Here is a 72,089-nt window from a genome sequence, read left to right on the forward strand (position 1 = left end):
AAACAGTCATATCACACGTGTCAGCATGCAGGATGTGTGTTACTCAACAGCATGCAGTGCGGGTGTAGACAGCCCTTGCTTATAACAGTATACATGGCTCTGATGCATGTGTGTTGTTGTTCAGTGATTGGTCTCACCCTAGAACGCAATGTGTACATGGACACAACATTGCTTTGCAAGTATTGAAAGCTCTGCAATGTCCTGTGCATTATCACTCACAGGTATACATGCCATGGCTGCATGTGTATCTGTGTGTCACATAGATATCCATTTCTGATTAGAGCATCTGTGTCTTTAGCTGATAATTGTGGACACAGGTTTAGCACATGCATGCTATGTATACACACAGGATGAGTGGTGCATGTATACCTGATGGAATACCATTGCTCAACATAGCCATTGTACAGTGGTTATAGTGAGTGTAGGACATATTGTGTACATGCCAGTGCCAGCCATAACATGGCAGGCTGCAACACAACTGCAACATTAAACATCACACATACCCAATGTGTGTCATGTGACCTATACACTCCATAGCATTACAAGACATATATGTGTCTCTTTGTACAAATGGTGATTGCTATGCATATTGTGTATAGGTGCATATGTTTGCACACACACAACAGTGAGGTGCATAGCAATGAATGCTATGTGCAGTACTGTGGTTACCGTAACTGGATGGGGTGTAGTACCATGAGCCATCATCATGCAGCATCATGTGGTCACTCAAGGCTATTAATGTGTGCCAGACCGGCACCTAGCATGCTGTACCTGAACAGCAGTACCATGGCTATATTCACCATTTCACAACCAGTTGTTACATGGGTTTGTAAGGTGCCCAATAGGGAGCATTGCCTAACATGAATGTGTTATGTGTTGCAGAGTGTTGCATAGACCCATGATAGGCCCCTACCACTCAGGTATATTATGTGTGCTGTGTGGATGACATTTGGGATACTGGAGTGTGACCTTACAGCGTGTGTCTGAATACGCCATGTGTAGCATATTAACATGTACTGCATATGACAATGTTGTGTATGTTGTGTGCATGTGTATCGACTCTGCCTATCCAATGTCCACTACAGTTTTGCCACAATTGTGTGGCATGCTCTGTGTATTGCATGTGTTTGAGGCAGCTACACACGTTACTGGGATGTACATAGTCTCACAGCAAACATGCACAGCATGCTTTATGCATAGGTGTGTTACGTGTACATGTCCTACACCTCACCTATGACATACACATATATCATGCAATATTAAATGTAGAACATACTCACCAGCATGGGTCTGCTGTCTTGCTGTCACACCAGAGGGACCTACAAGGATAGAAGACAGTTTGTCAGTGGCAACAACTGTGGCATTGCTACTGTGGGTCTGCAATCTTACAGTAGTACAACGGTTGACAGTCACAGGCCTACAGATTATATTCCAAATGATCAGTATTGCACAACACCAGGCTTCACATATTCTAACTACACAGTACACATCTCACATATGCATGATCTACCAGTAGAGGTAACAGTAGTCTACAGATATGCCATGTTACCTGCACACTCCATGTCAACTCGCTGGGTGGCTCAGGCCTCCATGATGATACATGTTTGCTGTTGTTGACCAGGAGCCACCAGGCTGAGGAGCAGCTCCTCCACTCTGATGAGAGGGGATGGATGGCTACCCCACCACCTGTGGCAAGCTGTTGTCTGCGGACATTAGACGCATGCTGCCGGACATGTCTAAGTAAATCACTGCAGTGATGGCATACCTGCTCATATGTCCGGTTATGCATGCCTATGTCATTTACCCGATGGACAACATCTTGCCACAGTGCAGTCCGCTCATGCTGGTCCTGGCTGGTTCTTGAGAACAGCAGGGCGTAGTGCTGAACCAGGCTGATTGTGATCTGCTCATCCTCGGCTGGGCTATATGTCGGATTGCGATGGTGAGCCATGACCCTGGAAGGCAATGAAACAATATGTGTGACATTCTAAAGTACAGATATCACTGAACTGTCATATATAGCAACATATTGGCTGTCAGAGGATACACACTTTCAATACCACATATCAGTACTCATACCACAACTGCCTGACAGTGCCTGGCATGCTCTATATATCAAACCATGTTCTGCACAGCAACAAAGGGAAACCAGTATGTAAGACTATACAACAGTACATGTCACACTGTATGCGACACAATGCACCCCCTAGCCACAGGAGGTATATCTCAAGCTAATGCATAAAGAAATATGTCATCCATTGCAATGATTGTAAAATCCAGTTACCGTATTACCAGTATACCACACTAGTTGTTGGTGGCAAACCCCTGCCTAACATATGTGCACATTCATTAGTATAGGTGGCATACTGCTGTACTAGACTATACATGTTGCTAGATATGCACTTTTATCCTGTAACACACACATGACCGAGGGCATGTTACAGGCATACCCACACACACACATCACACATACAACCAAGACAATTTTATTTTTATTTTATTTTATTTATTTTACATTTGTTGACCAGGCTAGTCCAACTGATACATGTCCATTTTCAGTAGAGGCCCGGGGAGAAAAGCTCCAGAAAAAAAGTACAAAAAATTTAAAAGTAATATAAGTCTACAAAAGGCATCAACATACAATATTACAACATTCAGTTAAAGTTTACATAAAAAAAATTGTAAAATTGAATTAAGTAGTCAAATATGGAAAATAGTACTCAAGACTCATAAGCATTAGTATTTAAGTAAAAAAAGGTTAGTTTATAGAGTGCAGAATATAAAGGTTTATAGGTAGGAATATAGTGGTTATAGAGTGTAACAGTCAGTAAAGGATAACAGTTAGTCAGGGTTGGTACAAGAGCATAACCAGTGGTTGGTGAGAAAAAAATTTAGATTAGTTTTAAATTGTGGGAGAGAGGTCTGAGAAGTAAGATCATGTGATAGTTGATTCCATACTTTACCAACAGAGCTAGAGAACAAGGAGTCACCTGCTAGGTTTTTTGATAAGGTAGTATGAATCCACATTTTGTTTGAGGAGCGTAGATTCTTCAGACTATTATATGGTATGATGAGGGCAGAAAGAATTGGAGTGTTGCTGGGTTGGTATAGGGCTTTATGGGCTATTGTAAGTTGGTTAAATCGTAGCTGGTTAAGGAGTTCAAGCCAGCCCAGTTGTTTTAGATTCAGGTAGTGATGAGTCCTGAAAGGTGAATTTGTAGCAAATCTAGCAATATTGTTATATGATATAGCTAGTTTGTTGAGATTATTTTTAGAAAGGTTAGTATAGAATAGGGTAGAGATTAAGTGGGTTCTAGCTATTGCGGTCCTGGCTTCTGGTGTAAGGAAAGGTTTGATTCTATAAAGGGATCCTAGTTTTCTGTTAATTGATTTTATTGTAGTATTTATGTGAGTGTCATAGTTTAGGTGATTGTCAATTGTAATTCCTAGGAGTTTGGTGGTGGGGTCAGGAGAAATAAGGGTGCCATTATTGGATGTAAGAGTAAAGTGTAGAGGGGTAGACATATGGGTAGGTGTAAAGAGCAAAAGTTTGTTTTTTTTTCGGGTTAAGGAGAAGACAACAGTTAGAGAACCATTGTTCTACAGTGCTGAAAGCTTTTTGTGTAAGAGAATGAAGTTCGGTTTGGGATGTGGCTGAACAAATTACAGTAGAGTCATCTGCATACTGAATGCAGGTGGAGAGAGGAGTGGATAGATGAAGGTCATTTATAAAAATGGAAAACAGTAGAGGGCCTAATATGGAACCCTGAGGGACACCTAGAGAGATGGGGAGGAGATTTGAAAGATGATTTTGCCAGAGAACTGCCTGTTGTCTGTTTTCAAGGTAGGATGTAAAGTAGTTCATAGCTAGGCTGTCAAGTGAGGTATGTCAACCCAGATGAGCTTTACCTGTGTACCATACAGTACTGTGTGTCAGTACTTAGAAAACATTATGCCTGAGGTATGTAATCTGTGAAGACTACAGGGAACACACATAACAGTGTTTCCAAGCAATGTGGACATACACCATACTGTGCTGTTTAGGCATACAGCTTCAGGTAGTACTACAGTTCATACGGAATTTGGATTCACCAGCAATACCAATCAATAAGCATACATGTACTGCTTTAGTCTACAATGGCACACCCCAGTCCACACCAAGGGACTACGTCAGACTGTATGCCATACTACTTTTTCTGCCTAGCAATAGCATACACATATTTTGCTGGAATCAGAGCTAGGACACAAAATAGCATGAAGGAAACAGTTTCCCACTAAGCTATCACACATTTACAGAACCTCGACACATTCACCAACACATTCACCATCACACTCAGTCAACCTCACATAGCAATTATTGCAACAAGTACATGTGGGTGTGTATCGGTTCATAGGTAGGTAATAAGCTATTGGCCCTAGGGCCTGTAGAAGCCTAGCCATACGCTACCCTGGCCTTTGACACACATGTAATCTAATTTCACATGCCCCTGTCCAGCAGAGCCACAGATGTGATTCCCAGTGTGTATTTCCTATCTCCCATCCAATCATCAGGATTATTCATGGTGACTGCTAATGAGGAGCTTGGTTTGCTATTGATAGGTGGTTTGTTCCATAGTATGGGATGACTCTGAGATAGGAATATATCACTCCAGCATGTTCTGTCTATTGAGGTGACAAGGTTTAGGTCTCTAGAGCATGTAGCTCATAGGGATTGTGATCTGTTTACGTGGAGCATGTCCAACAGCTCTGGGTTTGACATAGCTTCGTATGCTAAGCAGAGGACACCTCTGGGTAGGCGGTATGCAACACAGTCTAGCTGTGGTTTTGTGAGATGGTCTGCATAGGGCATCTGTTTGAGGCCAGTATCACTCTTTGTGAGGTATGTCTGTGGCCTTTCCAGTTGCTGTAGATGTCTTGTGAGGTTCATACCACATGGGGCATTGTACTCTATAATGGGTTTTATGTGTGATGGGTAGAGGGGAACACTGACCTATATTTCCCTGGATGACACACCTTTTGTGATTAAGTGTGCCATGTAGACAGATTACATGACTAGTGTGGCACTGTGATTATCAAAGGGGAGACTACTGTCCACCTGTGTCCCATGGTCTCTTATCACACTTTCGGTGTTAAGTAGACTACCACCTATGTGGTAGTTCATGGGTATGGAGTGTTTGCCAGAAGGGATGCCAATGCAGTTTCAACATTGAGCTTGAGTCCATGGCTTTGTCACCAGGCATCTGTCGCAGTAAATATGACCCTGTCTCTCTCTCTCTCTCTATATATATATATATATATATATATATATATATATATATACACATACATATAAACATCCATTGGTGTACATATAGATATACATATAGGCACATATACAGTCCACCTTTCATGGTGGGAATATCAATTATGCGAAGGTTGTGAGGTATACTGTTATGTAATAATATTGCACAGTGTTGTGAGGAATGCATTGAAGGTGTTCTCAGCCCATGTAGCTTTAGCAAGCCTCATTGGCTGCAACACTGCAAACCAGACAAATCATACCCACAGCGTTTAACCACCACATGTCATATACCAGCACTGTATGCTGTCTTGTTTGCCACACACTACAACCTACATAGAAATATGCACATAACAACCTTCACCAACATATATATGTCCACCCTTCACAAACAGTTGCAGTATGTCCCTTGCTCTATGCACATGTATAGATGCTAATATATCTGACACAGACAGATCTCTCCGTATGTGTGTGCCATACACACACAAGGTCCACACTGTTGTAAGTCCGTGGACCCCATGGCTGACCTGTTGGGCCTTGCTGCAACATGAACAGGTGTCACATGAGAGCACACAGTAATATTAGAGGGTGTATATATAGCTGCAAATGCTAGATTAGCATACTAGCCTGGTACAGCTTTTGCCAATGCTAAGCTACACGTTAATATGACTATCTTGCATTTGTTACTCTGTCACATCCATGTTTATATAACTGTATGCGCTACTCCACCAAACAGCCATTGTACACACCACTGTACAGAACACAGATAACATAGATCAGATGTTTGACATTTAATGCTGAACTACATATGTCACAGTCATATCCCACTGCACACAGCTACACACTGATTTCTCCATGGCAGTAGTTATGCAGGGCATCTGTGCATAGATACGTACTGCTGCCACATATGGATGATTCAAAGTATGTAGAGTACTCTTCAAAAACATCTACTACATGCCAGTAAATACATATCTGTTACATACCTTTCCTTTGTATGCATTTGTATTTGTCAGTTCCGTGTGTTTGTTTTTTTTTTTGTTTTTTTTATTTATATCTGAATTTCTTTTAATATATATATATATATATATATATATATATATATATATATATTTTCAATATCTTATTTTATTTTTTTTGCTGTTGCTGTTGTCAATGTCTGTCTGTCTGTGTCTCTGTATCCCTCTCTCTCTCGCTCTCTCTCTCTCTGTGGCTGCAATGAAATGATTGCATGTGTGGACAGCAAGTACAGCCTGCTTTTATAGGTATCTGCACATGTGCATGTGATGGCCTCTGCACCAATTGGTGGCCACCATTTGGTAACTGCATGCAGCCTGCTGTGTGGTAATTGCAGTACTCACTGTCATAGCAACCCAATCCTATACATTGCTAGGTCAGGTAGGCATAGCCCTTTCAGCTTTCTAAAGTGGGGCCCATGCTTGTTTGCTGTGGACACCGTTGTGTAAGTCAGAAGGTTGGTATACTTCTTATATCTGAAGCTAGGGGTGTAGCCAGTGATTTGAATGTTGTACTCAGACCTGAATTTTGCCACTTCCAGTACACAGTTGTCAGGGTAGAATTGTACTCACCCCTACAAATGCTAACACAAGATACATGGGAGTATGTAGTTTCTTTTCTACTTATACATTTAGCTGCCATACATACATAGTTATTGAGATGTATTCATTTGGCACATGAACTGTTTGTGAACTGCTATACTGTGAATATTAATGTACTCACTTCTGCACAGTTGGTGCTTTTTTATTGTTGACATTAGCACAGGATGCTCATGAAAACTGGACAATTCCAGTACTGAGTATGCCTACCTACATCCTTGCTGGACCCTGAACACACAGGTATTTTGTACGTTTGGGTGGGGATTGTCCTGCTATGATACTGTGTGGGGGTTGTAAAGTGCTGCTGTAACATTATTTACTGCTAGAATGTCTGGTTCTGTTATCACAGTCATGTAATGCAATTCCACAACAACTGCTGGTAAAGTTTCACAGAACAGGTTTTGTGTTATGGCATTCCTATCTTTCCTTTACATTCACTCATTCTGATGCATGATATATCTATTTCAGCAACAACCTGCTGTATATCTACTGTGGCTTAGTGGTACTTCATGCAATCTAGTGTGCCCGGGGTTTGAGACTGACAGAGGTGTTTTATTTTGCTGCTGAGCAGAACAAGGGCCCTCACATGCAGGGTGACTAAGGCACTTTTAAGCAGTTGTAAGTGGGTTTGCGCGGGTTTGCACAAAGCTTAGCAATACTTAGCTAAGCGCACACAAGCACACATTCGCGCAAACCCGCTAACTACTGCTTAAAAGTGCTTACTCCCGCTAACCCCAGCGCTCATTTCTTTGAAAGAAAAGAAAATGGGGAGATAGGAAAGTGGTGAAAAAGGGGCACAAAGAGGGAAAGACAGTAGGGAAAACAGCTCAGGATGTGCTGGACGGGTGTAGGGAAGATCCATAGCTGCCCATTTTTTTAGCAGCAACAGCTGTGCATATGCTAGAAATTTGGAGCAAAATTTGAAACCTTCCACCCCTGATAGAGGGGCAAGGACAACAAAGTATGTTGCACTGCCAATTAAATATCAGTTTATGTGTCCAGTGGACATGTGTGCAAAATGGGCAGCTATGTATGGGGCGTAATTTGTTTGTGGGAGCAGATTGCCCTTTTTTTTCAGGTGAGAGTGGAATGTGGGGTAGGGGAAGTAGGTATATTTGGGGAGGTAGGTTGGGGAGGTAAATAGACAAGACAAAGAAGATGCATACAGGGATGGAATATGACACATGTGGTGGGTGAACACCATTGACGGGGAAGGATGTTTGGAAATTGCAAGCCCATGAGCCCACAGATGGCAACAGTGGAACTGAGATCCCCACCCATGGATAGTCACCACTGCACCTTCACAGCCGCTGTGCTGGGGGCTGTGTAGGAGGGGCAGGCTCACCCATGAGTCACTCCACACGTGCCTCAAACTGGCATAGAGGATCAGCGACTGAACGCTTGATCTCCCTACGCACCACAGCCTGGACCGTTTGGAGGGTGATAGGTGGCCCTCCTCCAGCTACGCTTGCAGGGGGGGAGACGAGCCCCATCCCCTGCAGTGCTTCCACCCGAAGGTGGCACAGGGCCAACAGATGAGGAGGTCCCGGGCTGGGCACCAGACCTGCTGGTGCCAGGTGCCATCGCCAGCTGAGGTGGGACAGGTGGGTCCGCTGGGACCGGCCTTCCCATACATTCTATGTTTAGGAGGATTTAATGACAATATGGGTTGGTAACAGCCAACAGCATTCCAAATTAGTTGTAACAGCATGCAGTAATATTCCCATTAACCCAACACACCGGAGTTCCAACAGTTGAACAGCAAGCATAACACATGCATATATAGAACAACAGTGGACATTTCAACAGCATGCAGGATTGATTGGTGGCAACAGGCCACCACAATTGTGGGATTTCAACAGGGCACATGCATCAAAGTAAATGCAGATATTTATAAACTAATAGGACATATGTCCCAACAAATGTTTTGAAATTAGACATACCCATTGAGGTGTGGAATTGCATTGTTTATGCACATACAGTAGGGTGTAAAAAGATACATCCATTAACAACTTATATGTACTTCTAGTTTACACTACATTCCTATTGACTGCAGGTATATATCCCCTACATGTATTATTACACTAGGCAATGCCCATTAAGTTGTGAAATGGGTTTTGCTAGTTCCTTATATACCTGACCTGTATCTGACATACAAACTGTCCAGGATGCAGATGTTACTGCTACGTATTTATGTATTTTATTTATATTTATATATCTACATATCTGGATGTGTTCGGTGACATTATCTGTTATATTTTAACAGCCCCCTACATTTTTAGCAGCACACTGACATTTCTGGGGAACACAATAACAAGTAACTCATGTGCCAGATTTACCTATACATGCCAGCCATGAAACAACAGTTGAGGACTGTATATATGCTTAACAGCTACTGGCACTCCTTTCATCCACTTTCTATGGGCCTACCCAAGTGTGGGTTGACAGCGCTTAATACAACACTACTATTTCTATACTGCAAGAGTACAGCAACATTTTGAAGAAAGTGACACGGACACACTCCAGGAATTATACCTTTATTAATTACATTACACACTTTTCTAGAGGCTCTCTCATTTATTTTATATTACAGTGCAGGAAGATGATGGGTTGCAACACTCTTTTTCAGGCTCTCTCACTTATTTTATATAATAATACATGCAGAGGAATTATTCAGGACTTATACCTTTATTAATGGGTTACAATACTCTTTTTCAGGCTCTCTCACTTATTTTACATAACAGTACATGCAGAGAGGTTATGTAAGACTTATTATACCTTTATTATTGGGCTACAACACTTTTTTTCAGCCTCTCACTTATTTTATATAACAATACATGCAGAATAATTACTAACCTGCCTGGTGGCGCAGCCTTAGCAGCCTATCTGCATAGGCTTGCTGATTTGCAGCACAGACACCTGCAGCTGTGAAGTGAATGAAGTGATATTGAGACATATACCTATCCATAATATCAACTACAATAGCAATTCTTGCATACTTCATTCCATGGCTACCTACTCAGTAGTGGGGCATTATGCATCCCACATGCCTCCTGTATTCACTGGTTCAGTTGGTCCTGCTTGCGTCTCTTCAGGTCTGCGTGGTGGTGTCTGACCTGCTCAACAGTCCGAGGGACACCTGTGGCACTGGTGAGATCATGTGCGAGACAGTTCCAGGCTTCCGCTTTGTATTCAGTGCCCTGGAACTGGCCCTGTAGGAGTCTGGCATCATGATTATGGACAAGGAGCCAAACCATCACTTTTGACTCCTCAATGCCCCACTGTTGTGCTCGAAAGCGAGAGCCCTCTCCAACACCAGCCATGCTGCCTGCAGATGGGAGCTACAACCAGTTATGGCAAGTATTCCCACCTATGGAGCTTAAATATGCCTCATTTCCCGCACTTATTTGTGATTGGCTGGATTTGAAAATTCTCAGCTAAGTGCACACCTGCTTAGCACTGGGTAAACTTTGATTAATATGTATATGTGTGTTGACAGTGCATGAACATCAAAAGCTGTCATGGCTTAGTGGTTCAGTACTGTGATTATGGTGCACAGTATCCCGGGTTCGAGGCCAGTCATTGCTTTTTATTTTACTACTGGCCTGACCGGCTAGGAGATGTGGCTGTGTTTAGCCAACTTTGCTCAACTTTGGCCAATGTTGCTCTACGTTGCCTGACATTTCCTGACGTTGCGCTAGTTAGCGTGGTGTGCAGCTTCGCGCAAACATGTTTTGTTTGTGCTAGTTGGCGCGATGCACAGCTCTGCGCAAAGCCATTGCGCTAGTTAAAGCAGTGCTAAGCTATGAGCAATTATACTGAAATGTGCTTAATACTGGTAAACTTTGCTTAGCAGTGCTTCACATTGCTTAAGATACGTTACGTATGCATTCTTCAGTATGCATAACCAATTCACCTTCTTATATATGTATAAAATATCATTCACTACTACATAGGCCATTTCAATGCTTTTTACTAAATTTAAAAGATAAATGTCAGGAATTATTCATCTATACAGATTTCATACAGAAAATAGAAAGGGGAATGGAGGGACTCGAACCGGGAATGCCTCCTCTTTGTGCGAAAGCTCTACCACTACGCTATTGCTATTTGGCTTAATTTGCATATAAGTGTCTTATTATCCTCTTTGATGTCTAAACTGCTAACTGTAGCTAAGCAATGGGCAAACCCATGCAAACACGCACAAATACGGGCAGCTATTTTGGGAATAATAAAAAAAATTATAAGAGGTTTGCATTTTATAATTGTACAGGGGTTTAGAATGTGGGGGAGTGTAGTGTTGTGTATAAATACATTTGAGCGGACTCACTCATGTCTTTAAATTTGACGATTGTGGGACTTGCAGGGGCGTGGATTTTTGGACTGCTCGGCAGTCTGACATGCCCTCTGCACTCGTGCATGCTCCATGTTAGCCTTAGAGTTGAGTCAGCACACCCTCATGAATATGCATGATGCGCTGACGTCATCCTCTTAGGCTGCAGTTTCCATGTAAGACTTATTTAGCCTTACACGGAGGATTAGTGAATCCCGGGGCTAGTGTAAGACAAGATCAAGAAACATTTGAAGAAAATGTATATAAAGATACTGATCATAATAAGAAAACATTTTAGAGATGCATAAGATGTGGTAGGTGTAAAGACATACAAATTGGTAAGCTATGTAGATTTTAAAATTTATACTCAGACCAACAGATTATATTTTTATTTACAAAATCTTATGCAAAGGCAGTTTGGCAACACAGATGGGATGATAAATTGTCCTAGTAACATCCAGGTAATGTCCAATACTGAAATCAAATTAGATTATATTGAAAAAGTACTACACAAACGGGACCCAAACAAAGCACATGGAGTTCAATAAATGACATGAAAACATTTCATCATGAACATACCGTACCATTATATCTGTTATTTATTAGGTCATTTAATTGTGGGGAAATGCCTCAAGATTGGAAACATTCACTTATTAAACCTATCGTTAAGGGAAATGTGAATAGGTTAAACCCAGAGTCATACAGGCCCATATATTTACTTTCAGGTTGTGGAAAAATAATGGAGAAAGTTATTTTGGATAAAGGAGAAAGTTATTTTCGATAAATTGTTGTCAGAAATGGAAAGGCTGGGACTTGAAACCAGATAGCATGCATATGTTGAAAATAAATCTATAACTACCTGTAACATTATGTTTTATAACAATATAATAACAACTGTTGTTTTCTTTTGGCTTTTCCTGGTTAGGGGTCGCCACAGCAGAACTCTGGTCCGCTAATGATTGGCAGTAGATTTCTACGGTGCCGAGGTGCCAGCTGGATGCCCAACCTTCAGCGAAGGCACACCCATTCACGCATGTCTTTCTAACGCTACTCGACCACAAGGAGGACATGCAGACTCCACACAGAAGGCACTCTAGCCGAGAATCGAACGAGAGAACCTCTTGCTGTGAGGCGACAATGCTACCGCTGCACCACCATGTTTTCTTAACAATATAATAACAACTAAAAATGAAAAATTGTGCTGTGATATAATTTATATAGACTTAGCTTTAGCATTTGATGGGATCATACACAAAACACTGATCATGTACTGTTTATAAGATGGATAGCTGTATGGCTTACAAATATGACATAGCAAGTATCATAAAGCAACTGAATAAGTGAAATTCTAGGCTACAGTCAGGGTGTCCCACAGGACTCTGTCCTAGACCCATACTTGTCTAGGTTGTATCTTTCAGATATATCTTTTTCAACTGAGATGTTATACAGTCTTAATGCAGATAACTTGAAAATGGGTAACCAGATTGCATGTGTTACAAGTAGGACACATCTGCAAGCAAACTTGACTAAATTGACCATTTGGACACAGGAGAAAAATATACTGATAAATGCATAAAAAAAGCATATGAGATTTGGGAGACATAGATTGAAAGGTGAATATTTAATACATTTTACAGTGATTGAAACTATAGATCCATTAAAAGACCTGAGTGGGTATATGGGCAGATCAAGTTTTGAGTTTTTTTAATCATATCAACCAATTGGTTAATGATAGTTATAGAAGTATAGGTTGTATTAAAAGATATATAAAGTATTGGAAATCTGAAATAATGAAACCATTGTTTGTTAGTTACATTAGATCTAAACATGATTATGGAATAATGATATGGAAACATTATAAGAAAACAAACATGAGCAAACTGGAAAGAGTGTAGTGGAAATATACCAAGGGCTTCCATGGATGTGAAAATTTAAGCTATTCTGAAGTGTCAGTGGTACAGCAGGTAGCACACTCACCTTTTCAGCAGGCTGTGGGTTCTATTTCCACACCAGCTAGATCAATTGCCTACACTGCAATGCAGTATAAGGGGGGTGCTGCACTCTGGAGTGCAATGAGACATTAAACTGAGGCCCCATATGCTTGAGTTGGTGGTAGCTCAGGTAGATGTAAGTGATCCTATGACACCTATCGCAAAGAATGGGGGTCTTTTATTTATATACAAAAAAAGAACTCTTATTTACAGCATATTTACAAATATCTACAAATATATAGATATACAGATATATTTATACATACTCATAAATTTCCTTATAATCATACTAATTTCCAGCCCTATTAGACCCCCACTCCCTTTTCCATAACCACCAACTGATTTTAATTAATATTGTTGCTAAAATCTGTTTATTATTAAACATAATTTCATTTATTCCTTCATTCCATATAACCCATATGACAAAAAATAGCTTTTTTATTTACTCTTTTAATGTATTTTTTATGTCTAGTCTTATAATATCCATATTTAATCAGGCCCATGTTTATTTTATCCTCTTTTATATCTTCAAAAAAATCCTCTTTACATAGTTTTTCCCATAAATTTTTTACTGTTTTACATTTCAAAATATATGTACAATAGTTTGTTCTTCTTAACAATGCAAACATATTCTATCACTTTTGTTTTTATATGGCATATTTCCTTTTAGTTGTTATTTATCTATTACCAGGCTTCAAAAACAATCTTGACATTCTACTTTCTGATTAAACCATTTGCTTCTTATTTTTATAGCTTTAATTTTTTCATCTGTTAGATTTTCCATGGTTTTACATAGTAATGTTTTAGCATTGCATTCTTATACCATGCTTTTCTTTCTTTTTCTATTTATCATTTTTTTTTATTTTCCACAAAAATAATATTTCTTGCTAACATTTTCTTTCTTCATTTATACACTCTTTTTTCTTTTTCTTTTTTACCATTCTCCAAAACTTATGATACTTAAATGTAAACACTTTTACTATTAATATCTCATATTTTACATTTAGCCACTTTAACATTTTGTACAAATTTAATGATACAGCATATACCACTGGGTTAATTAACATTAACCCCCTCCTCTTTATTTGCAAACAAAATCCCTCTTTTTACTGGGTTAAATCTACAACTCCATATAAATGAAAAAAATATCTGCAATAATTCCTTTTCAAATACTGTTGGCAGCATGAGTACACTTGCTAAGTACTCTATTTTACCATCAGTACTGCATTTATTAAATAAGCATTTTTTTCTGAATGATAATGTGTATGTTCTCCAGAAAAACAGGTTTATTTTATTTCTTATGTTGCTTTTCCCCAGTGAATTCCACTTACATCTTAATTCCCATACATTGTATATCCCCATCTTTACTACATCACCTAAACTTTTACTTTGCTCTTCATTTAAAGCCATTCCTATCAGCTGTAGACACTCATTTGTGCAAGTTATTGTTTTTTTTTATCCAAATTTAGTTTTTTTACAATTATTATAATGCCATCTGCATATGTTAATAGAACTGGAATTCCTAACCCTTCAGGTGTTATATACCCCACCTCCATCATTTTGTAAATTATTTCATGTACTATTACATTCAACACTAAGCAAAAGAGTGTACAGCTTATTGCACATCCCTGTCTTACACCAAATATGTACCGCTTGGCTTAACCAGCCATTTACAAGAATTTTTACTTTATTATTACTATTATACACTGACATACATAATATCCTAACTTTCTCACTTATATAATATCCTTTCATTATTTCCCATACAATTTCATGTCCAACTGCATCAAATGCCTTATTAAGGTCTCCTATCATGATTTTTTGATTCTTCTTTTCTATTCCTAATATTATCCACAATTTCCCTAGCTATCATTAATAATTCCTGATAGCCCCTCCCCTTTATACTATATATATAGATATATGGGTCTACTTCAAAACACTGAATTACTATAATGTTGAACCATAAAACACTAAGACCATAACATCAAAAATTCAGAACTGAAAAGTTAGAACAGTGAAATTACATAACAATGAAAATTTTAAATCATTGAGTCTTATATCATCGAAAGTGTTAAATGGTTATGGTTTAAAGTGTTAATTTTGTGGTATCACTTTTAGAAGTTGTATTATGTAGTAAACAAACATGGCGGATGGTATATTTTGTGGTTTAAGAGAAGTTCTCAGGTTGTATAGTAAAAGTTTATCCGATAACGGTTAAACATTGTTGGGTGTGAGTGATGGATTTATTAGTGTAAAAGAAGTTAGGTTAGTGTTGTGTAAAGTGATGGGATAAGTGATTAGGGGAGTAAGATTTTATTTTGGCTGTATGTACGTGTTGTCAGAAAATAGAGGTACATGTTTTTGATATTATTTGTATATTCTATATGCAGATTGCAATACCGTGGGAAATGGGCAATTTACCTTGTCTCCACTGTAGTGCGATCTTGGAGTTTGTATATTTAATTTGCAGAGGGTATGGGGGGTGCATGGGAGCTTTCGCCCCTGCAGAAACATTGAAACAAGTGTGTTAGTTGGTTTAGTTATGTTTGAGGTGGTGGGTGTATTACTACTGTGTGCATTGTAACATTCGATGTTATGGGATGCGATGAATTAAATTTGCATTGTTGTGTAGTTTCATTGTTCTAAGTTTTCAGTGTTTCGAACTTTCAACATTGGTCTCAAAAGTTTTGTGGTTCAATGTTACAGTAATTCAGTGTTTTGAAGTAGACCCATACATGTATATATATATATATATATATATATATATATATATATATATATATGGTTCTACCTGACATAACCGACACTGCAAAACACCGACAACACAAACATCGACACCACATAATCGACAAACCATAAACAAGAAACCTCACATGCCCGACAATCAAATAAACGACGGTCCACAAACACGAAGCCTCATACGCTGCACACACCACAATAACAACAATCAACTAACAAAACACATCCCCTGTCCAAAAACCACACACACAACACAAGCACACCAAAATCCTCACAAACCCACACTAAACCTCACATACACAACTATCTACAACCCTAACCCAAACCCTTACCCTAAGGTCCGTCACTATCGCACACTCAGCTAACCCGGCCTAACCCTAACTCACTTAACCGCCCTAACCCAAAAAATACTACTACTGCACACTTACCTAACACAGGCCCTAACCCTAACTCACTTAACCCGCCCCTAACCCAAACACTATCACTACCGCACTTACCTAACCAGCACTGACCTAAATCACTAAACCCACCCCTATCCCCACAGACCGTCAATATCCACACTTACCTTACTGCACCTAACGTCCGTCACCACCGCATACTTACACAGCCTTTTTCCAAGTCAGTATCCTCGGCGTCGGTGTTTTGATCTGTAGCGTCGGTCTTCTGGATTGTCGATCTTCTGGTGCTCACAAATTCATTGTCGGTGAAATCAGCTGTCGGCTATCTCAGGTAGAACCATATATATATATATATATATATATATATATATATATATATATATATATATATGGGTCTACTTCTATTCGCTGACAGCCCATTTCACTGAAACCCATTTGGTTGACAGCTCATTTCATTGACAAACATTCTAGGTGGGGGCTGTGCCCCACACCCAATGTGGGGCTGTGCCACACACCCCCAACTATATATAACAACTCCACAGTTGCACAACAGTGGGGAGGGGGGCAAAACCCAGGTTTTTGCCTTGAATACTTTTGTCAATGAAATGAGCTGTCAACCAAATGGGTTTCAGTGAAATGGGCTGTCAGCGAATAGAAGTAGACCCATATATATATATATATATATATATATATATATATATATATATATGTGTGTGTGTGTGTGTGTGTGTGTGTGTGCACATACATACATACATACATGCACACACTATCTTCTATAATATTTTCTGGTTTAGTTTCAAATGTCTTTTGTATTATTTTCGTAAAGATCTTTTAATCATTATTATTCAATACAATCAGTCTCCATTTTTAAATTGTTTTTATCTTCTTTCTTCCATATGAATTTAAGTATTCCACTACATAATTCTTTAGACATAAAACCTTCATTTAACGGGTCTATGTTATATAATCGAAGTTTTAAAACTTCGAACTTCTTATGTCGATTGACATATGAGCGAAGTTTGAAACAGCGAATATATAACAAAATATTTTTTTTAAAAAATTACCGGAACGCTCTGAGCAGGGCGGCAAGCCCCCTGCACCCCCACACCTCCCTACTTAAATACATCAACTCGGAGACCGCACTTCAGTGCAGAAAAGGGACATTTTCCTATTCTGTGCTGTATGGAGCCATTCTTTGTAACCTTCGAACTTTTGAAAGTTGGATCATCATGTGTCAGCCATATGACATTCCAACTTTTACTCATTCGATTATTTAACAGGGACCCCATTTAACAATTCATGCAAAATGTTTTTTGACAATCCCATCATTTTATATTAATTTCATACCCTATTCCATCTGGTCCTGCAGTCAAATCTATATTTACTTGTCCTAATACTTTATTTAGCTCATATAAAGAAATCTACTTTTCCAACTCCTGATTTCTTTTTCTGTTAACTTTTTTACTTTCCATGTTTTTTTCACTACCTTCTTTTTTCTTTAAACATTTACTGTATATATTGTACTACTCTATTCATAATCTTTCCCCAAGTTCTTTCTATTTCTCCTTTTACAATTTCTATTTCTTGCATTACACTACCATCTTCCTTTAAAAATCTGCTTAAGTAAATCAATACTTCTTTTTTTCTTGTAAAAAATGGCTTTGCTTATATAACAATTCTTGTATCTTTTCTTGATTTCTTTCATATAATTATTTTTCTTTGTCAAAGTAGTTTCTCTCTTTGTGTTCTTTTATATTTTTTTTATATCTACTTTTCTAACATCGTATTGCTAGTGTAAAAACATTTTTCCATATTTTCCCTTAAATATCATTTACCATTCAGACCAGTTTTTATAAAATGTTCTCATAGTGATATGATATTTTTATAACTGTATTACTAGTCCCTTTCCTTCTTCATTCCATGCTTTCTCATTTATCCTTTTTATTAATTTCCCTATTTTTATATATTCCTTGTTTTCCTTTATCTTTAGTAATATTATATGATGATCAGAAAATCCTTTCTCCACTATCTCTCCTTCTGCTATAACTAAACCTTCTGATACTATAAAATAATATACTTCAGTTTTATTTCTATACATACGCCTTTAGTAGGGCCATACATTTTTGTCTCAAAGTTCTAACTTACCATATCTTATAAATTTTGACATTTTTCTTATATTAGTTCCTTTCTTTTTATGCTTGCCTCTTAAATCATAATTAAGGTCTCCTGTTATTATAATATCACTACATAGTTTAAAATCTGATGATATAAGCTTTCCCTTTCTTTACAATTTGTATAAGTATATAATGCTATAACTCTATATACTTGTTCTTTCCATTTTAAATCTACAATAGTTAATCTTCCCATTTTTTACCTAAGTTACATCTAATAGCTTTACCGTATTTCTACAGAATCTAGCTATTCCAGAACATCTTTCATTTCCCAAATTCCACATTATCTTTCCTCCCCATAGTTTCTCTGTTTGTAATAGTTCTTCATTTGCTAAAAATATTGTGTTTTATAATATAATTACAAGTATATCACATGTATTACAAAATTCCAAAATCCCTACTCTTCTTACTGTATTATTAATACTATTCACATTTACAGAAAACACTAAATTTTTCATTTACACTTTTCCTTAGACTCATGGCTTCATAAGTTCATATCTGATTATTAAGCTAGCTGCCTTAATGGACCATTCCAAGCCTAGATGGTTTCCCTCACAAAAGTGAGACTCAAACACTGTACCTTGTGTCTGTGAGTTAAATACCTTAACTTTTATACCAGCCCTCAACCATTAGCTATATATATATATATATATATATATATATATATATAAAAATATATATATATATATATATATATATATATATATATATATATATATATATATATAAAATTTGTACAGATGCTCAACTGCATCTTTCACCGAATCCCAATTTGGTGAGCATACTTGCACGAAAGTGCTGTTCACCGAAGCAGCACTTTCACATAAGTATGCTTGTTGTTCCAGTTATACTAAGGTGCGGTTAGGGAAATTCCCTTTTCCCCACTGTAGTGCAACCTCGGAGTGAGAATATTAAAGTAGGGGGGTGTGGGGGCCCAGCCCTCCACATCAGGGGGTGCAGGGGGGCTTGCTCCCCTGCATTCAAGTAGATTTTGTGTTTTTTTTTAACATACTTTAATGAAAGTGCGTTTTCGATGAAAGACCTTTCGTTAAAGTGTGTTCAGTGGTAATGGATTCGGCTTTTGATATTTCGATCAAAAGTCATATATATATATATATATATATATATAAATATATATATATATATATATATATATATATTATTTTTTCATCCATTTTCTTTCTTTGCTTTTGTTGTACTTCTCTTTTATCCTTTTATCAATATATTTTTTTTCTTTTACTATCTCACAGTTTATGTTCTCATCATCATGTATTTCAAGGCCTTCCTCTATCCCTCTTTATTATTTTTTCATCTAATTCTTCCTATATTTCTACTACTTCTAACATTTTCTCTCTTTGCTCATTTTCTTCTCTTTCTTCTTTTTCCCTATTCTTATTTTCATTTTTACAATCCATCCCTAAATGTCCAATTTTGTTATAGATATAACATTTAAATTTATATTTTTGCATCATGTTCCATGCCTCAGAAATATAACATTATCTTTTTATCACAACTACTTATCAAATGTTCTTTTCTACAAAAAAAAAAAAACAAACAAAAAAAAAAAAACATGATTTTGGTTGTCTCCGGTATTTTATGACACCTCTATTCCCCTCCACATTTATCATGCTTGGTATATGTATAACTTTATTCTTTCTATTTTTGACGCAATATTCCAATCCCATCTGCCAGTTTATAAACCCATTTATCATAAACTTTTGTAATGTCCAATACTTCTTTGCATAATGTTTTCAAATGCCCTTTTAAAGTCTATCTTTCCACCTACTTTGGAAATTATACATGAATCTTATTTTTTGTTTCCCCTGCTAAATGCTTTTATCCCATCAATATTCCATGGGTGACAGTCTTTTTTTCATATTGTCCAAGAACATTTTCCATTGAAAAACAGTCTCACATACAATGTCACAAAATGTCTCGTTGTTAATAAGAATACATGTTCTTACCTCATGTGCATTTTACCCAAAGGAGCTATCAAATTGCCCCACACTTCATACCTGTCCATTTCTTTGTCTTCTTTATTTTGAACCCTTACAATATACTTCTGTTTTTCACTTTCTTCTGCCTTTTTTTCTTTTTTGCTACTCCCCCCTTTGCCTTCTTTTACTTTTTCTGCATGTGTTTTCATTTCCGTCTCAACACTCTTCTTCAGGATTGTCTCTGCATCGTCCTTTCATATTTTGTCCATAATGTCCCCCCGGGAAATGTCTCCTTCAATTTCTGGTGCACTCTGCATCACCATTTCTTTAAGTAAATCATCCCACAACCCTCCTGACTGGAGGGTTGTAATTATAAATCCATCACTTGCTGACTCATCTCCATTAAACAGATTTCTTTGAAACATCTCCTCAGAATCCTACATGCTTTATCCATTTCTCTCACCATCTGCCTCACAATTTCTCTGGGCCACCTCTGTCCCTAGAATGTAAACAGGAAGTGTTTATGCAAAATGGATCCCACTCACAACAATGATTAGTAGGGGAAGTTCCCAGATGCCCTAGCCAAATTCCCACTAGTAGTAAAAATACCACTTTGGCTATGCTCTGAAAACAAGCTACTAGCCTAGTGGTACTAACCTGGTCAACAAAGGATAAATAAATAAAATAAATCAATAAAAATGAAAGACTAAAATATCAGTACTTGTACAGTATCTCATATAGACATTTAAGAGGAGACCTTATTCAGTTGTATAGGCATTTTGAGACAACTACCTCTGGGAATATAGGGGGTTATTAAAAAGTAGTAGAGAATCATCAGACAACTTATATAGAAGAGTATAAGCAAAGGAGAAAGCAAAACTAACTAATACAAAAAAGAGCAGCACTAAAGATATTTGAAGAAAAATATAGGCAAAGGAATACAGATATGGAAAACTTTACAATACAAAAAATAAGAAGACTAAGGAAAAGTAGAAAAAAGAGATTAGTAATGGAGAAGTCAAAGAAATAGAAACTAAGGTAATGGAACAGCTAGAAAGAGAAGGATTCAGTGTAGAAAATCAAATGCAGAAAGCACCACAACAGGATAGAGCAATGGATATCCAAATTAAGGGGAAACCAGTGGAGCAGGAAGCAACAGGTCAGGTGCCATATCAGGATATTTGGAGCCTTCCACAGGAAACCAGTATAAAGGTTCACTTGAAGTTAGACAGGAAGGAAAGGAACAGGAAACTGTAGAAACTGATGCAGTCAATGTTGAGGAGTGATAGGCCAGTGAGTTTCCATATGACAAAACAACAGATGACACATGATGAAATTGAAGAGAATGTGCCACAGGAAGATGTTATAGAACTTTCTATAGAATGCCTGCAGGAAATGGAAAACAAGGGATGTGCCCTCAGTATGGAAGAAAAGGAGTTAAGAGAAGTGTTGCTTGATTTAATAGACGGAGACAACTATATCAAGATCAATGAGAAAAATAGACTGCAGAAGGTTAATAAAACCCCAAACGTCAGAAGCTTGATAAAACAAATGAACACAGTAATTAGGACTGTCCATAGAGATCAATGCGATATAACAGAAGTAAACAGAATATATTACTGTGCTGCTAAATTAATAACTGATAAAATTCTACCACAGGAACATAGGGTAGTGAGGGAAAGGGGGGGGGTGAAAGCGAATACCATCATGGAAATATCGAATAGACAAAACTATAAATCAGCTAAGACAAGAAGTCTCATTGTTAGAAGATTATAGAAGAGGGAACAGATCAACAAAAATATTAAGAAAGATAGATGTGATAAAAGCAGTGCACAGCATTAGAAAAGTCCAGGATCTATTATGCACTATTGGAGATAACAAACTAAAAATTTAAAAACAGGCAGAAAGACTCAAAAGATACAAAGATAAATATAAGAGAAAAGCACAAAATAAGCAATTTACTGATGACCCCAAAAAGTTTTATAGAGAATTGGGAAATATGGTAAAAGGAATTGATAGACCGCCAAAAAAAGAAGAAGTAGATACATTTTAGAGAAGTATCTATGAAGATCCTGTGGAACATAACAAAGCTGCTAAATGGGTAGAAGAATTAAAAGAAAGTATAAGAAGTTTAAAGGTACAGGATATGAAATGGGATGAAATAACAGGTAGAGCGATTGAAACAAAGTTGAGAAAAGCTTCTAATTGGAAAACCCCAGGCCCAGATGCCATATCTAACTTTTGGCATAAAGTATTAACTTCTTTACATGAGGATCTAGCCATGAGTAAGAACTATTTATATGTACACCCCAAACAGACACCACACTGGTTAACAACAGGAAAAACAATGCTCTTACTTAAGAGTGAACCTGCAAGCTACCCTAAAAATTATACACCAATAACGTGTCTTCCAACAATGTATAAACTAAACATGGGGATTGACGCCGACAGAGTTTATAGTCATTTAGAAGAAAACCCAATTATGGTAGTAGAACAAAAGGGTAATAAAAGAAAGTCATATGGAACAAAGGATCATTTGTTGTTAAATAAAGTTATAGTGGAGACCTGTAAGAAAGGGAAGAATCTAAGTATGGCATGGATTGACTATAAAAAAGCATTTGATAGTATCCCACATTCATGGATAAAAGAGTACTCAAAAATGTATAAGGTACATCCTACACTGATTGATTACATTACAGTAACCATGAAACAGTGGCAGACCACTTTGCAATTAAACCATGATAAAGGACAGATTATTATCCCAGGGATAAAAATCCAAACGGAGATATTCCAGGGTGACTCCCTGTCACCACTGCTATTTTGCCTTGCCATTAATCCATTAAGCTGTTTACTTAACAGCTTAGATCATGGCTATAATTTGGCTTCTAGAAAACAACAGTCTAATGACTTCTCATCTTCTCTTCGTAGATGATTTAAAACTGTATAGCTCATCAGATGAGGAACTGAAAGCACAGCTGCAGGTTGTCAAAACTTTTTCAGATGATATTGGAATGTCATTTGGTCTTGATAAATATGCAAAAGCAACCTTTAAAAAAGGAAAACTGCAGCACCAGGAAAACCTCAGTTTGGGACAAGAATGTGATATAAAAGAACTTGAGCAAGAGGGGGTGTATAAATACTTGGGAACTGATGAAGGATCAGCAATAAAACATGAACAAATGTGAATAAAGCTTAGTAAGGAGTACTTTAGAAGACTTAAATTAATCCTGAAAACAGCATTGACACATAGGAATAAGATCCAAGCTATAAATCAATTTGCTCTTCCTGTCCTAACTTATAGTTTTGGAGTGATGGATTGGCCCCAAAACATGTTGGATAGATTGGATATTAAAACAAGAAGGATGCTTCATGCTCACCAAATGATTTATAAAAATCAGTGTATACCAAGATTATATATTCTCCATTCTGATGGAGGGATGGGCCTCCTTGAAATTGATTACATGTATAGATCTGCAATTGTGGGACTCCACACATATCTACTGACCTCACAAGATCCAAATGTAGTGAAAGTTTTGAAATGTGAAGAGAATAAATCTAAGATGACATCTCTGCTTAATTTAGCAGAAGCATATCGACGTCAAGCAGGAATGGAAATTAGACCAGAAGTGGATAAAAACCAGGCAGCAACTGAATGTGTTAAAAAACGAAACAAAGAATATAAGGTGAAGGACCAGATGAGAAGGCAAGAAATGTGGAAAAAACATAAATATAGTTGCAAGTATAGAAAATTTCTGGAAGAGCCTCATGTTGATCAAGAATGAATGCAGGAATGGTTAAGGAGAGGTGAATTTACATCAAGAAATGAAAGGTTAATATTGGCAGCCCAAGATAGTGGGCTACGTACACACTGGTTTAAGTCTATTGAACATGTGGGAGAAACAGACATATGTAGGTTTTCTGGAACCAAATTGGAAACAGTCACGCACCTTATTGCTGGTTGTGACTCTCTAATGGCAGAGGGACTGTATACTGAAAGGCATAATAATGTGGTGAGATTGTTACACTGGAGATTGTGCAAATATTATGGTATCGAAGTGGCTGAAAAACACTGGAAACAAGAGCCACAGAGAATCATAGAAAATGATGATGTTTACATCACATGGGATCACCCAATACCAACAGTCCAAAAGATAGATGCTAGAATACTGGATATAGTGGTCCAAGAAAAGAAGACAAAAGTAGCATTGATCATTGAAATCACCACACCTAGTGACTACAGTGTCTTGCGTACAGAGAGACACAAAGTCATAAAATACCTCGATCTGCTGGCAGAAGCAAGAGCCATGTGGAAGAATGATACCCAGACAGTTCCAATAGTAGTAGGAGCAACTGGTCTTCTAAAAAAGAATTTACAATCGTATCTAGATATGTTACCAATTCTTGTAACACCATACGAATTGCAGAAGGAGTCATTACTGGGCACATTGCGGGTGCTGTGAAGAGCACTTTTGGCTAACATCAAAGAGTGAAACAATACTAATTTCATGAACTTTAATCGTACTTTGACTTAGGAATGGGGTCCATTCCTGTCATGGTATTAGAAACCCAAAAGACTTGGAGAAATTAAAATATTATATAGGAATGAGAGGTGCTCTAACTGGCTATCTGATAGAGTAGCTGATGCAAGGAATAGACTACCAAATAATATTAAAGCAAGCACTAGTTGAGATATTTTTAAGAACAACCTGAACAATTATTATTATGGGAACAACTGTTATGGTATATTGGCATGTTAGAAGGGCATTATTGCCTGTGCCTGAAATATTTGTATGTATGCATGTATATATGTGTGTAGACCCAGTGTTGATATCCTAAAAGCTTCAAATTGAGATTCTACAAAAAGATCCATGACCCTTCTTTATACAACCATTCTCTCTGATAAGGTCTAAACTAACAACCCTTTACCATTAACAGATTTCAAGTTCTTACATATCCTACAATCTATCAGGCTGCTTCTTGACCAACACTGCCATACAAGAAAACCTAGGACCCAATTATCTCATGTCCTAGCTTGAAATCTGCCACTGCTTGCCAAGCAGTACCAAGTCTGCTCTCAAATCTTTCTTGGCTGGGGACTCTTCCTCTGCAGTCCTCTGTACCCCATCCACATCTAGTAAATCAAACAAATCCACATACCCCCCCTGCCATATTCTCTCATTCACAGCAAGCAGAATATGCCATGTAATGAATGCCTTCTGTCCCTCCATTGCCCTAGGCAACCCCACTTAATCAAACCCTGAGCTCCAAAAAGCAATCTTGGATAAGCAGAGAACCTAGGTCAAAAATAACCCAGCAGCGCAAAAAGCACTGACAAAATAAAGGCAGCAATTGTAGTGAAAGACAACATTAGATAACAACAAAAGCACAGAAGCAACAACAGTAAATATGTTGCATGTGAGTGCATGACTGAATCAGCAACACAGTTCTCAACTGAGCAGTACATTTGTAATAATGAGACAACTTTGGAATGCAAAATTAAAATAAATGTCAGTTTACTGAATGCAGAAGGCACAATACTTCCAAATGCAGAAGAAAAATATTGGGAACTGGAAAATCAGTAAACAAATGACACAAACAGGACAAGTTAAATTTTGAGCCATAGCATAAACAGCAAAGTAACAGCTAAACAACTAGTTGTTACAACATTGTCACGATTAGTTTTCTCAGATGAAAGGGATACTATTCGAAAAACACCTATCTCTGGTATACTAATGACATTTGCTTTATCTCCCACTTGCTGAATGACCTTTAGAAACATTGATTCTGATATCAGAAAAAGACTGGTCTAGAGATGGTTACCCCATAGGCTAATTCTCTTCACCATATGAAATAATTGGACAATATCTGCACTATACATCATAGCACTGTCACAGTGTTTTGACCACAAAACATCCAAAGAAAGGATGCTCTAGTCTTAGATCTGTCTGTGAAATACATGCTTTCTTATAATGGCCCTGATCTACTTGGCCTCTGCTTATACATTATATATTATTGTTCTGAATAATGCAGCTTTGTTGAATCACTGAAGGTTTTAAAACATTTAACATTTCATTATAACCCCATTTTTTTTATATATATACATACATACATACATATACACCCCCCACTACTTAAATATGCCAACTCTGAGATAGCACTACAGTGGGGGAAAGGGTATATTCCCTTACTCCATTGTACCATACTTTTTGCTTAAATGCACTTTCTCTGAACTGGATTCGCTCCCTTGCAGTTTGCACAAGTCAGCTTTTTAAGGGTGTATATAGATACACACACACACACACACACACACACACACACACACACACACACACACACACACACACACACACACACACAAAACCCTCGTTATCTGCCTTTTTACAACTTCATGTGGCAGATAGTGCTTGTGTTGCCTTTGCTGCTCTCCTTTTAACTGCCTCTTAATCTCTCTGTTTACAGAGGTGGGATCTTCACTACTGGACATAGTGGCCCCTACTGTTTCTCACCATGTTATGTATATAACAGAAGTAACTAGTTTCCTTTCCTCTGTGAATTATACCACTTTTGTACAGTGTTTGCTTAGTTTCAGATTATCTGAAATGAACACTTGAGGGGCTATACTCCTCAACTGTCTGCATCTGTTTAGATGAGAGACTGCGTGAAAGTGGATATGTCTGTCAAGGGCTTGCTGTTAGTAGCTAGGATGGAAAGAGATGTATTGGCTATACAGAGTATGATGCTCTAGAGTTATGTAGAGGAGGACGCGACCTAACCACCATACAGCTCAGGATTCTTGGGTATCCCAATGCAGTCACAGTGTGACAGATAGCTAAATGGGCATCAGCTGTGGACAGGTGTACTAATGGACAGCTGGAACACATGGCATGAATAACAGACCTGTCTGTGCCAAAGCAGTAGAGTAAGACTTCTGAGCACCGTGGCTCACAGAGGGTGAGAGACCTGCTGCTGAGTTGCACTATTTTGGGGAGCCAGTCAGAGCTTGACAACATAGTCACTTAACTTCTCCATGACTGTCAAAAACTCCTCATTTAGGCATGTCGACTTGTCAAGTACTTCTGGTCACTCGAATGCTATCTCACCTAGAATTGGTTGCTGATAATGGTGCACAGTTTATATCAAGTGAATTTCAACAGTATGTTTTTGACAATGGTTTCACCCATGCCATGCCAAGTCCTTCCCACTCACAGTCAAATGGTAAAGCTAAAAGAGCAGCGCCACATCAAGTCCTCACTATTCTCATTCAAAAGTTGAAGCTGAGAGAGCAGTGCAAACTGCCAAAACAATATTAAAGCAGATTTACACAAAGCTCTCATTTCATATCCAGCTACTCCACACAATGCCACCACAGTACACCTTTCATAACTCATCTTTGGAAGTCAGATATGAGCTGACATGCCAATGCTAGAGTCAAAACTTGAACCTAAAGTAATTCCATATAATGCAGTTAAATAAACTGACAAAAAAGCTAAAGCCTTGTACAAAATGTTTTATGGCCAACTTCATTCTCCACATCCACTATCCATTCTTCAACCAGGACACACAGTCTACTGGAAGTTAGAGGGAGAGAAACAGTGGAACACAGAAGGTGTTGCAGTGCAGAAAACTATTGACTTGTAGTTCTATTCAGTGAAAACAACAGATAGTTTCAATCATTTCATGATGAGAATTGTAGATCAGTATGTATGTATACCTTTAAGAAGCTTTCCATGGGTTTGCTCAAGTGTATAAATACTGAGCATGTGTGAGCATGACTGCCATTTTGTAGTAAGCTGTTGAGATGTAAGCATGCATGTCTGTGTAGTCTGTCAGTTAATCAGTTCCATACCGCTCAGCTGGACAGATTTTCACAGAATGTCCCGATTTTTGCCTCAAAATTTTGGTTTGTTCCTCATAAAATTTGTGGTTTTCTGTCAAATCACTGGGATGATCGGAGGTATTACATCAGTAAATAATTACATACACTTGATTTTCAGACTTCATATCCTTTAGAAAATGCATTTTAACATGAACCCTGTTATTCTAGCTACTTTCTAAGTTTATAATAGCAATATTTAAAATCTATCCCTATTTTTGGGTCTTTTTCCCCCCATTATGTAAGGCTTTGTCCAGATTTCTTGTTCTAAGGGGTTGAGAAATATGATCAGTTTGTTTATATTTTGTACTGCTGCTATCCATCCTGATGTGTTTCTATGTAATAAAGTATATAAAGGAATAATCCTGCCTGTTCATCTTCAATAGTAAACCAAGATGAGCGACTTGGTGTCAGAATGGGATCCAGATTCAGGACCAGAAGGCACTCAGTTAATGTTGGAGGAATATAGAGGAATGGATCATCCCTACTGCATGTATAACTCAGAAAAACAGGTCAGAAATGAATTTCAGATATCAAAACTTGCTTAAAGACTCACTTGGAGAGGTGGAGATATGCTCTAGATAGAAGAGGAATGAAGGTCAGCAGGACTAAGACAGAATATATGTGTGTGAATGAGAGGGAGAATAGAGGAATGGTGAGGATGCAGGGAGTAGAGGTGGTGAAGGCGGATGAGTTTAAATACTTGGGATCAACAGTTCAGAGTAATGGTAAGTGTGGAAGAGAAGTGAAGAAGAGAATACAGGCAGGATGGAGTGGGTGGAGAAGAGTGTCAGGAGTGATTTGTGACAGACGAGTACCAGTAAGAGTGAAAGGGAAGGTCTATCAGAGGGTAGTGACACCAGCTATGTCATATGGGTTGGAGACAGTGGCATTGAAAAAAGGCAGGAGTCAGAGCTGGACGTGGCAGAGTTAAAGATGTTAAGATTTGCACTGGGTGTGACGAGGGTGGACAGGATTAGGAATAAGTATATTAGAGGGTAAGCCCAGGTTGGAAGGTTTGGAGACAAAGCCAGAGAGGCAAGATTACATTGCTTTGGACATGTGCTGAGGAGGGATGCAGAGTATATTGGGAAAAAGATGCTAAGGATGAAGCTGCCAGGTAAAAGGAAAAGAGGAAGGCCTAAGATAAGGTTTATGGATGTGGTGAGAGAGGACATGCATGTGATTGGTGTGACAGAGCAAGATGGAGAGGACAGGAAGAAATGGAAACAGTTGATCCACTGTGGTGACCCCTAATGGGAGCAGCCGAAAGAAGAAGAAGAAAACTTGCTTAAATGATTTCTTATTTGAAAAAAAATATAGAACAAAGCATCAGAAGGCTCAAAACAAATTTTTAATTAAACAAAGTGTCCGAAACTGCGACATATTGGTAAAACTATTATAAATAGTTATGAAAATGTTTGAAACAAAGTCTGAATCACATAAAATGTATAAAATAATGAAAACAACTACATTTCTTACTATGTGCTACTTTTCCTCATTAATTAAGGCTGTTCGAGATATCCAAAGTATACAACGTGTTCACAAGTTTGTGTAATATTACAGTATAGTTATTTCACAAAATACAGACATTTCAAAGCATATTTCACAAAGTACAGTATTTCAAAGAGTTTATTGTGCATTTGAATGTTATTACAAGTACTGGCTGTGTGTGCATGTTCGTATATAATTGCAAGGGCCATATTTTCAGTGTGTTTGGGCATACTTTGTTGGCATGGCTAAAGGCTTTAGAAAACCTGCTGCACCAGCCTTTGATAATAATATTGCAGAGAAATGGAGAGTGTTTGAACAAGAGTACGACATTTTCATACAAGCTGCATTTTCAGATAAAGATGCACATACAAAGACATTTATTCTACTTAATTTAGCTGGTTCAGAAGCCATAGAAAGAGAGCATTCATTTGTGTATGCACCTGCTGTGTTTGCAGGAGAGGGGGGAAAACTGTCATATAGTTGTACCGGCTGAGTCAAGGGAAGACCCAGAGTGCTTAAAATGCACATTTAGAGAAATGTGTAACCCCTAGACAAATATTACAATGAAAAGGCACTTATTTTATACAAGAGATCAAAAGTCTGGTGAAACTTTTGCAGCATATATAACTCACTTGAGAAATAAAGCTAAAATTTGCAGATTTGGTGATTTAAGGGATGAGTTGATAAAAGACATACTCGGGTGTAGCATTAAGGATGATGCTGTGAGAAAGATTTTGCTTTGTGACAAGTGATTTAACTTTGAATAAGGCCATTGCAGTTTGTCAGATATATGAGCTAACAGAAAAGCACACAAATATGCTTACAAATGAGAAATGCATGATTTCAGTATCTACTAGTGCTCATGTCAGTATGCAGCACATGGTTAAAAGAAACAGGCCCAAGCACATGTCAGCAACTGTAAACCCTGTAACAGTCACTGGTAACATCCATAGCTTTCTAGCAAATTCCAGAATGTGCACAGTCTCAGTGAAGCACAGTCTCAGTAAAGCATAAGAGTGAGTCAGTAAACTCAAAGGATGTGCCCTCACCTAGCCTCATAGTCAACTGTCATAATTGTGGTATTAATCATCTGTCTAAAAGAGAAAAGTGCTTAGCTTTTGGTCAGCAATGCCACATATGTAAAAAGTGGAATAATTTCCAAAGATTTTGCAAATCAAAAGAGGCTTATTCTTTTATTAAAAGAGAACATTCAAACAGACAAGTTCATCAATTAGAAAGCTGTGACCCTTCTTTTTATGATGATGGTGTGTCTATGCTTAATGAAACAGTCAATACAGTAGATCTATGAGCAAAGAATGACATATTTTGTACTGTTCGGGTAAATAGAAGACCCATAAAGCTCAAAGTTGACACAGGTTCAAAGTGCAATATTATGTTAGCAGAAACATTTGCTAGAGTATGTGCTGGTGAGAAGCTTGATTTGGCAAAGTGTGCAAAGCTTGTTGCTTCTGGCGGTGAAGAAATTCAGACTGAAGGTTCAGTAGTACTTTCATGTTAATCTGCTGGACCAGCTATGACTTGCAATTTTATGTGGACAAAAGGTACGTACAGTCATTATTAGGTCTCAGAGACAGTTTGAAAATGGGACTACTTCATTTAATAAGGAAGTCCACCAGGCTTGAAAGACCACTATTCTAATTTTGCCCAGTGTATTTTTTCTACCTATGCTGATCTTTTCAAAGACAAACTAGGCAAACTCCCAGTTGTGTACTCCATGAAGTTAGACCCAGAAGTCAGCCCAATTGTCGAACCAGCCCAGAAAGTTCCAGTAGCTATGCAGAACAGACTCATAGTCAAGCTAGATAAAATAGTGCAGTAAGGTGTAATATATCCATTTGATGAACCTACTGAATGGGTATCTTCCATGGTGGTTGCTCATAAGAAAAGCTCTGATGATATCAGAATATGTATTAATCCGCAAAGACTTAAACAAAGCACTAAAAAGACCTCATCATCCAACGTGTACAGTCGAAGTCGCTACTCTTATGCCAAATGCCACTGCTTTTTCTATCTTGGATTCAAAGAGTTCATTTTGGCAAATTTTGCTTGACAGAAAATCTTCATTGCTTACCACTTTGAGTACTCCTTTTGGCAGGTACAGATTTCTGAGAATGCCATTTAAAATAAATTCTGACAGTGAAGTCTTCCAGCGTGCCATGGAGCAACTTTTTTCTGGGTATCCATGTGCTATTATAGTAGATGATATTCTAGTAGGAGGTAATGGTGATGCTGAGCTTGACAGAAACCTCAAGAAAGTTCTGGAAAGAGCATATGCAGTGAATCTTAAGCTGACTCCTCAGAATTGCAAATTCAGAGTACGAGAAGTTACTTATGTTGGTAATTTATTTACCAGTTCAGGCTTACGACCAGATCCTTCAAAGCAAACAACAATTCTTGACAAGCCAGCTCCAGACAATGTTCAAGCCACACACACTGCTTTCTTAGCATGGTTAACTACCTAGGCAAGTTCATTCCAGATTTGAGCCAACTTTCAGCAGCACTCAGACAGCTGACATGCAAAGATGTATCTTGGGCATAGTCAGAACACCACCAAAGAGCGTTTGATGTGCTGAAGCTGAGAATTGCCAGTCCACCAACTCTCAGATGCTGTGATGTTCACAAACTAGTTACTTTTTCTTGTGTTGCTTGGTTTGGTCTTAGTGTAGTCATTCTTCAAGAGGGTAGACCAGTAGACAATGAATCCAGAACTCTAACCCAAACTGAAGTGCAGTATGCTGAGATAGAGAAAGAACTCTTGGCAATTGTGTTTGCATGTTCAAAATTCCATGATTATATTTATGGTAGACCTATTCAAACTGAAACAGATCACCAACCTCTAGTCACTATTTTGAGAAAGTCAGATTGCAATGCATGATGCTCAAATTACAAAAGTATAATTTCAATCTTGTCTAACCAAAAGGCAAACTTCTTTATCTTGCAGATACATCATCCAGAATGGCTAGAAATACTACTGAACAGCATGAAAATGAGAAACTTGATTTTGAAGTCATGAAATCAAGACATTTTTCTTCCACATGCCTTGATGAGCTTAGAAATTATACAGCCTTAGAGCCAGTTCTTCAGAAGCTCAACCACTTTATCAGTCGAGGATGGCCGTCAAAGCAATCTTGCTTACCAGTAGACCTGCAGCCTTATTTTCCTTACAGAGATGAGATTTTGTCTGATGATAGTATCATCATGAAAGGTCCCAAAGTGATTGTTCCAAAATCCTTACAACAGTCATACCTCTCAGCCATACCAAATTCCTCTGTAAATGCCAGTTTTCAGGGCAAAATATTGGGGTGCCATGAATTCCCAAGTGGTCCCTTTAATTTCCGAATTTCCCAGGTTATTTTATTTTTTTTTTTTTTAGTCATCACGTACAGGGTGTGATGATGTCAGCTTCAGGAGGGACAGACCTTAATTATTTACTTTTACCGCTCAAAAGAAAAGACTATGGTTGCACTCCTTCTGACTGTTTTGCTTAATTCCTGTCTGGTACCGGTATGTGCTCTGTTTTCATAGTAACTGCTCAGTGAGTCAGACATTATTGAATTTATTGCTCATAGCTGTAGCTAGAGACAAGTTTAGTATGCAATGATTTACTGGTGCTCTATTGCTTAATTCCCGCCTGGTACCTGCTCTATTTTAGATAAGTAACTGTGCATTTATCTCTTTTACATTAGTAACTGCATAGCTAGTGACAAGTTTAATGTTTAGTTTGTGTATTGCTTACTTTTCCTTTTAGATTAGTAACCTTAGCAGTTGTTAAACATGCCAGCTAAAGATCCATTACAGCTGGTTCAAGTTTTTGGCTGCAAAGTAATTATAGATTGCCATGACTTGTCAGCATTTGATTTGAGCGAGAAATGTGTTAACCGATAGTGTTGGCCTGGATTCCATGTGGACTGTAATGTGCTTTTGTGGAGCTGTGTAAATGCTTTTGATTTGAATATTGACTTTTATTTATTTGATTGTTAAATGGCTATGCACATAAATGTACGTGGATTTTGTTTTCCTGCTCCAGACTAGTGTGCTTCTAATCTAGTGTTAGCACTTGAACAGGCGAGTTAGGAACTGGAGTAAAGCCCCTAAGTGATTGTGATCTATGTATGTAGTACAGTGTAACCATTCCTTTATTATGTTCTGTTTATGTAGTGTAACAGTACTCCTGCTGTCAGTACAGTGACATCTAAGTAGAAAGTGAGCAGCAATAGGCAGGAGTCAAGTGGATTCTGTTGCCCTCGACTTTAGCAAAATGTTTAGCATGCTTCTCCTTTTGTCCACTTTTGACACCTTGTTTATTTAGTACTTCTGCTGTAGAATGCTCAACACAGAGAGAGAGAGAGAGAGAGAGAGAGAGAGAGAGAGAGCTGCTCTTAAAAAATCCGGATTTGTATTGGGCAATAGTTTTTTCAGATGATTGCTTCTTAAGGCACTTAAAGAATGATGTATATGCATGTGCAGAGTAGTGCACTGGTAGGGTGCCGGACCCTCCCTTTCTGGAGTATGGAGTTGTAGTTTGTTTTGTTTATCATAAAATCCATCCATTTTTTGTGCTCCTATAGTGACCAATTTTGACTAAAATATTTATTTGATTAATCAGGTGGGCCTGAAGATGACTATTAGGGTGAGACAGTTACAGTAATGAACACGTGATGTAGATACAGTTAAATTTATAACCAACCCACAAGCTGTATAGCAGCAGTAAAAGCAAATCGTAGTAATTATTGTGTAAATGATGCATAGATTGAGAAGGGTATTAACAATGTGTGCAACAATAACATAGTTGTAGCTTCTGTTTAAGGTGCCATATAGTAGATTTGTTTCAAGGAATTATGGGTAAATGAGAGTGTAGAAAATATTAGCCAGATTTGGTAGAGCAGTAATAGTGCCACATTTTGCCAAAGTGACTGTGCAGACACCTCTCTGGAAGTAGAGCTGTCAATCTGCCAAAGAGCTGATTATGGTTTCAGAGTTTGGACACATTATAGGCAAGGTGTTTGTCTTGGGAGTGTAGCTCCCTGGTGGGGGAGTACTAGTTGGTCAGTAGTTCAGGGCTGTGCATTTTGAGTGCTGCTAGAAAAAAGTGAGTAAATTCTAGCTGCAGGAACTCCATTTGTGCCCTGCATTGGGGGAGGGGGGACTGCATTAGCAAATTTTGCTGATTTGTATTAGCATTGCTCCTGTCCATGTAGTTCAGTAAAGTTGACTATGAAGCAGATGGGCAATGGCACCTATTTTTTCCCTAACATGTTTAATGAGGTAATATTTGAGTTTGTTGTGGGACCTAGTTTATGATGGTGGTACTGATGTTGTTGGTAACACCTAATGAAATGGCATTTGATTGTCTGCTGTTTTCTCTGAAGATAATACAGTAAAATTAGTTGGGTCGGTAGATGAGGTTTTGGACAGAACATATTCTTGCTGTTTTTATCATTTGAGTAGAAGGTTAGATTGTTGTAGACAGTGTCTGAGAAAGTATTAAGCCTGAGTGACTGAAAGTCATTTAAGAAAGGAGCTGAGAAATTGAGTGCAGAATCATCAGCATTCTGAGTAATGATAGAGGGTCCTGAATCAATGTAGTTTTTAACTGATATATTGAATAAGAGAGGTCCAGGTATAGACCCCTGAGGACTATCTGTGTTCACTGGATGAAATGTTTGTGTATGTGTGTGTTTGTGCGTGTGTGTGTGTGTGTGTGTGTGTGTGTGTGTGTGTGTGTGTGTGTGTGTGTGTGTGTGTGTGTGTGCAGTTTGCCATTTGATAAACTGTTTTCTGTAGGGAAGGTAGCTTTTGAACCACAGAATGGTGTCCGTCAGGTAGAGAGCTGTCAGAGTTTGGAGCAGTATTGAGTGGAAGATTGTGACATATAATTTGGAAATGTCCAGAAACTTTCAAGGGCAGAGAAGGTTTAATGATAAATATATTTTTATTGTGAGACTGTATTGCTTTATTTAGCAGATGTCTATTAGTGTTTGTGCTATAAAATGTAAAATAAGTTTTAAATTAAATCCAGATAATCATTATAGAAGTAAAGCTGTATGCACATTACAGTGTTTATGCTAAAATGGGGCAAAATAGCCAAGTAAAGGGACATTAAAATGGCTGCAAGTGAGGAGGGCTGTATATGGGGGGGGGGTCCATTCAACCGTGATTTTTTGAGGGGGGAAGGGCAGCAAACTCATACAACCCTAGGGGCACAAACTCTAGCTGTGCCATTGATAAGTAGGCCATAGAGAATGACTTTTTGAGGTCCTAACAAACTATACAATTCTTTAGCTAAAATTAGAATATTGCCTACGATTAAATGCCCTACTTTTACCACATACTGCATGTCACCAAAAACAAAATCCTAAGGTTCATCATCTTTTCCCTTACCAGTGAACATCATTGCTACATGTTTAAAAAAAAAATGGTTACCATTTATTACAGTGTCTGGGCTCTGGAGCCATATTTTGGTTGTCTGTTCAGTTTATGTTTGAAAGTTAGTATCCCACAATTCCACTGGAGTGGGCGGGGTTACATAATTATATATGCACATTTTATGTTAATCAACGTACAGATTTGTACCCATTTTTGTGGGCCTTTGTCCAGAATTTTGGTGTTTCTAGGTTGAGAGGTATGACAACAATATATTACTATTTTGCATTGTGGCCACCCAGGAACTGATTCTAGCAAAAGAAGGGTGAGAGGTCTAGTACTCTGGCCTTCTATGTCAAGGGACATTGAGAGAGTTCATCTTGTTCTGTATGTAATAGTACCGAACCACAGCAACAGAAAGAACCACTTCAGCTAAACCAGATTCCTGAACTTCCTTGGTTGACAGTAGCTAGACATGTTCGAGTGGAATGGTCAACATTACTTGGTGTTAGTACACCCTTATTCAAATTGGTTCAAGATTGATCTTCCTAACCTAGTGTCCCGTACTGTCATTACTAAGATGAAGCATCATTTTGCAGTCCATGGTAGTCTGCGCAAAGTTATTTCTGACAATGGTACACAGTATATAACCCAGTAGTTCAAAATATTTGCTGAAGAGTGGGACTTTACTCATGTTACAAGTAGCCCTGAGTACCCACAGACAAATGGTTTGGCAGAACGTGCAGTTCAAAGTGCAAAACAATTACTAGAGAAGTCTAAATGAGACAATAGCAATGTTTTCTTAAATCTCTTGAATCTCAGAAATATTCCTTGTGATAAACTTCTTGGTTCACCTGCACAGAGATTTCTGTCGAGACAAACCAGAACCACACTACCAAACAGCAGTAATCTATTGGTTCCATGTGTCAAGAACAACAGATCAGTGAAAGCCCATCTGTTGAAGAAGCGCTTATCCCAGAAGTCCTATTATGATAAGACCAGCAAACAGCTCAGTCCATTACGAGAAGGAGAGACAGTGAGGATGCAGATGTACAAAGGTTTTGATCAGATTGGCATCCTGAAAATGTATATGTCCAGAGCTGAGATTGTACACTGTGGAATCACAAGGAGTAGAATTTAGGCAGAATCAGACACATTTGATCCCAGTTTCCAAGCCTGTATTGCAGTATCATACCAGCGAGAAAGACTACATCTCACGAGTGAGTTATTCAGCATTCCAGTTCCAGAGGGCGTTCCAGTGAATATCTCTGTCCCTGAGAGGAATCCCAAAACTCCAGAATCTGTTTGTTCACCAATGACTGTCCCTGTTGTTAAACTCAGTTTTGATTGCTATATCATTAGATCAGGTCGCATTTCCAGACCTTGCTCCAGACACATGCCAACTTGGACATGAACGTTGTATAATTGCATGTCTTTTCTCAGATGTCATTCTACTGTGGGGAATTCATTAAAAAGGGAGGCTGTAGATCAGTATGTATGCTTTCCATGGGCTTGCACAAGTGTATAAATATGGAGCACCTGCGAGCCTGACTGCCATTTTGTAGCAAGCTGTTGAGATGAAAGCATGCATGTCCGTGTAGTCTGTCAGTTATTTAGTTTGTTTATATTTTGTACTGCTAGCTATCCTGATGTGTTTCTGTGTAATAAAGCATATAATTGAACTAATCTGCCTGTTCGTCATCAATAGTAAACCAAGACAAGCAAAAATAATTGATCTGAAGGCAGTTTTAGAGAACTAGTCAAACCAGTATGAGCTAAGAATAAGCATATCTATGCTAATAACTTTACTTGTACTCACAACATTTCTACCACCACCAAACATTTGGGACAAGGGTGGAAGTAAGTTTGAATCTTCATAGGGATAGAGAATGTGCTGTCTAACCAACACAATTGAGTTTTCCTGTTCCTGATCCTGTTGACTCAGTTATGTGTAGTGACTGTTAAAATAATATTTGTTATAAGCAACCGCTCTCAAACTTTTCCTCCCATAGGTTCTCATTCTAGTTTTAGTTCCAGTTTAGACAGTATTTGAGTTACCAGAAGTGGTCAATACATCTCTGTGCCCAACTGCTTCAGGAGTTGCATCAGAATCATGAGACAGTTGAGTGACTTTGCACATCTTTGCTAATAATGCATTTTGTAAGGCTTTATAAATAATTGCATTGTTTGTATGCATTAACCATATACTTTTACAAGATCAGTCCAGATTGTTAAATGTATGATGTGTTCATCGTGCATTGTTTTACTTCCTGATTTTGAAAAAAGGGATTGTTGTATTAAGAGGGAAGATGTGATGATAAGTAGAATGTTAATGCATTTGTATGTAGTATGCATATGTTCATAGCTACTGTGATTTTAAGATTACTATTACTCTTCAAAGACTATATATATATTCCCAAATGCATTGAATTTCTAAGGTAGAGGTGAGTGTGAATTACACCGCTGGTTCTGTTGAGCTGCCATGTTGTTACAAATGAAAGCTACTTGTTTATATAAACTGACAGTGCATTCTGGCATTTCTAAGACAACCAATAAAGGTAAATAGGTAATCATAGATACACACTTAGACACTTCTTAATGCTAAATTTCTGTACCCTACAAATCAACATTTGGCATTAACAAATGATTCTTTCACTGCTTTGATTCCTTATCTAGAACTGTTACTCTTTCCTTCACTCATGCCTCTGTCCTGTGTATTATAGTCTGATGTATTAATATAGAAAGTCTGACCAGGTTCTTTATCTATAGTAGTGCCTCATCTGTCACAAGAGCCGGACATCTGTTTTCTGTCAAGACCATCAGTCTAGGCATTTTGTTTCATAAACTATATAACTTTATATGTTATACGAAGCCCCAGCTGCTGTGACTGAAAACACTCAGTGGACTCGAAGACCTAAAACCTGAAGCGGATGAAGCAGCCTAACCTTTCTGGAGATCACTCACATAGACTGCTTTTCAATATTACGTCCATTCGTGTGGCTGTAGTATTAAATATAATATTTCAGAATTGCAAATTACAGAGTGGTGAAACCATGTGTAAATTGCATCAAAAATTACTTTTGTTAGCTATCCTCTGTGGGGGGTGAAGCCCCCTACTTTATCCATGCATGGGACTTTTCCTTATGCAGTCACCTACTTAATATACTTACCTCTGTGTTGCCATAACTCAGATGTTATTTTCAAGTTGTGCACTCAGAATTGTGCCATTTAGAATGTGGAGGGAATGACCACCATAGTGTTTAGAAGGACCTGGGAAGCCTGCAGTGGCTCAACAGCACTAGGAATGCAGGAATGAAATGATGAAAGGAGGAGCTGATGGGATCAGAGCAGTGATGACTGCAGTACATGGCCCGCTGTAGCAAAGCATATCTTAATGTGATTGAACATAGCAAATGGCTCTGCAGTGCCCCTTACTGCACAGTTACAGTGCTAGTTATCATGAGGTCAGTGCAACAAAAAGGCCGAATAGCAAAGAGAACAGGAAAGTATAACAGGATGAAGGACGGGCAGTGGTCACTGGAGAAAGGGAGAGCAGGAGAGAAGAATGGCTCAAGTGCCCTCAGTGCAGCTCAGTACTTTTAGTAAGGAATCTCGTCAGAGGGGGTAGATATGGTCATTCTGGGGTAATAGGGGCACTGTAGTGAAGGCCATAGAATGACTTAAAATTGAAATTAAAGGGATCCATGTGATAAGTATGCTAGCTTCTGGGAGATAGGGTTCATGAAGGGCAAACAGTTGAGGAGGACCATGTGGAAAGTAAATAGGCAAAAGGCCAACAAACAGGCACTAAGGTTCAGCAAAGACTTTGGAAGAGGTAGTCAGAGAGGAGAGACAGAGACAGACAGGGTGATCAAAAGGGTAAACAAGAAGCATTGTAGGGGCAAAAGGTATGAGAAGGTTAAGGAGATGGATGTAGCAGGCAGAGCCATGTAGATGCAGAAGAACAAAGCAGAAGAGTATGAAAATCACTAAGAAGCAGGGTCAGTATTGGCAGTGAAAACTGTAACAGTTGGAACAGAGAGAATACGAAGCAAGACAGAGGAGAGCAAAAAGGGTAGATCCCTGCAAGAAAGACAAGCAAAGGGGGTAGGACAGCAGAAAGGCCATGCATAGGAACAGTGAAAAAGAAGGGGAATGCTTAGGCAACACAGTGAGTAAAAATCAGAATGGTTAAGAGAGAACTGAGGAGACTAAGTACAGGCAGGTCAACAGTGATGGGGGGGAAATGCTAGGTCCAGGAAGGAGAAGTGCCATTGGCTTGTGATTCAATGAATAAAAGTGTCAGTTGCTGGCCAGGGAAGGAAAGGAGAAGCCATGTGTCAGTAAGTAGAGTCCCTGGGCTGACCCTGGACAGGGCAATGATATAATAAAGGCATTTTTGGTGACAGGGAATCCTAGTTATCTTATTACATTTGAGATAAGTAGCCTCTTTGGACAGATAGCTGATGAGGCATAGGGAAAATTTGGGGAGGTGCCTGAAAAGTGTGGGATCTAGGGTGATAGGAAGCAGGGAATCAAGAATTTTAGTTGCTCTCTTGAATTATAGCAGTACTACAGTATTAGGTAGACAAGAGACACTGTGGAAGAAATAATAGTGTTATACTAGGGACAGACTTCATCTTAGCCCAGATGGGATGTGTTGGAAAGATGCTTTCACACAGCTTATCAGGTGGGAAAGTTCCCAGTAGTATCATTTGTTTCCATTATGGCTGCCTTAACAGAAGAATCAAACTTTAACAAAAGAGCTTATGAACTACTAGCAGGTGCAGTTCTATCTGTGGTGTTTCCACCCTTATTATTCTAATACTTGGTGATCCCTTGATATGCACATTTCACACATGCACACTCAGCATCTCAGTCTTACAAAGGAGGATTTGTGGCACAGCAGTCTGTTTAATATGCATACATGATGTGGTCAGGATGTGGCAATAGTGTGAGTTACAGTACCTTGTTATTTATGGAGAAGACAGTAAAGAATCCTGAATGTGGTGGTCTTGAGGCTCAAGAACAAGTGCAAGGACTGGACAGTGAATACCCTAGAAAGCCTCATATCAGAAACTGGATATGGATATGTGGTTAGACATGCCTATCTTACTTTCAAAAGATATCTCAAACAGTTCTTTAAAAATTCCAAGCAACTCACAAAAATGTATATTGTTGATTATTCATTGGCCCAAAGACAAGGAAAGCTATCAGAAAAGATGTCTCAATTACTCAAGTCACAGACGGATTAACTTTAGGAACAATAGCATGATCTTACAATTCCTGAAGAACATTATAACCTCTTTATTCTGTATGCCATGAACTGAACTCACCTTTGCATGCTGCTTGACATGCAGAATTGGGTACATATTCAAGAGAGAGAGAGAGAGCAGCATTTGTCCTTTCCTACCTAAAAAAGCCCCCTCCGCCTAATATTGTTCAAAACAAAAAGTTCTTCATACGTCTCATGGTTTCCTGAAATAAGACTAAGGCAGGAAACGGCTTTCTCATGTAGGGCACCCATTCTTTGGCACAAATTATTAGGTGATATCTGAGAAACTTTGAACACCACAGCTTTCAGGCATGAGCTGGAAATTCACCTGAAGACCAGAACACATTGCTGCTGCTGTTTAAGTGTTGGGGCAATTATTGATTTTGCTTCTAGGTTGCATTTTTGACATCTTGCCTGACATCAAATATTTGATGTGTGATACTTAATGCATTTGCATTGTGACTACCTGGAAAAGGGTTTGCATGCATATATAAGGTGTATGTATCAATGTTTTGTTTCCTACTACTTGTTGGTCTATGGCCAAGATATGGTTGAAATGTTCCCTCAGGATCCATTCACTTATTAATGCAGTGGCCATGCTAAGGGTCCATATTGGAGTTCTGTATTCTCATTTGATGACAGCAGATGAGCTAAAGTTTGGGTTGTGGGTTGAAGATGTATTATGCTTTCTGAAGGAAAATGTCTATGTTGGCCACTCACACACAGCTAGTACAGAAAATGTAATTCTGATAATGACGGTAAATGTAGATCCTCAAATGACATACTAGCCTCAACACAATGGTGACCAGAAGACCATTATTCATAAGGCCACACCAGTAACCCAGTGACCAGTTTTTATTATGGTGCTTTGGTGTACTCAGAAGTGGACATATATCACTTTTTCTAGTACAGCTGACCCAGCAGCATAGAGCCAGGGTGCCTGCTTGTGCTGCTGGGGACTCATGCATATATAACTGCTTGAGTGTAGGAGAGTTCATGGGCAGGGGGGTGGAATTAGTGGTGGTTCACAGAACATAGAGTGTCTGTGCATGAGTCTGTGGTGGGTGGATGTGTGAGAAAGAAAGGCTATACAGCATGGGATAGGCTGTGTTGCAGAAGAGAGGTACATTTTGTAGTGCATAGGACTGGCCTGAGCTTAAGTCATTAGGCATCAAGACCCTGGGAGAGCTGACAATAAAAGAGTAATGTAGCAAAAACTGCCCTCTAATAACATGATGACCCCATGTAGTACGTGTTAAACTTTTGCCTGTGGAGGGAGCAAATGAGCAGTTATGGTTAACAGACTATATGCTTGCAGACATAATGTCAGTATCTGCAGAAATTAAATTTAAAAAATAAAAAGTAAAAAAAAAGACGCATTTTTTTCAATGACTGGATTGCAGGGCATTAATAATGTCATATTAGAAATGAATTATACAAGATACTTTGTGGAGTATATTGAGTGCCATTTTTATAAAGATATATAGTTTATTAAAAACTTTTAAATGCTAATGATATCAGTAGCAGCTATCTCCAGTTACAGATAATGAAATTAACCGTTTTACAATCAATGCATTGTGAAAGGACAGACAAAAAATAGATTCTCAACCTACAATGGCTACGATGTCTAGCATCTAATACAACTTGGTACTATCCATCAATCATAACGCAGCTTGTTAGAAACTGTTATTCATTTATATCTGAGCCTTGTCCACCATTCTTCTCAATGAAGTGTTTTAACCACTATTACAGCAGGATATCCAGGGGGTCAATTTCTCCATATGCTGTACCAGTGCCCTAGCTTTCAAGTCATTAAATGCTCTTTCATGTATTGCATCTGTTACCTCCCTAAGTACCTGCATTTGGGGTACCTCCATTTTCTCCCATTGTTTAGTTATGGTCTTCTTCATCGATGTCATTAACAAAGATATTAGTTTATTCTCCTATGGGCTCAGGTCAAAGTCAGGCCATCACTGTACCCTAGCAAAAGCAATATTTGGGTTAACTCAAGTGGAGAAGTGCATAAGTTATTTAATAAATCTAGCTGCCTCATAGACGCTAGTACAACACAAAATGTGTTCCTAGATACTCATGCCTTTTCTTTTCTTGTTGTTGTTCTGTAAGAAAGAGAAGAACGGATATGCTATATATGACAAGGTTGCAGCAGAGACAGACAATATTACAAGGTGTAATACTTAAATATGATATTATAGTTGCTGGAATAATATAGAAATACTTTTCTTTACTATATTTAATTTCTTTTGTCAATCTGCTACACTTCAATGAAATTAAATATTTGATAATATAGCTGAATAGCAGTGCTATATTTTAGTGCAAACCCAATGTAGTACAGTAATTATTCCAGAGCTGCAAAAGTAGCACATATTGCAAGTAACCTTTTGCATTATGTTTTAATATGTTATCCCTAGGTACTTCTTTTAAATACAGATACATGCTGTGCAGTGAATTAAAATACCAGTACTTTATTCTTACTTCAGCCATGTAAGAAAACTGAAATACACATTTTTCATTATCATAGGACTAATAACCTTACAGTATTAATAAAAGCTTTATTAAAAATTCTTACCTCTGCTTGGATAATATCACAGTGTCAATAGTAGAAATTTCCAGAATTGTTTTAATTTTTTTCTGATGTACTCTACTCGAATTAGAGGTAGCTATATATGCACGCTGTGTAATGAATAGAAATAGTGAAGCTTTATTTATAGTGTAACCATGTTGAAAACTGAAATACACATTTTCTGTCAGAGATACAATTTAAATTAAAGTGCATGTCGTACAATGAATCAGAATGCTTGCATTATACTCATACTAAAACCATGTAGGAAAAGTGAATCACGTTCTTTTTATCACAGGAATAACATTAGCATTTAATTAATAAATACTTTGTTTAAAAGCCTTATCTGTACTTAAATACTGCTACTGTATTGGTAGTATTTTTTCTCTGAATATCTTCATTTTTGTCTAATCTGTCATACTTGAATTTAATATTCCCAGTGTATTACAAGGATTTGCTATGAATAATCATATTTCATTTAACTGACAAGCAATTATTCACCCCAAAAACATTTGAAACATTGGGAAATTATTACTTGAAATTACAACATTCCCAAAGGTGTAAACACAAAAACAATTCACTTTGGCCTACAGGCTAGCCTACCAACTTCAAGAGAGAAAGTGCTAAAAACAAAATGCACATACATTTTCATTCTTCTGATCTTCTCACTCCCTGCTTTCCCCTTAATAAGACAGTTTGATATTTACTAAACCACTGAGAGTTCTTTCTTTTAAATATACTTATCATTGTATAAGTTATGTTATGGTTGCATACTGACCACTCTTCAAACTTTCCAAACAAGATTACCTCTCTGTTAGCAATTAAAAATCTAGAAAAACATGATTTTTGGTTTCATAACAGGAAAATATGCCTCACAGAAACATCCTGGCATTTGTCTTTTTTTTCTTGACTTGAGGTAAGAATGATTTTGATTTTTAGACCTCACCCTAATTTCACCTGTAGCAATAGTTTGATACCACAGGTAATGCACCCGTTTGACAAGCCTCTCACTCTAGTGTCTAATTATAATTTCTTAATGACAACTTGCAAATTTCAAAACTGTTTTTTTAACGGTAGCAAAGAGTTATTATTTAGCAATATAGTAAGCATTATTTTATAGCATTATGTTTAGCAATATAGTAACTCTGTTTTTAAACAAAGGCACAGTTTCACCATTACAAAATGCTAAGGACCTTGCAGTGATGACATTCTGAGTGCTGATTCATGCAGTCCATGACAAACATTAGCTTCTCTGTATTCGAATAATAGCATTTGATTGCTGGAATTATGGAAATGTAATTCAGTAATTCAGTAATACATAAAGACTTGCATTTATAGAAACATATTCAAACTAGCTTGTTTTTGCATAATACTTTTAAAGTATTTTACAAATATAGTATATTTAAACAGTACTGTCCAGTGCACGGTGGATGGGAACAAAAGCACTATGTTTTTAATCCAACTCTTTTACAAGTATGAGATAAATAAGGAAGAATCTAGACATGGTCATGTATTACACAATGAATCAAAACACTGGCAGCATGTAGAAAACATGAATGCATGCATTTCATCACAGCCTGAGCACTAGTACCATTATATTAGTAAATGCTTGTTTAGAAAGTCTTACCTTGCAATGATGTTAAGCAAGTTATTAAACTGCTATTTTAAGACAGTTGTTAAGTGTTGGTAATGTTCCTGCCGTTTAGCTCCACTAACAAGGGCATGCCTGCTTATAGTCTTTTTTTTTTACTTAATTGTTAGTAGTAATGTGCATAAAATTTCTAATAAAGGAGATGAATTTATTTTGCATTAAATTGCAGTTTGATTATATTTGAATGTTGAAAGAACACAATTTAGAATGTGCAGAGGGTGAGTATGTCCAAAATGCTTATGTGGTTATTTTTTAATCTGCAGAGACAGATGATTTCATGCTGTTGTTTCCATGCAGAATGGTGCAGGTACTACATACATGTGAGTTAAATGCTTTTGGATAATATAAAACTAGTATAATGTATGGAATGTTAATAAACAAGCAGATAAGTTCTCTGTTAATATGAATAGAAGAATGATTTGCTTGATTTTATGTTTGCAATACCTTCGCATATTTAGTGGAATCTGTAAGACAATAAAAGTAGTGCAATGTATTTCATGATCTAATTCAGTTGGGGCGTTGATATTATCGTTAAAGTATTAACCTCATAAACACAAGATGTGGGGTTTGATTCTCACCTTTGGAAGGAAGATTGGCTAGACTTACAATGGCCCACAAAGGCAGCTAGCCTAGTAGCTACCTATGAACTTATGTTAATAGTAGCAGTGAACTGTCATCAGCGTTGCTGCTGTAGCACAATTATTTTTATTTTTTGCTGCACTGTTTAAATGTTTAACTGGCATTGTTTTTTTCCAAAATTGCCTACCTTTGCAAATGCTGATTGTTCAGTTTTGTTTTGCATTATCAATAAAGGACAAAGGGGACTGAAGCAGATATAATCAGAATCATTATATCATGAGGGATTCATTCCACAAGTATAATATATATATATATATATATATATATATATATATATATATATATCAAATGGTAGTTTTTAGGGAACACATTATACTTAATTATGTTGCAACATGATTACTGTATTAATAAAAGGTTAAGCTTTGCAAGGAAAGTCTCAGTTTTTTGTTTTTTTTCTATAATAATAAATAGCAATGCCTCAGTTCAGCATGATGAGGTTATGAGGACTCAGCACACTTTTACGTTTTTGTTTTAGAGATTGTTAATGAGAATATTAGAGGGGGAGATCTCAACCACAGAACAGAGTTAACGGAGTTATATTGGATTCTAAGTCTAAATGCAGATAGACCTCCCGGTATTAATGATACAGTTTCTTTAAAAACAGTTTTAAAGGCACGAACACTCCCACAATGATGTTATTTATATTAGTAGAGTGCAATATATTTATAATTTAATTTTGTAGTGTGTTTTTGTAAGGTCTATATTAGAACACCAAACGTTCAAAATTTTGAGTGTTCTAATATCGAACCCTATGAATTGAAAATTTAAAACATCAAACATACAGAACAGTGAATTTTTTCCTAGGGAAAAAAATTGCTGTTCCAAAACACATACACACAACACAAGCACACCAAACAAACAGCAATCCACACACATACACCTAAACTCTTACACCTAACCCTACACTAAACTATACATACACCACTAACTATCCACTTACCTTAATCCAAACCCTAATCCTAAGGTCCGTCACTATTGCACAGTCACCTCACCTGCACCCTAACCCTAACTCACCTACCCCACCCTAACCCTCACGTCCACACAATCGCACACTTACCTGACCCACGCCCTAACCCTAACTCACCTAACCCGCCCTAACCCTCACGTCCACACAGTCGCACACTTACCTGAACCCAACCCGTAACTTTACACCACAGTGCTGAAAATATCGAAGCAACAGAAACAGACAATGAAATTCTTTCCCTTGGAAAAAATTTGGTTTTCTGTTTCTTCGATATTTTCAGCATTTGCTGAAAATGGGTTGATATTAGAACACTCGAAATTCTGAACGTTCAGTGTTCTAATATAGATCAGTTTTTGTATGTTTTTTAACATTTTTATTGCTCTCTCTCTCTCTCTCTCTCTCTCTCTCTATATATATATATATATATATATATATATACATTCTATGATATATATTTGTTTTTTTATATATGGTAGGATATATTTTTTGTATTTAGTGAATGAAGCTGTTTTCTGATTGGTTAGAGTTGCTTTAAATGTCTTAAATGAGTGGAATTTAATTGAGTCTGAGGAAGTGATCTGTGAATCGTGAAAGTGCTTACTATTCTTTGTCTTTGATTAAAGTATACAGTATATATTTTTATTTTAAGCCGTGTTGACTATTTCTTAAGTTTATATTTTTTGTTTAATTAGTCTTAATCCAGTGGCATTATTGTTTTAGTATTTGAATAATAAATAGTAATACCTTTGTAGCATTTTTAAGAAGGTCCACACATTACTAAAATATGCTTGTTTTTACTGGTTTAATATTTGATTATGAAAAATGTAAAGTAATTAAAGATGCAAGGAAAGTGCTCCTGGGTCAAGTCTAAAAAAAAGGTTCATGGAGAGCAATGCTTTACCCACATGAACAAAAAAAAACTCTGTTGTAAATGACTGGAACAGTAGTCTTCTAATAAGCATTATTGAATAATTTTGTGTGTTATTATTTGTGGGAAACTTTTAAATTTGCACATGGGGTATACAAAGTCATCCTTACCACATAATATGAAACACAACTAGCAGACTATTAAAAGGAAGTGTCTGTTATAATGTTAAATCTATATATATGTATGTGTATATATATATATATATATATATATATATATAAATATATATATATATTTTATATATATATATATATATATATATATATATATATATATATACACATACATATAGCTATATATATATATTTATATATCGATATAGATATATATATGTATGTATACCTGGATCTACTTTTAAATCCTGAACTGCCAGTAGACTGAACCGCAAAAGACAGTAACCAGAAACATGAACAATCACAATCCCGATACGTAACAAACCTGAATCCCCAGAATAGCGAAAACACCAAACCAAACTGCAGTTTCCTACACTAGAACGATAATAAAAACATGCAAATATGTACTTCTCATTCACTTTAGCAGGGGGGCTACGTCCCTGCACCTCCAATGTGAGAGGCTACACCCCCCCACAAATTAACTATACCAACTCTGCATTAATTTTTGAAAAAGGATAAACCCTAGCAATTGCTACTTCTCTCTTAATGGGTTCAGTCTATGTATAGAACACTACACACACTACACCCTTCCACTTCAAAAAAACATCATGTCTCATTATAAGCAAGGGAGTCTGTTAAATTACTTACCACTATGAAAAGTTAAACTTGCATAGCACTTCTCCTCCTTTACACTTTGAAACACTATAAACATCTCCTCCAATACCATGACCTTAGAACATACACTTCACCATATGTTTTACATACTTAGCAGAGAACCTTAAAGAGACTGTGCAATATTAAGCCACTTGCCATTTAACTTGTATTAAACTTCTGTATTCTTGGATTCAAGTTTCTATCCTTTTGGGATTGTGATTATTTGAGTTTCTGGTCTCAGTCTTTTGTGGTTCTGTCTACTGGTATTTTGGGATTTAAAAGTATATATATATGTGTGTATATATATATATATATATATATATATATATATATATATATGTGTATATATATATATATATATATATATATATATATATATATATGTCTACTTCAAATGAATGAAGTTTCTGAACATCGATCATCAGATCATCGAAGACCAGATGATCAAAGTTCTGAAACATCGAAAGTCCTGACTAGATATCGCCGTACAGGGCAGAACTGGAAATTTACCTCTCTTCACTGTACTGTGATCTTGGAGTTGGTATATTTAAGTAGCAGGGGATGTGGGGGGGGCACAAGGGGGCTTGACCCCTGCAAAAATGTGAAAGAAGACTGTTTTTTTTCTTTTTAGATTTTTTTTTTTTTGATGTTCGATGTTTCAGAACTTCACTCATCTGGTCTTCGATGAACTGATGATCGATGTTCTGAAACTTCAATCATTTGAAGTAGAACTATATATATATATATATATATATATATATATATATATATATATATATATATTTAAAACTTCTCTGCACTTGTATGAACAATATAGAAAAAAATACCTCCACAAATGTTGATGGCATATACGCTTTCGTCCTTTTACTGTATCAGGACTTCTTCAGACTGATCAAATTACACATGCTTCTACTGTATAAAGTACTGTATACCCTAATGAATATTCAACTGTGTAACTCTTCCATTAAAAACTGCTTAAAAGTAAAAGCAACCCCTATAGCTAATGAATATGTAAAGGCTAAACTGTAAATATGCTCAGTTCTACACACTTGAAAAGAAAAACAATTAGAAACTGCTTTTTCAAAGATATCTAGGAATACAAAAGATGTGAAATGGTTGTACTATTCAAGCTAAACTATAGAAAATAGTAAATTAAGTACAGAAAAAAACATGAAATAACAAGAAACACTAGCTGTATTATGAATTCAAGTAAGTAATGCAGTGAGAAGCTGCAGGCATTAAATCATTGATACCATTTAAGGACTCACTTAAGATTCAGAGAGTCATTCAACCCTGTGAAAGATCAGCCCCTAAACAAAGCTGCCATCTCAGCTCCTACACCTGCAGAAAGCCATCTGAGTCTCCAAAATAAATCTTCAATTTGTTCCAGTACAAAGAATAAGAATTCAGTGAACCTGGGGCACGACATACTGTGTTTACCCAAAGTATTAGTTAGTAATGTCTTTAGGCTTTTCCCGGCTAGGGGTCGCCACAGCAGAGCTCTAGTCCACTAATGATTATCAGTGGATTTTTACAGTGCCGAGTTGCCAGCCCAACGCCCAACCTTCAAGGAAGGCACATGCCTTCCTGCATGCCTTTAAATGTCACTCAACCGCAGGGAGGACATGCAGAAGGTGCTCCAGCTTAGAATCGAATGGGGGAACCTCTTGCTGTGAGACGACAATGCTAACTGCTGCACCACCGCGGCTCTTACTGAAAGTATTAGTATTGTCTTTGTTCCTGACTGCAAAATTTTGCTCCTTTACTCTGTCACTTAACTTCCTTTTTATTTTTCCAACATAAAAACATTGACATCCTACACACACAGCACAATAGTCCACCAACTGACTATTGCAATCAAAGAACTTCCTGAATGTAACTTTGAGATTACAGTGATGAAATACATAGGAGTTTCCTATTAAAATATAGTCACAACACACACATCTGCCACAGGCAAACATGCCTGAGGGTTCAGATACATTAGAAGTAGGGGGTAATAAAAACTTATCATCATTTTTCTCAAAAAAAGACTTAAAAGTCTTAGTCTTTTTGTATGTAAAACAAGGAAGATCCCCTAGTTTGATTTTAATATTTTGGTCACTCAGGATAATTTTCCAATTATCCATTAAAGTTTGTCTGATCCTATTCAAATCCCTGCTTATAGGTAATGAGAATCTCATGGACCTTTCAGCATCTTCGTCATTCACAGAGGTTGTAGAAAATCCATACTTCAAAACTGGTTGGAATTTGGTATGTCTTGCTATTCTGATTTCCTCCCTAATACTAAGAATCAAGTCTAGTGGATAATGTTTGAGTAAAAACAACTATGTCAGAATGTCTGACTCTTGTTCAAACAACACATCATCACTAGTTAACCTGGATACCCTAATAAATTGACCCTTAACAACGTTTTGCTTCTAAAGAGTGGGTGCTGACTTTGGAAATCCAAATTATTGTTTCTAAATGTCTCTTTTCTATGAATTGAGGAGGACAGTTTACCAGTGTTTTTGTTACTCTGTAGATTAATGTCCAAGAAAGAAACAGACTCCCCATTGTCTGCTAACACAAATTCAAGAAATCCAATTCTCTCCGATAGGGATTCAGCAAATATTTTGAGTTGATGCTCAGTCTCTACCCATATGGAAAAAATGTCATCAATAAAACATTTGTACAGCTTCATTAAATGGAATCCTGGTAGGTGAACTAGAGTCTCTAACTCCCACTCACTGAGAACAATGTTCTCATAGGCCGGTGCCATTTTCGATCCATTGGCTACTCCCCTGACTTTCCTATATAGGACACTATTAAAATAAAAAAAAATATTGTGTAGCACCAGGTTCATTAGGGTATGGAGGGTATCAATCTTACCTTTGGGGAATTTAGCAAATTTGTATAAGAAATGCTTTATGTAATTCAGGCCTTCAAAGTGGGGAATACTTGTATACAGCACTACCATATCCAAGGTGACCAGAATAGATGTGGAAAAGTTAAAGTCTGCTTTGTGTAACTCGTTCATGAAATCCCAAGATTCTCTGCTATAGCAAGGAGTGGCTTGAGCAACAGGGTTTAGAACGAAGTTAATATACTCTGCGATTTTCTCAGTCTTTGTTTTCTTATTGGATACAATCGATCAGATTGATGGATTATTAACATTCTTAATCACTTTAGGAATTCCAAATAACTTGGCTAAACTAGGATTGGGAGTGAACATGAATTGGAATTCTTCCGTAGAGATGTTATGTTTTTTCTCTAGTCCAGTTAAAACTTCATCAATGTGTTCAAACTGTCTATACACTGTGTCAAGAGACACTTTCTCATAAAAAGATTAATCTTTTAAGGATTCCTCAGTTTTATTTACATAGATTTCCTGTTGCATAAGGACCAACCCTGTCCCTTTGTCAGCCCTCATTATTCTGAGCTTTTTATTGTTGGACAATTCCTCTAAAGCTAATGACTCTGCTCTGTTTAAGTTAAACCACTTGTTATTCAGTTTAGATGTGAGGGTTTTCCTTAAGTCATGTTCACATACATTTAAAAATGTAGCTAATGTATTGTGCAATGGTGGGTTGTAGAGACTCTTCTTTCTAGGAATAAATAAGTTGATATGATTTCTGTTGTCATAGTGGGTGTTGGAAGACTGGGAAAGATTACACAACTGGGAAAGATCTTCCTGAATATCGTTGTCTCCTAGTTTGACTTAAGTTTACAAATGTGGAGTCTGAGATCAAGTAAAATGTCAGAAAGATTTCCTTTCTGAGAAGGAATAAAAGTCAATCCTTTGTTCAACACACTTAAATGGACAGGAGACAAGTGAAAATCAGACAGGGTGAAAACTGAAGTAGAGGCTTTAAGTGCTGCTGAATGTGCTTCCGTCATTAAACCTATGAACTGCTGTGTCACAGGTAGTACAAAATTTTCAGTGATGTGCCTAGAATTTTCAGTATGATTCACAGAAAAATTTTCAGTATAATTGAACAATCATCCAGAAGATGTACTTGGCAAACATTCAGCTCCACTAATGAAACTTTCTGCGGTTTGGTTAATAGCACACATCCTGAAGAAAGGCTCGCCAGATTCAGTTCTTTGAAAAAGAGAATGAGAGATCTTCACTTGATGCTGCTGCTTCTGGTCAGCATATGTCTTGGTGCAATGGTTTGGATCTTTGATAACCTTCCTTTTCCTCTCCCTCTCATTCTCTCTCCCTCCTCATCCCTCTCATATGGAAGTTTGAAACCTGACTCAACTCTGTCCCTGAAACTACAGGAATGTCTGGAAATAGAAGTGGAAGGAGTGTCAGAAGATTCGATATCTGTGGTTCTAAGAGCAATATCATTATGGACAAAAGAATTCTCATTAGTAACAAGAGTGGATGGGGAAGTAACAACAGGACCAGTTACTACACCACTAGAGGAAGGTGGTTCCTGAAGGTTAGATAAAGGAACTGAGACCCTAGGTGAATGTGAGTGGAAAGCATTTTGAACTGGTCGGTTACTACTTAGGAAAGGAGAGAGATGTACTCTGATGGACTCAGATCATGACAACCCCTTTTACTCACCTTGTTGAGAAAAAGTGGATTGCTTGAGATATTGTGTGGGATATTATTTGGATTGCTGGAGATATTGTTAGCAGACCTACCCTCAACATATCCAAAATTACTTTGGTCTCTTTCAGATCTACTTCATCTACCTCTTACAAATCCTTCACTTCTACCTCTTACATAGGCTGTTCTATAAGGAAAATATTCAGGGATATAGTTGGAGTTAGAAACCGGTACACTGTCCCCAATGTAGTGCCTTCCAAAACCCCTTGTCCTTCCTGACATCCTTCCCCAACTATTATTAAGTCCACAAGAATCAAATGCATTTCCCTGGATCGAAAACCTATTTGCTCTAACAGGATACGCTAAGCCTTTTGAGTATTGAACTTGATCTCTACGTCATTTCTGTTTTTTCCTGTTAATCACTGTGGCCACATATCTCGTAATTTTGGGTGTTATGGTGTCATATAATTGTTGAAAGGCACACAGTTGAGGATGTTGTATAACTCTAGAATTTAAGGCTGTGATTTCATCGTTAAGTAAGCTTAAAGCCTTCAAATTCTCTTTCACTAAAACTTCTAAAGCTTTCAGCCCAGCCTCATTGTAAATCTGTTTCACTTCTTTGAGTAGGTCTGAATTAATTACAGTTCTGTTGGGGAACTTGATTATTCTAAGCCCCTTAGGAACAATTCCTTGAGGTATACAAGTGTTAAGATACTGTATGTCCAATTCTATGTTCTTGTAGGACATAAGCTTCCTTTTTAGTTTTAAAATGAAAGGTCTGTGTTAGAAAAATATGTATTAATGCGTGTATTAGCAATATGCTTAGTGCATTTAGAAGCTTGAAAAGGGTTAACACATTTATTCTATTTCATACTGCATAAATCTGTACAAACTGCAGTTGCTTTCTGACCTTGTACTGTTAGCTAAAATCTTGCTTGTGCCTTGGAAATTTACTGAGAAGCAGGTGATTTCTGCTTGCGTTAGGAAAATAATGAATAGAACAATACTACTTGTATGAAACTTAGACAAGAAGTTCCGCTGTGCCATGAGGAAATATACAGCTGTAGAAGTTATAGATAATTAGTACAAAGCCTGCTTGAAAATATGAACTGTATTAGCAATATGCTTAGTGCATTTGGAAGCTTGAAAAGGGTTAACACATTTATTCTATTTCATACTGCATAAATCTGTACAAACTGCAGTTGCTTTCTGACCTTGTACTGTTAGCTAAAATCTTGCTTGTGCCTTGGAAATTTACTGAGAAGCAGGTGATTTCTGCTTGCGTTAGGAAAATAATGAATAGAACAATACTACTTGTATGAAACTTAGACAAGAAGTTCCGCTGTGCCATGAGAAAATACACAGCTGTAGAAGTTATAGATAATTAGTACAAAGCCTGCTTGAAAATATGAACTGCAATCAGCATTTGCTTGTATCTGTATTAGAAAAGTACCTTAAAATGTAACACTGTACAATAGATCCTTGTAAACGGATTAATGGTCACCAAGGCCAGGTTGTTTTTCTGAAAAGTTTCTCACAAATCTAGTCATGTCAGCAGAAAATCTGAAGTAACATCTGCTGTAGAACAATGCTAAAAGTTGTGCTTGATTACGTCAGCTTAGAAGGCCATGTCTTGTAAAATAGTATAAGAATGAAATACTTCCTGTTAGTAGTTAGACAAATCCTTGTATTTGCATGTTTTTGTCTCCTTGCTGCAAGTAAATTAAAGTGCCTTAACTGAACCTTACATGTATTGGTCTTTGAACTTTTTTCCTTTGACAGTCTGCATTCTTCTATGTTATTCTGTAAACTAGCATTTGTATTATTATTCCTACTGCTGAGTGTGCTAGGGTTAACATCTAAAAAGGGATTATCTATACATTGCTGTGCTAAACAACTAATAATCTCATTCCCAGGATGGACTGCCCTGTCATTGAGAACAGAGTTAAGATTTGTCCTGTCATTAAAATATGCCCTATCATTAAAATGAGTGGGAACATTAACTGAATGAATAAGGCAGGAATCAGAAGTAATGGCTGTAGTGGGGCTTACTGCAATTTCTGCTGTGAAGCTTGGTAAAGGAAATGGTCTGTTAAGGAGAATAGAAAAACCTAAATTCTGTTTAGGCAAATAAGAAGTGTGTACGTTTGGTGCTTGTGTGACACGCTGTCATGCATTAGCATTTGGATCAAAAGGAAAAAAAATCTGTGATGACAATGTCAGACTCTAAATTTCTACCCTGACTGTTGTAATGACTAACATCCATGGTGAACAGTGTTTGCCCATCTCATATCCACTCGACTTTGGGTTTCTCTTAGATGCTGTGGAACTCCCTTGCTCACCTGGGTTAAAACCACATCTGTTAGTGTCTCCCTGAGGCTACAGAACATCTCCATTGTTCACTTCACTTAGTACACTAGTTCTTGGTTCTTCCTGAAATAAGCTTGAATTTCTACCAGTGGGAATGGCTTCATTAGGCATCTACACATCATTTCTGTCCACCAAAAAAATGAGGTTATCATCATTTGCATTTAACTCAATGGAAATTGCCTCAGTGGAATTTACCTGACAGCTATTTGATATAGTAAATCCACTGTCATTAAGATCAACGCTCACACAGCTACGAGCAATATCGTGTAGTGTATTTGAATGCAACTTCTTATTAGAAAGTACTGGTGTGGATTCAAGGTTCGCTGTAATAATAGAATGAGCAACGTTGTTAAATGCTGAAACTTTGGTTCCTCTCATAGAACTGTTAATATTGATCGAGGTTTCAGCAGCGGACATTTCTCCACAGAAAGTGGAAATAAGGGTGTCTTTATGCCCCTTAGTTCTTACATTCATTAAGTCTGAGTCTGATAAAAATTCCTTGCTTGATTCTGACAATAATTCTTTATTGCAGAAACTGTTGCTACCGCTGTGCATTACTTCCCTGTTAAAACCGTTACCACTATTATGCATAATCCCTGGAACGGACACCTCAGCTCTGGGAAAGGAGTTTTCAATACTGTTGTTTCCTGCCATTTCTGCAACTCCCAAATAATTAACGGGCACTGCTTTGGGAAATGAGCTTTCACTACTGTTGTTTTCCGCCATTCCTGCAACTCCCATATAATTAACTGACAGTCCTTCTGAGTGAATGTATTCACTGTTACAATTGAAAGCTCCATTATTAGAAGCATTAGTGCTAATAACCGGAGCTGCTACTACTTCTTCAGTGTAGGATCGGTTATTAGGGGCTGTCATAACTTTAGCAGATAAATAAAATGGCCTTAATTCACTACAGTTCAAATCACCGATATCAGTAGAACTAATAGGGTTAGACTCTCTGGAGTTGTGACAGGCAGAGTGATTAGATAAATGAAGAGACTGACCTGTCATTTCTGTGAACACATATTTAACTCCATTATTTAAGCCATTAGCGGATAAATCCAATGGAACTTCACGGTCAGTGTCGACTGCTGTTTGTCTGTTGATAAAATCATTGCAACGTGAAAGTAGTACTTGAGCTTGGATATTTCTTTCCTCTGAGGACTGTATTCTATCTAAAAGGCTGTTTGGAATGGAACAAATAGAAGCATGCAGTGAGCCTTGAGAAAGGCTATCTGTGTCTTGACTCATATTGTTCCGGTTCTGGTCAAACGCTGGGAGGGAATCCATGAATTCACTACAAAAGCCACTATGAAAGGCACAATAAAAGTCACTTTTTCAGCTGTAGCTATGATAAAAAGTCAATCAGTTGAAACTGTGGAAACTGTCCTAAAAGTAAATTTTTTTTGAAAACTTTTTTAAAACAAACTGTCTCAGTGCTGTACACTAAGACTTCATACAAACAGAAATTCGGATAAAATACTATATATCCTTTAACCGGCAGATTACAGAAGAAAAATAATAAATATATTTAAAACTTCTCTGCACTTGTATGAACAATATAGAAAAAATACCTCCACAAATGTTGATGGCATATAAGCTTTCGTCCTTTTATGGTATCAGGACTTCTTCAGACTGATCAAATTACACATGCTTCTACTGTATAAAGTACTGTATACTCTAAAGAATATTAAACAGTATAATTCTTCCATTAAAAACTGCTTAAAAGTAAAAACAACCCATATCGCTAATGAATATGTAAAGGCTAAACTGTAAATATGCTCAGTTTTATACACTTGAATAGAAAAACAACTATAAACTGCTTTTCATACAAATTTGCTAAATTCAACAAACAAAGACTTCGGAAGCACTAGTACGAAGCTGTAAAAATTTTTAATATTAAGTGCTTTTTATTTAAAACTAAGTTTAAACTTCTTCAGATACTACCAACATCTAAAAGGCATTCCTTTAAACCATTTCATAATATCACATGATACACACGTAAATCAGGAAGACAGGTGCTGAATAATTAATTAGTTACATCATGATACCCACCCACCAAGTTCATTCAGAAACTTGCAAGAAAATATATTAAAAACCTACACTTTTAACATATACAACTAAATATATCACAAAAATAAAATCAAATGTGCTAAAAAAATTATTAAACTGTATACATTAACTAAGCAAATCATTCTAATTGATGAACTTTTAAAAATTATCACTGTAATTCACAAAATAAATACCAATATAATTACAATACTTTCAAGTCTACCTTGCCAAGCTTTTAAGCTTCAACAAATACTTAACTGAACAGGAGTAATTTAATCCAGGATATCTATACACATTTAATTTTATTTGCCAAAATAACTCCAGTTCTTCCAACTTCAAGCCCGCAAGTCCACCTCTAATGTCATGCATAACGCAATCTATTACTAGGTATTTAGATGTATGGTCTTTTTCTACCAAAATGTGTTTTGCTAGGGCATTGTCCTGTTTCCCTTTACTGATGGCATACTGAAGTTCATAAATGCGTTCACGGAGTCTACGTTCCGTCTTACTGATATAGTAAATGGGGCATTGTTGGCATTTAGCAAGGTAGACTACATACTTTGAATTGCAATTAAATTTATTTTTTATTTTATGTACTATATCATTGATGCTGAAAGATGTACCAGCTTCTATAAATTTACAAAATCTACAGGATTTGCACTTATACATCCCTAGATGTCCTGACTTGTACAATTCAATTGAAAAACAAACAAATCTGTTAGGGGAAAACAATAAAAAACTTACAATAAGCTGGTTGCATAAGTGTGCTCACCCTTAAACTAATACTTTGTTGAATCACCTTTTGATTTAATTACAGCATTCATTCTTCTTGGGTAGGAGCCTAGCAGCATGGCACATCTTGACTTGACAATATTTGCCCACTCTTCCTTGCAAAAGCACTCCAAATCTTTTAGATTTCAAGGGCATCTCTTGTTCAAAGCCCTCTTTAGGTCACTACACAATTTATTATTGGATTAAGTCTGGGCTCTGGTTGAGCCATTCCAAAACTTTAATATTCTTTTGGTGAAGCCATTATTTTGTTGATTTGGATGTATGCTTGGGGTCATTGTCATGTTGAAAGGTGAAATTCCTCTTCATCTTCAGCTTTCTATCAGATACGTCCTACGTGAACTCCAAGAAGAGCTAAACCCAAATATAAAACTACTGTTCAATCTCAGCCTTACTACAGGATATGTACCCAAAGAGTGGTGTACAGCAACAGTGGTCCCTCTCCACAAAGGTGGTGCCTCAACGGATCCTGGAAACTATCGCCCCATAAGCCTGACTAGCTTGGTCTGCAAAGCTGTGGAAAGGATCATCATGGACCTCATAGATAAAGATATTGGGGACCTACAGACACTGGATCCTATCCAGTTTGGCTTTGTTAAGGGCAGATCCTGCCTCTTAAACCTGGTTGATTTCTTTGAAACAGTCACCAAGGCCATTGACAAGGGGAAGGTGGTCCACACAGCCTACCTGGACCTCGCAAAAGCATTCGATACAATACCCCACTCGGGCATTATAGATAAGCTCACCAGCTTAAATATAAACCCCTATGTCACTAGATGGGTTGCAAACTGGCTCAAGGACAGAACCCACATGGTTAGAATTGCTGGAGCCATGCCAGACTCCAAACCAGTTACAAGTGGCGTCCCACAAGGCTCAGTCCTGGGACCTCTCTTGTTCGGTATATATTTCTCGGAGGTACAGGCAACACGGAAGGACTGTGGTTGACCAAGTTCGCAGATGACTGCAAACTAGGTGCCATAATCGACTCTCCAGGTGACACAAGCATCCTACAAAAGGGCCTCATAGAAACAGACAACCGGTGCCAGAGCCATGGCCTCAAGCTAAACGCAAAAAAGTGTATAGTCGTCCCCTTTGGCAAAAACAAAGTGCCCACAAATTACCACATAGGTGGTAATCCATTAAGTATGGAAGAAGTAATTAGGGACCTGGGGACCCAAGTTGATAGCAATCTCTCATTTGAAAACCACGTGGCCAAAGTGGTTAGAAAAACATTTTATATAGCCCACCTAATCATGAAGGGATTCACATCTAGATCAGGAGAGGTCATCGTGCCTCTTTACTCATCCCTCATCAGGCCCATAATTGAGTACAATGCCCCTTTTGGGATGTACCTTACCAGACACCTGCAGCAACTGGAAAGACCCCAAAAGTACCTCACCAAGAAGATCAAAGGGCTCAAACAGATGCCATATGCTGCCCGGTTAAAGAAACTCCAGCTCTACTCAGTGGCATACCGCCTGCTCAGAGGCGATCTGTGCCTGATGTATAAAGCCATGTCCAACCCAGAATTAATGGACATGCTGCACCTCAGAAAATCCAAATCCCATCGAGCTACACACTCGAAAGACTTGAACCTCAGCACTGAAATAAATAGGACATGCTGGAGGGACAGATTCATAACCCAGAGGCTCCCTTCACTCTGGAATAAAATCCCAGTCCAGGTTAGGCAGAGTGCCTCATTGACTCTCTTCAAGAGGAATCTTGATGAGTGGATGGGAGATCGTAGGTTTACCCCGGGTATCACTTCTGTGTCACTGTTAGACAGAGGCACAGTATACTAACCTCAAAAAAGGGCATAGCAAAATTCATTTAAAATGGGTGGCGAGAGCCAAACACACTCTGGCTAGGCTTATAAATGCCCTAGGGCAGATAGCCTAGTATGAACCTATGAACCTATACCTGAAGGTTTTGGGCCAAAAGTGACTGGTATTTGTAACTGGTCATAATTCCCTCCACCTTGACTAAAGCCCCAGTTTCAGCTGAAGAAAAGCAACCCCAAAGCATGATACTGCCACCACCATGCTTCACCCTGGGGATGATGTTCTTTTAGTTATGCAAAGTGTTGCTTATGCGCCAAATGTACCTTTTGGAATTGTGGCCAAAAATTTCAACCTTGGTCTCATCAGACCATAACACATTTTCCCACATGCTTTTGGGAGGCGATGTATTATTTTGCAAATTTTAGCCGGGCTAGGATGTTTTTCTGTGTAAGGAAAGGCTTCCGTCTTGCAACCCCACCCCATAGCCCAGACATATGGAGAATACGGGAGATTGTTGTCACATGTAGTACACAATCAGTACGTGCCAGAAATTTCTGCAGCTCCTTCAGTGTTGCAGGAAGTTTCTTGGCAGCCTCCCTGATCAGTTTTCATCTTGTCTTTTCATCAATTTGGAGGGACTTCCAGTTCTTTGCAACATCACTGTTGTCCCATATTTTCTCCACTTTTTGATGACTGTCTTCACTGTGTTCCATGGTATATCCAATGCTGTAGAATTTTTTTTGTACCTCTCTCCTGACTGATACCTTTCAGCAATGAGATCCCTTTGATGCTTTGTAAGCTCTCTATGAACCATGGCTTTTTCTGTATCAGGCAACTGAGTAAATGTCAGGAAAATCCTGCTAGGACAGCTGAACTTTATTTGGGGTTAATCAGAGTCTCTTTAATTTATGGCAGGTATGTACCCAAAAAGACTGAATGCTGTAATTAAATCAAAAGGTGCTTCAACAAAGTATTAGTTTAGGGGTGTGCACACTTATGCAACCAGCTTATTGTACGTTTTTTATTTTTCCCCTAACAGATTTGTTTGTTTTTCAGTTGAATTGTACAGGTTATAGGTCACATTAAAGGTAGGAAAAGTTTTGAAATGATTTATTGTGGTCTCATTTATTTTATATCACAAAAACCTGGCATTTTAACAGGGGTATGTACACATTTTGAGTCTATATTAAAATACTTTCATGAATACAAACTAATCGACACATAAATGTCAAAATCCAAAAATAGCAAAGGATGAAAAAGGCGAAAATGACAATGTCGAATGTATTCCCGGAAGCAACAGTGCCATACAGGTAAGGTAAACCCAACGGAACAAACATAAGGCAAAACATTTTTTAAAACGTTTTTGCAGGGGGGCAAGCCCCCCTGCACCCCCCACCCCCCTACTTAAATATACCAACTCTGAGACCGCACTACAGTGGGGAAAAGGATTTATTTCCTCATCCCCACGATCACCCTGCTGGACAAAAAAAGGATGTTTGACATTCTGAATTCACTTTTTTGCTCTTCGCTATTTTAGGACTTCGACATTTATGTGTCGATGTATGTAGATTCGCGAAAGTAAGCTTTCACGATTCTAATATAGACCCCACATTTTATGTGCTTATTTACATATATATATATATATATATATATATATATATATATATATATATATGTATATACATATATATGTATACATATAAATGTATTAGAATATTATATTGTTATGGAGCTCTTATAATTCATTCTTTAGGATTACTCTGTGTACTGTGGGTTTGTGTTGCATAGTCAAGGCCTATTAGTTCAAGTCCCAAAACTCTGAGAAATGAAGTGCATTTAGGGGGAATATATACTAAGTCTGGAATTTCTGTATCGGAGAATCCCCCTTCCTCAAGGTTCAGCAATCTAGGAATTAGTCTAGATAAGTATCAGTGGAATGGTGGCAAGATATCCACACTAGGGCTGCAATGGGGGCTTGCCCCCTTCCAGAAATGTATTTAGCATGCTACATTAGGTTTTGCACTTTGTTTTAGTTGTCTAGAATGCCACTGAATATTTGGGGTTTTGGTGCACAATTGTAGAGTCTTGAAGTCCGATAGAGCACCAGGTATTCCTTATCTCATTTACAGTATGTGCTGCTTTGGTTACATCATCACTAGTTATCATATAATACAATGAACTTAATAATGCAGGTGCCTTTTCTGTTTATTTTATTATTATCTTTTTACCATTTCTTATAGTTACACAATGAACAAATGTGATGAATGTATTTAACTTTACTGATTAGCTTCATTACCCTTAGCCACTAAAAGCCTAATCCCTCTTTTCAGTGATGTGTAGGCTCTTGAGGAGGAGATCTATTATTTATTATTATTATTTATTTTACATTTGTTGACTGGGTTAGTCCATCTGAGCTGAATAGCCCTTTTACAGTGGATACCCGATGAGAAAAGCTCCAAACACATATTAATTTTAATACAAGAAATGACAGTTATAGATATAGCACATTTTTGATATATACAGAAGAATACATTCATGATATGTACAGAGAAATACATTATTGGTAATAAGGTACAGTCATAGTTTTGTACTATAAGAAAACAATTTCTAGGATTTTAATAGTTGACAAATGACAAAGACAGTAAAGAGAGTATTACAGTGTATAAGGTCAAAATATGGCCAGAGTATTTTTTTTAGAAGATGGACAGTTTAGAGATAGCATAGTTCAAGAATTCCCACTAGAAGACAAGCTAATGGGTTGTACTAGGATAGGTAGCCAGATTACGGTGAATAAGTACAGTGGCAAGTCCTCTGAGATTTCAGATATTCTTTTGTTGTAGGTTTAAATTCCCAAGTTTTGCTGATGGCCCTAATGTCCAGTGGAAGTTTATTCCAAGCTATGGCTGGATTGTAACTGTACAGGTTACAGCCTATTTTGTTCTTAGGTTTATGGATTTGTAGTTGTTCTTGGTCAGAGCTTCTGAGGGTCCTAGGAGGAGTGTAGCTGGTGATTATACTAGATAGGTTGGGGCAGAATGCAGGTTGATATAATATGGAATGGATAATTGGAAGCTGGAGAGGAGAAGCTGATGGGGAAATTCAAGCCAGTTCAAGTTTTTTAGTGTGAGAGAGGTGAGATTTATAATTTAGATTAGCTGAAAATCTGGACACTTTGTTGTAGGTAGATTCTAGATTCCAAACAGCTTGCACGTGGAGAAGCTACCTCTTTCACGCTGCCATAGTTACATCTCTGGCTTAGCTTTACATGATGTGAGGGATTCACCATTAATTATGCTCTTTCACCAAAGTAGAACCAGTGGTAAAGCACAGATCCATGCTGGAGACACAAACCTACACTGCCACATCAGAAACATGAGATGATGGCATGAGGAGTAGCAAATCCAACATATCCTCCATTTCTGGAATAGGCTACTCTTACATACCAAGCAAAGTACCTCCCTGCCTACCTTTTAAAACCAGTCTAGATGACTAGAAGGGGATAACAAGTGTTTACCTGAGATACGTGTGGAAAATCCAGAGATGTAATTATGGCAGCGTGAAGGGGATAGTTTCCCCAGGTGTAAGCTGTTTGGAACCACCATTGGCAGGTGCTGAGGGGACAGAATTATAGTAGTTGTATTCATTTATGAAGCTTCAATGATATCAGGGCTTTATAAATGAATGATAATACAACATTTACAGGTGTGCTGAAGCTCAGTATTTGCTAGATTTATTTTGTCCTTAACTCTGGGCTGAGGGGTGCCAGTCTGGGAACATCCCTGGGTACCAGATGAGCTAGCTATAGTACTGAAAAATCCACTTAACAGAAAATATTGCTAGTCTCCCATTGGTACTGCATGATTGGCTGAGCTTCTTGATGGTCTACTTGCTCATAAGTTTAATAAGCACCTATGAATCATTTATATAAAAACAGTTTGATAGTATCATTGCATATTATGTATTCAGATAATTCAAGTTCATTATGTGATTTCCATCTGTACAATGCACAATAAAAAAGTACAGGTTATTGCTTTGTACAACATGTATTATCACGAATATACAGGTTATTGCTTTGTGCAACATGCATTGTCATGAATATACTGCTATTCTAGTATAACAGTTTGGCCAATGCACATTAAGTATAATGCTGCTTTGTGCACTATGCACTTTTGTGAAGTAAAGATGATTTCATAATAGATTTGGATTTCTAAGTGAAAGTCTGATAGTATGTTTTAGAATTACTCTGACATTATCAGCAGTAGTTTGCACAATGCAAATTGAAGTGAACATACTGCTATTTAATGACACCCCTTTGCCCAGTACACATGAACAGTAGCACTGCTTTGCACAATACACAGATTTGTAGAATAAAGAAGAATGTAGAATGGCTGGACAAATATATATTTCTAAGTGTACAGCTGACAGTATAGTTCAGGTCTGTCAATGTGTTTAATATTATCTTGTCAAAGCATTGCTTTGCACAATCCATAATGAAGCAGAATGGATAGGAAAATACTGTGTTCCTATGATAGCGATGACACTGTCCCTTACTATATTGACCAAAAAAGAACCAGCACAGGAAAAGATCATTTGCTTGGATTTAACAAACCATGGAGAAAGGAGCCACAAAGCAAAATAAGACTAGTTTTGCTTCACAGAAAAAGTTTCATTAGTTATCTAAGAAAAAATTTCTGCCCACTGCAGTTTATATATCCATTTATTAATTGCTAAATGAATGAAACAGGAAAATGATTTATTTATGTCAATTAAAAATAAATAGGTATAATTTACTAATTTTATAACTATGGACCAATATTGCAATTTTTATCCCAAAATAATTCTTATGCATAGTTTCCTGCTAAAATGCACCATTCAGAATCATAATTTTCAATAGATAATAAAACCAACAAAATGGATACAAGCAGACATACCACGGAGAAAACTTTCCATTAATGAAACTGTACTTCAAGACATTGATTACTCATTCACTGGATAGCTCATTATGTAGGAGATATATCTGTGGTTATATGTGTGCATGTTATTTTAAATGCAAAGTTGTTCTCCTTAGTAGGTTCTGGAACCATAATGACATCACACTAATCCACTTTGATTCCAGGCGATGACACTAAAAGTATTATTTAAAAGAATGCTAGTAAATAAACACGAGCTTAAATTAACCCATACCAGACCACTCAACTTTACAGATTTTCGCAGAATGTCCAGATTTTTGCCTCATATTTTTGGTCCATATTTTTCATAAAATTGTGTTTTTTCTGGCAAATTAGTGCAAATCATTAAAGACTGAAGTTAGAAAATAATGACAGGCATTTGAGTTTCAGACTTCATACCCTTCAGAACATTCATGCTAATGTAAAACCTATTATTCTATCAACTTTCTAAGTTTGTAAGAGCAGTAATTAAAAACTTTACCTATTTTTGGGCCTTTGTCCCATTTTTATTTGTGGCTTTAACCAGATTTCTTGATCTAAGAGGTTTAGAGGTATGACCCTTACCCAAAAGAGATGACAAAAGAAAACCTTATTCTCATTAATATTGTAATGAGGTCAACCAATTCCTCAGTCTAAAGGTTCATCGGTCAAAAGATATGTAAGGCTTGATTCTAGCCAATACTAACAATAAATATAAACCACACTATCTGTGTGTGGACTGTTAAAAAACAAAATGAAGTAATATCATAACACAGTATTTGAACCATATGTTAGAAATCTAACAAAGTATGATTGTTGAACCCAGATGAGTGGTGGTCCAACATTAGTATCAATCTTCTGAATAATTCCTAAATATTAAATGATAAATTAATGACAACAGCCCAGCACCAAGACTACCACATATTTTTATTTTATTTATTTAACATTTGTTAACTGGGAAAGTCTGACTTGGAATGAAGCCAATCTTCAGCAGAGGCCTGGCAAGAAACACTCAAGGTGCATGTCTTTGTAACATGGGAGGAAACTGGAGCACCGAGAGAAAACCCACATGAATGCAGGGAGGACATGCAGACGCCACACAGAAGGCACTCCAGCCAAGAATCAAACCAGAAAACCTCTTGCTGTGAGGCAACAACACTACAGCTGCACCACTGCACAGTCCATATTATACATATTACGTTTGTACCACATCTGACTATCTCACCATGTGAAAAATGAAAAAATCATGTGAAAATAAAAGGGTTATCATAAAAGGATTCTCATCCAGGAAAAAAGAAGTAATTGTTCCCCTCTACTCGACACTCATTAGACCCATTATAGAGTACAATGCCCCTTTTGTAATGTACCTCATGAGACATCTGCAGCAGCTGGAAAGGCCACAGAAGTACCTCACAAAGAGGATTACTGGCCTCAAACAAATGCCCTACACTGACCGCCTCAAAAAACTCCAGCTTTACTCCATAGCATATCGCCTACTCCGAGGTGATCTCTGCCTAACATATAAAGCTATGTCAAACCCAGAGCTGTTGGACATGCTACACCTAAAGAAATCCCAATCCCTCAGAGCTACACGCTCTAGGGACCTAAACCTTGTCACCACAATAAACAGGACATGCTGGAGGGATAGATTCCTGTCCCAGAGACTTCCCATACTCTGGAACAGGCTACCCATCTATGTCAAGCAAAGTTCTTCATTAGCACTCTTCAGGAAAAATCTTGATGAGTGGATGGGAAATAGAAAATACACCCCAGGGATCACTTCTTTGTCTCTGCTCGACAGTGGCACAGTAAAATAACTTTCTTGGGTGGCGTAAGCCAGGGAACCTTGTTGGCTAGGCTTACGTAGGCCCTTGGGCCAATAGCCTAGTACCTACCTATGAACCTATGAAAAAACATATAATACTATAAATGGTAAAAGATTTCCAAAACATATACCTAATGAACCATAAATGCAACATCATGCTTAAAACTCATCCTTTAAACCTGGATTAAAAAGGGCACCTAAAAAGTGTTTCAAAAAAATTCCAATACAATAAAAGAAAGAAAGAAAGAAAGAACGAAAGAAAAAAAAAGAAGATGAACAAATGTTTATAATATTTACAAAATAACCGTTTAAAACATTAACTTTATGTTCTATACCTATGAACGGACGTTTTGCTCTGGGATGTTTTTTAATGTGCCTGTAAAGAACATTAGCATATTTCTACAATGTAAATCACTGATATGTTTGCTTATTCTAGTCCTGAATGTTCTGCTGGTTTGCCTAACATAAAATGATCTATATACACAGTTGACTAAGGAAATCACCCACTCTGAACTGCATGTAAAAATATTCCTAATACTATAACATTTAGTAGTCTTTTTAGAAGAAAACATATCAGTTTTACCCACATGAACACAAACAGTACAGGGACCACAGGGCAGGAGGCAGGCTATCAGCTGAGAAAAAATACAATGAATCAGTTTCAATCACAAACTGTTGCTATACTGGCTAAATTAGAAACCTATGTAAAATGTGCATTGACAACTATTACCAGAAAATCTAACTTGCTTAAGCAGAAGCCAGAAATCCAGAATAGTATTCTTTATTATGTATGTTAGTAGTGCCATAAGACAAAATAGAAATAAAATATTGTGTGAATGTCTGTTATAATGGATTCCTTTGTCTTTGCTACTGCAATTACTCCTCTCTGAACAGACCCCCCACACTTGTGCCAATACTGAATAAAAAAAATGTACTAAAGTAACCTTCATATTTTAATCAATAAAAAATCTTTAGACAAATTCCTGTAGTTTAATGTGTTTAAGCCACATAAATTGAGACTTTGAAATATTTGTCATCATGGGGAGTATGGCAACAAGATGCAGACAGCAAGAAGGTAAGAACTGCGCTATCAAATAAGTATCTGACAATTACATTCAAAACATCTATAGTAAATCATTCAGCCTAAGTAATTTGCATCTTGAAAGGTGTGTGGTTTAAATATTCAAAAATATTAATCGATGTCCCCCTAGTAGAAGTCCATACTAACAGCTGTGTAAATAATAACACCACATGTTCATCTGATCAAACAAGCAAGCATGTAAAAATATTCTTCATTAGGACGAGTGACAAACATTTCCTTGCTAAGTTATATTTTGCCAAAGAACTGCAGATCTTTGCATAATCTTCCTGGCCACCCCATTGTTTCTAGTAAAGTGTCAGTTACTAAACTCTTTTCAGATTTTTAACTTTTACCAGATTTTTTTATTTATAAGCAAGTTATAAGTTCTTGATTATTCTGATGTCTCATATGAGGTTGTCTGCAGTTCATTGTTTTATCTTCCTTGAGTCTCAGCCAGCAACTTAATTACTCAAAATGTACAGTTTTCCTTGTGGTTGAATATTTTTATTTAATGGTGAAAAACTATTGCACCTGGTACAAGGATCTGTTTTTTTTTTTTGCTTTATCTGTGTGTGTGTGTGTGTGTGTGTGTGTGTGTGTGTGTGTGTGTGTGTGTGTGTATGTATAGATATACATATATACAGGTATGTTGTTGTTGTTTGTCTTTTTCCCGGTAAGGGGTCACCACAGCAGAACTCTGGTCCACTAATGATTGGCAGTAGATTTTTACGAAACGCCAAGGTGCCAGCTCGACGCCCAACCTTCAACAAAGGCACACCCATTTACACACACATGTCTTTCAAACGCTATCCAACCGCAGGGAGGACATGCAGACTTCACACAGAAGGCACTCCCAAGCCAAGCCGAGAATCGAATGGGAGAACATCTTGCTGTGAGCTAACAGCGCTACCACTGTACCACCGTGGAATCACATATATACAGGTATGTATATAATAAATATAAATATGACACACTCTGCAAACCACACACCAATGAAAATTTGATATCTGAAATATAAAAAAAGACTTCTTTCTTTACTTTTTTTTACAGGGAGTCAAGCTCCCTGTACCTCCTGCTACTTTTATATACTAACTCCAAAGTCTCACAACAGTGGGGAAATTAAGATATGTGAAACCTCCAAATAACCACTATTGCACAATCATATTCAAATTCCTTGCAAGTAATTGATTTATCTATTTTTTTTTTTACCAAAACTCTCCAGTGATATTATAATCCCGGCAGGTCCAATAACCTGAAGGGGGAGTTCAGAAATGGGTGCAGTCATTTTAGTTATATGTTCATTCTGTCATAGCTAACTTTTGGTGGTAGAAATAGTCCTAGTGAATTATATCAAATTATGTTATAGGTGAAGCTGAGGAGGTAGAAAACAGCACAATTTGATATATTTCATTTGCTTCATTTTTTTGTATGATTGTCAAGTTAGCATATTTAAATTCCATGACAGTGTGTGTGTGTGTGTGTGTGGGGGGGGGGGGGGGGGGTCATGTTAGGGGATGTAGCTGGCTCACATCTAAATTGTTTTCTATTTTATTAACACAAAAGGAGCATTATGATTGGAAATGTAAATATGCAATATGTATTTAAGATAATTAGGTACCAATGTTTTTTAATTTAGCTGTCTGTGAACGGTGATGAAACAGCATGATATTTTGTACTTCATGTGGTTGACTTCAAGTTTTATATTGTGTAGAGTGTGCAGGAAAAGGAATGGTTACTGAGAAGGTGGTGGTTGTAAAAATGTAAATATTGCATCATACCAGGTCATTTGTATGCGTGAGGCTTATGTGTTAGGGTTAAAGTCGAGATTAGGTAAGGGGATAGATTTATTGGCATGCCTGTTAGGTGTTGTGCATGCTTCATGTCCTTATGTCTTGAAATTGAGCAGTTGTGTTTCTTTTTTTCAGCACTTTCCTACATGAGTTCCTCTATCCCTAGAATAAACTGGTTTGGTCATACACCCTTGTTTTGTACCTTTGTCAACCTGCACCATGTATGATGCACCCCAGTTACCATTATCTTGGTCTGTCTGTTAACAAACCTGATGAATTTATGTCCCGCTCTTCTCCTTTCTAGAAACTCCCATAGAATTCCTATGCACTGGGTCATTCCTTTCTTGCAGATTAGAGATGAAGATTCTCCTTTTGCTTTTTCTTTTCATTCATCCATGCAGGAATTGTTTCAGCCTTCACCAATTTTCCTCTCTACAAATTTTTCCCTGAAACCATTCTGTCTTTCTTGAATTGCTGCTGGTAACACACCATGTAGTCTTCCACCTATTATTTTTTAATATCTTTGCATTCATTTATTAGAGAAATTGATATATACCATTCTAATTTTGTCAGATCATTCCCTTTTTCTGAAATCACTGTCATTTTTGCTTTTTTCCTGGAGTCTGAAATCTTCTGCGTCTACTGAATTTCCCGAATTTCCTCATCTTTATTTTATGGATGCAGGCTCTTAGTGGTTCCTGGTTCCCATTATTTTTCCATGTCAAATAACTGCTTGGCTCTCTTCCTGCTCCTGTATATCCCCAGATTCTCTGCACAGTTCAGCCTTCACCATCTATATGCTTCTCTCCCCAAAGCATGTGTCCTTGAGGCCTTCCTCACATTTTTCCCAGTCCCCATTGGAATTTTATTTATCTGTTCCATTTTTGTCTTGTGATTTTGCTTTAATGCAGTGCAGTCTAATTCAGAGCTGGTGTTCACATCCTTCAGGCTTATAAAATTGTATCCAGATATATTGCTGGTTTCATTTCCCCTTCCTCCTTCCCTAGAGTTAGTTTATCTGTGTATTTTTTATTACTCTGTCATCTTTCATAGTCCCTTTGTATGCTTTCTGTCCTCCATTGATTGCTTTTAATTTATCAGTCATCTTTTTTTTTTTGTTTTCTTGTTTTTCTGTTTTGAAATATATTGAAATGTTCTTACCTTTCTGGATGTCCCTTCTTGCATCCTTCAACTTTCTGGTGTTTTGTTTATATTCCTCCAGCTCCAGTCAGGCATCCAGATGGCCTTGACTTAAGCTAAGTTATACCCACAATAGGTATTGTCTTGTGTTCTTCCTTCAGCTCCTCTATTTCCCAGCCAATCCAGACTGCTTAACCCTTTGTCACACTTTATGTCACTACTTGGTTAGGAACATGTGAGTGTACACAACAGTGTAAGAAACTTCTCTGTGTGGAAGATTTTCAGTCCATATATTTGTAGTTAATCAATGTATATTAATCAGATCAGTAGAAGTAGCGAACGTAAACACGTCTTAAATCAAAACAAAACAAAACAAAAAGTAATAATAGAAAATATATAATTGTACAGCATTACTAACTATTCAAAAGTAATCCAAGTAAGGTAGGCAGTCTGTTTCCAGTCGAAAATCCTTTATTAGGTACACAGACAAGCGATCCAAGTAAAACAAAAATAAAGTAATAATTTCCTCACAAGCTTTTTAAATATATATATACTTTTTATCAGGCATGGGAGTGGTTTATTCTGCTGTAAAACAAAGTGTTATTGGTACACATGTTAAATTCACATCCCTTCCCCTATCAGTGTGACATTTGAGCTCGTCCTGCCCTACTTAGTAGCTGTCATAATAATATATAAACCTTATGTACTTTAAATAATATTTATAATGATGTGGTACCTCTTATTTAACCAAATTATTAAGTAGATTATTAAGTCTGTGAT

Source organism: Protopterus annectens, chromosome 13.part0 (assembly GCF_019279795.1).
Source record: "Protopterus annectens isolate FY-2018-M chromosome 13.part0, PAN1.0, whole genome shotgun sequence".
NCBI lineage: Eukaryota > Metazoa > Chordata > Ceratodontiformes > Protopteridae > Protopterus > Protopterus annectens.